Genomic DNA, 60,948 nt, shown 5'->3' with positions numbered 1-60,948 from the left:
ATAATAAATGTAAAAATAAATTTGAATGCAAAATGATTTAAAAGGACATGGATTTTATTAAATAGTACATATATAATATTAGATATATATATATATATAATGTGACTATTTTAAAAGAAGTAAGGAAAATAAAATTATTAAAAGTAAATAAATTTAATTTATTATTAGAAAAAAATTATATATATAATGTGACCATTTTAAAAGAAGTGTTCAAAATAAAATTATTTAAAATAAAAAATTTAATTTATTATTAGATAGAAATTGAAAAATACTAAAATACTTAATTAAATATATTACAACTGCTAATAAAATAAGAACACATAACACTAGAAAAACTCAAAATACTGTAACCTTCCTCCCCATTTCACTGCACCAGTATTTTTCACATTATGAAAAGCAAGATCCATCAACTTCATTCCAAAAACCCATTTGAATCCAAAAGTCAAATTGCAAAAACAGTATACCAAGCATCACTTTTGACAGAAAAAAAGCTTTTACCGATTGAGGTGCACGTTTCGGACCCCAAACATGATCCCAAACAGGTCCTCATTGAATTCTGCAGCGTTGTTCCTCCGCTCGCAGATAATTCAGTCCACGTCTAATCCTCTAAGCACAAAGAAATAAGAACGATGCTTTCAAACCTGTCTGTCTCTTGCAACCTTTTTTTCTTTTTTTGTCAGCTCAGTGAAAGTACATCCATGTCAAGGTCCAAGTGGTAGGGCCGATTTCAAAAGTGAATACTAACGCCTGCATACTGACAGCTTGAAAACAAAACATTCTCTTTGCTCTCCTGGAAACATCAGTTTTTGGTGTGCCACACTCAAATATGACACCAATGATAAAGGGAAAGAAGTACTGAACTCATACAATGTCAGAACAAAAATTCAAGTGGAAGCATCATAATTTCATGAATTCATGCCCCAGAAGGGAATACAATGGAATCTCAGTATACATGACATCAGTAAATATAATTTGTGGTCTTTCACGCCTTTCTGGATCAACTTCTCGACGATCATCTTTAAAACCTCTATATTGGGGTAAAGTGTCAAAGGCATTGCAAGGAAGTTTATGGGAAGAATTACAAAAACGTAGGCAGGCCCAAGTGTAATTTATTTAATTTTCATTGTACATGTTCATTTGAATCATTTCAATCTAATGTGATTATAAATTTTCATTTCTAATATTAACATCCTTCCCTTTTGTAATTACTGGTGTCATATTTTGATTTAGTGCACCAGAATTTGATGTTTCAGAGATAGAGACCCTTTTCTCAGCAGTTGTTCCAAAAACTTCTGATAAATCTGTAGGACGTTGTAAATCAGTTGGATCCAAATCTGACAAAGTCCACTTGGTATTCTCCCATACCAATATTCTTGAATTTGATGTCGAAATACACCTATGTATGTTAGAAGTGATTGTTTGAATAGTTGGAGGATTTATTGTCGCTTTTTGGATGTCATGTTTAATACCCACACTCATCGAATTGCTTGAGTTAATTTTCTCTATGCTACTTCCTCAATATCCGGGCTTTAATTAGTGTTTTTTTTTAATTATAGATTGAACTGAAGAGGGCCAATAATGTTGAAATTATGCTCACAAAGATTAAGATGCCACTTTCTGAAATGATGGTAAGCAGATGCTTCCAAATGTCTTGATTCTTATGAGTAAATTTTATAAGTGATGCTCATGCAATTTGGGTTTGGATTACGCAAGTTAAATGAAATTTATATGAGCGGCAATATTCTATTACAAGAAGCATTATTACGATGGATATAGTCATTTTCAATTAGTATCATGGACGATTCTTGCCGTAATCTTTTTTATCTGTACAAACTCATGCAAATTTCAGAATTCTCGATCCCTAATATTTAATTTAAATATTGTCTAATGTGTCAAAATGTATACTCCCAGGCTGCAATTCTAACTTTGGATGATACAGTATTAGATGTTGATCAGGTTGAAAGTCTTGGTAAGTACTGTCCCACTAAAGAGGAGATGGAACTTTTGAAGGTAAGGCTTAATAAAGCTCCATCTTCTTCTTACGTTTTTCTTTTGCAATTAATTGAGGATTCTCGTTTTTGTAATCCCAATTTGTCCGGGCTTCAATTCTTTAGGGATATACTGGTGACTATGAGAATTTGGGAAGGTGCGAACAGGTCTGTAAGTCAGCTCTATTATTCATAATATAAATGTGATTAAATTTACATATTTTTCCTCTTATTTTTCCTGTTACCCCCACAACCTATTTGGGTTTTAGAGATATATTCTTATTTAGATTTTTTCAGTATTTTTTGGAGCACATGAAAGTTCCACGGGTGGAAGCAAAATTAGGAGTTTTTTCTTTCAAGATTCAGTTTAATCATCAGGTTTGGCTTTATCTGTAATATGCATGTTTTCTTTTTATCCCTCAGGCTGAGATTTATATTCTTTAGTGCGGTGTTATATACTTTCGTCTTTATGCAGATTGTAGAATTTAAGAAAAGTTTAGGCACTGTGAACTCTGCTTGTGAAGAGGTACTTTACTTAAAATGTAACATTGAATTCTGTTTTTTGTGTTCGTTACCTCATCCTTCCTGTTCTTGGTAATAGGTCCGGAACTCTGACAACCTGAAGAATATTATGCAGAAAATTCTTTATTTGGGGAATACTCTGAATCAAGGAACAGCTAGGGGTTGGTGTTTCTCTTGGCATGTAATTTATTTTCCGGGGTCAACAATAAGAATTAAATATTTGTATCAAATGCAGGATCTGCTGTTGGATTCAAGTTGGATAGTCTTTTAAAGCTCACTGAGACTCGTGCTTCTACTGGTAGGATGACACTAATGCATTATCTATGTAAGGTATAAGGAAATGGGTTTTCTCAATTTCTCTCCAAGTTTTGAATTTCAATATGAGGTTGAGACGTTCAAAATCCAGAATTGTAATTTATTTTTTTTTGTATCTGATTTATATGGGCTTCAGGTCTTAGCTGAAAAGTCTCCTGCACTCCTTGATTTTCACTTGGACCTTGTTAGCCTGGAAGTTGCTAGTAAGGTGATGTTCCATCCTTGAATGTGCTTAGCTTTATGCAAAATTTAAAAAGAGATATTTATATATCTATGTATATATATGGTAAATCTTACGGAAGAAAGATTTGTCCATGAATGTGTAGTTCTCTATTTATTCACCATTTTATTGATTTGAAATGGAGCTGGTTGCACACAGATACAATTAAAAGCATTAGCAGAAGAGATGGCGTCAATTAATAAGGGATTACGAAAAGTTAAACAGGAGCTTGCTGCATCTGAAAACGACGGCCCTTCATCGGAAAGTTTCCGCAACGTGTGTTTACCTCCTTACGTTAACTTGTTCATTCATGAACTTATCACCATAAGAATGAACAATATAATGAATGAAGTTCTGTTCCTTTATCCAAAAGGGGGGGGGAACCCTGCTTTCTTTGCTTTATCTCGTTAGTTTTCAGTGCATTCACTGCTCTTTCGTTCTTTATAGACACAGAGAATTTATTGAAGGTGCTGAGTTAGAGGAGGCATCTGTAACAACTCTATATTCTGTGGCGGTAATATTCTTAGCCATCTCTTTGGTATGCAAGTTTCAATATGTATAAGATTATATTATGCTTCTCTTTGTTTTAAAATATTCGGGCTTCATAATATAATACACAGAAACAGAGAAGAAATAAATGATGTATTCGTCTATGTACTTTGTGTCTGGACAGGGCAAAAATGCAGATGATCTTGCAAGATATTTCAATGAGGACCCTGCTCGTTACCCATTTGAACAAGGTGAGCAAATCATACTATGTTTAAATGCATTCATCTTATTACTCTTTCTGGTTTTTCCCTCTCTTTTCCATTTGTATCATTTAAATTTTATCGGATGTACATTTGAATGCATTATTACGTGCATTCCAACACCTTACCATTGAGTTTCCACTGGTTAGTTCATTTGTTTGAGGGAAATTGTTGCTTGATGATTACAGTAACTGCGACGCTATTGAATTTCATGCGGTTGTTTCGGAAAGCACACGAAGAGAACATAAAACAAGCAGAGTTGGAGAAGAAAAGAGCTGAGAAAGAGGCTGAAGAGAAGGCTAAGGCAGATGCTGCTGCTGCTGCATCCAAAGAAGTTTCGTAGCATTGAGCATTTCTCTTATTCATTGTATTGTACAAAGCTCTAACCCATCTTTCTTCGCTAGAAAAACCAATTCTTTTATCTGTATAGCGTAGAAATTAGTTTCTTTTTCTTCCATAGATAGGACACACACACCAACATAAAGATGTTGTATAGGTGACAGACAGAAAGACAGGTCAGCAGGACTTAGAAATTAGGCACTGTAATCTGTATTTAATTTGTAACTGTAATGTAAGTGAAGAGCAGGCTCAATTAGAAATGCCAGTTTCATTTATATTCTCAGCCATATGTGTTAATCAAAGGTGTAATAATCTCTCTTATCTTTATTCTTTAGGGGCAAATTTCCATTATTTTGCCATTTTCTGAACTTGGGAACTTGACTAATTCACGGTTGATATTCTTTTGAGTATAAAATGTTGTCTGAAACAGGAAAATCTGGTTGAGCAGCATTGTACTGAACAACTTTTCCAGCACTTTATAGTGAGCCATTTAATTTTCAGTCTACAGTTAATAACTGTTTTAAATGTATCTTACTCTGGTCCCAATGATTTGGATTATAAATACCACCAATGAAGGGTTCCCTTTACTGGTTTAAGCCTTCTACAGGAAATCTTATGTAATTTTATTAAGATAAATAAATGAAAATACTAAAAAGATAAGCTTATCTATACGACTACATTGTATTTATTGCATCTTCCAAATATGCTTTACAAAAGACTAGATTAACGCCCAAACTAACTGAAGTTTGTGTTATTCACATTGCAGTAATGGATTGCTAATTTACAAAGTAAAGCAAAACTGATGAAACAGATATATAAGAAAGTGACACAAAATGGTGAACTAATCTCTGACCCCTGTTCCCCGGGATTTCTTTCTTTTTCTTTTCATTTTTTTTAATGATTCCCCTATTTTTATGCCCCCGAAGTTGCTTCTTTTCCTTTGAGCAACATGAATAAAACTTCACAAATACTTTGCTATAATTTCTTAAAATAATGCCTACTTCCTTTTACATGAAACTTTGACCGAAGAAAATCTTTGAATAGAACCAACATTTTGCTACCTTACGGTATTTGCTCGAAGTTCTTCTCCTCTCTGTCTTCTCGATCAACGATCCATGACTGTGTCACGCAGCTTTTGTAAAACATGCAGCTAATAATTGTATCAAGAACAATGAAGATGGAATACAAATAAGCAATGAAAATCCCCTCTAAAGCCAGAAAAGGCCCTGCTTTTCCAACATTGTGATAGGCCCTCACAATTCTGAACTGAAACAGAGCTTCAATGGCAGCCAAAGCCACATTCACAGGAAGAGCCAAGAACAGAGCCATTGATGTCCTTCCCCTTATCAAAACACAAGCTTTCAGAATAGTTAAATACCCTCCATGTCCCTCCAAGCCTGACACAGCCAACGCCATATTGCATATCACAAGAGCATTTGCCAGGATCACAGAAAACAGAACCACCCCAGAAGCTGAAAGGAAAAGGAGGAAGCTTGGAGAAGGCGAAAATCCCAGCCCTTCAACAAATCCAAAGGCCAAAAACAGAAGGCAGAAAGCCGAAGCATTTGCTGAGACAATCAAGAATGAATTCAAAACGTAGGTGTTGAGGAGTGCCTTGTAAAGAGATGCTATAGAAGAAAACGAAGGTTCAACCGCAAGCTTATGATGATTCAGAGCTTGAATCACAGAAGCTTTGGCAAAGAGGAAGAAGGTAAGGGTAAAAGGGAGGGTGAAGATGGAGGAAATGATTGTCTGAGAGACCTTAAGGTTGAGAATTGTGAGCAACTGTGAGGAGGATGGAAAGCCTGCAGCTTCAAAGAGAATCCTCAAACGATTATAAATCTGGGGAAGAAGAGATACAGAAGAAGAAGAGATCAAAGCCTGCAAGAGGAGGACTGAAGCAGAGAAAGGGAAGGCAAGAAAAGCCGAGGTTGAAGTGAAGTAATGGTAATTTTGCAGGAAGCCATGAATGGATCTTCTGAGAATCTTGCCTGAAGCTTCCATTGAAGATTGATCTTAATTTTTCCAGGAAGATGAACAGGAGTGGCTTGTTTGTTCTCAGGAATGGTGTACAAGAGAGAACCAAAGGAGGTGATGGAGTTTCCTTTTGTTTACAAGTTCCCTTTAATGGGTTTAGCTTTTTCTGTGCGGAAATGTTAGGTTTGAGTTTTTAAGGGTTTGGTGTTCAGAATGAATGGATTGGCCAGCTACAAGAAACTAACGACCTTCCGAGGTGTATTTGCCTTATTTTTTGTTGGCCATATTATAATAAACCAGACACCATGTGTGGAGGTTATTTTAGTTGAAGTGAGATTTGGAGAGAAAAAATAAGTAAATTATATATGAGATAAAAGATAAGTGAGATTTATCTTTCTAATCTTTTTTACAGTCTTTTTCTGTTACATAAATCGCATAATAAAAGTAAGGTTTACTCATCCCTTACTTGCTTTTCACCCTTGTAATGATAGTAGAAGATGTAATATGTTTACTGTTAGTTTAGTATATATTTCTTTTGTAAACTGAATTTATTAGAACTTCTTTTTTCCCATTTTTTTTCTTACTCGGGATCTTACTTAATACATGAGGATCAGATTAATTTGGTAAGAGAGGGATCTGGTCCTTGGATTGATGATGAAAGGTACAGATTGCTTAAAATGCACATCAGTTGGCAGCTTATAATTACTGATACAGTCCTTTTCCAAGTCCAAGTAATATATTTAAAATCATGCCAAAATGAAAGACTCCAATGTTGGCCCCATTATTATCCTTCAAACCCAAGTGACATTTTTATTATTTTTTTAAAAAAAAATCATAAAAATTTAATAAAGGGAAATTACACCTTGACAATGAAGGAAATTAGGATTTAGTTCAAGGCTTCCATTATATAATAAAGAAGAATTTAAGGAATAATAAGTTGTGATGCATGCTACCTTTAAGGTAGGACCAGGACCCTAGTTTTGGTACTTTTCACATGCGACCTGAATATGTCTTAGCTTGCAAGATATATTTTAATAATAATAATATCAATAAATACTATATGAATATATATATATATAATGGAACGTTACCTTCTAATACCATCAACAATTATTATTAGATTAAAGTGACTCCATCGTATGATTATCACATATTATTAATTATTAATGACGTATTATAAGGTCATGCCACAACATGGGGAGATAGCTCTGCCATCTTGAACCCATAACAAATCAATCCTCTTTTTTTTACCTTCATCTATTTAGAATTTTACCTACTAAACATTTGTGGGCAACATTGATGAAAAATATAGGACATATTTTCATGATGGCTAGCATTGTAGGCTTATGATTTGAGGAATCAGATCAAAAAAGTTATAACAGTTTGCTGCCACGAGTCGCACAGTCCCACGTTTTCTTATAGTTCTCATATAGTCAGTTTAAGGATATTGGCCAAATCTCAATTATTGAATTCAAACACCTCATTAACTAACTCTAAATCCAAATTCAAGATTTTGGGGTGTTATAGTGCTTCTGGTAAAACATCATCTAATTGATGGCTTTGAAACCTTTTAATTATTAAGATTTTTCAATTGGATGAGGCCGTTAATTAGACTTGGATATTATAATACAGGAGGAATTTATGTTTGGTTTCTTAATAAAAAATAAGAATAACATGTAGGGATACTAATTTAGTCCTATTTGCACCCCTTGGTGAGATGTCAACATATGTCTAGTGATATTCTACCTGAAAATTAATTGTAATTAGGTGGCTCAACATATGACTTGGAGATTAGTTTCTTATCCACATAGACATTTAAGTTTGGAACTTCCTAATTTTTAAGCTTGCTTCTCTTATTAAATTAGTCTGAAATAGATTATAGGTTGATCATATACCTAATTATATTTATAGGGCATGCTTATTCTAGAAAAGTAATAATAAACAAGGTATGCAAACAAAAGTTTCTATTTTTATCGTTATTCCACCATTTTTAATCCAACCCCACAATTTTTCCTGCTATATACAAAATTACAAATTATGCCAATCATAAACAAAAAATACGATATTTATGAGAAGTCCTTCTTGTACAAGAAATGGAATGTTTTGCGTTCGGTAGAGAAATGGATACTCCAAGGAGTAACAATATGTCTTTCAAAACTACAACTTCGGCATAGAAGTTTTGGTGTTTGCAGTGTTTTGGCATACAATTATTTTAAGAAAACTGATAACAATTCGCGAATTAAAAATTTTATTATTAAGAAAAACACGATAAATTTATATATATAGAAAGTACTGGTATTTATAAATTTTGCATATACATAAAGCATCAGAACTCTGATTTAGGTTTTGCTATCAATAAAATTTTTGCTTTATGCTATTACTTAGTGTTGTTTGTCTTCCAGGTTATAAAAAAATCGATAAAATTTTTAATTGGGAACTTTTTCCCAATTTTCTTATTTATTTTTTATTTTTATATATTTTTTGTTGCTTTATTTGCTTCATTAATATAAAGAAATGCTAACAAACGCTGCTGGAAATGCACCATCTAAAAATTAACTAGCTGCCTAGGCTTTTGAAAATGTGACGCTGAAGTTTTGCCAAACAAGACAGTAACTTAATTAGTTACTTAGCCTTTTTAAAATGTGATTTTAAAGCTTTGCCAAAGAAGTCAAGTTTTGGTTCAGATCAGATCTCTCAAAGTTGTTTTTGGCCTTTAAATATTCTCCTTAGTATTGTTGCAATTTCTCTTAATTATTGTACAACAAATAAATAAGAAAAAAGGACATGAGGTCCTTTGCAATAAAAGTATGAATGGACTCATTTTTAAAATCATCTTATATTTTTTATTATGCCATATACAGAATTTATTTTTTTAAAAAAATTAAACTATGACAAAATGTTTAAAAGGGGTCAGTAGGTTGAATACTGTTGGCAAAGCTGCTGAAAGTGAATAAATATAAGCCACTGATTCAACTAATACTTATTTAGTTAACCAGAAAGTAGACAAAATTCTCCTCCTCCTTTTTCCTTGGATGACATAACTTCTCTTGAAATTAATTACAGAAATAAATTAGTTAAGTTAGTTGTTTATAAAAATTATATATTAATTATATTAATTTACTTAAAATATCTATTTAATAACTACCATTAAAATTAGCTACATTGATCAACCCCTTTTAATATATACAATTAATTGGTAAGGAATAGTTTTGGGGAATTATAAATTTGAAGGATAAATTGAATTAAGATTTTATATTTATGATCAAAACAAATCTTAATTCATATATGCTCTTAGTCTTTAATGTAAAAACATACTTATCCGATCCTAAATATAAGACCCTTATATATATCTAGGATCAGAGGAGTACTTAATTAATTTGAGTAGATTAAAAAAACTAAATAGATTACTTAATTTTAAGAAAATGTGATATAATCTCTTTGAAATAACATTATATATAATTGTATGAGAGATAAAATTGATTAGTGTCTTGTATATAAAAGCAAAATTAACTATCTAATTAATTCTTACATTTAAGATTGAAGAAATTTTTATTATCAAAGTAAGTATTATATTGATATGCAGCTTGATTTAGACATTACATGATTACTAAATTGAAAAATTTATTAAAAAAAAAAGGAAGGTATCTGAAGACTTTTAAAACGATAAGGAAATGGTATGAGGAGGTGATTAATTTAATTGTCATCATTATATTAGGTGACTAAAATTCGAAGAAATTGGGCAGATCAGCGTCGTGCCAAACAGAAGCCTGACGTTGTTGTCTGCTTTCTTTCCCCACAATGAATGTGGGTGGGGCATGAGCCAATAAGAGTAATTAAACTAATCCTTCTGGGGATTATCGTCATTTCAATTAGTTTACAAGGACGTCCAACTAAATTATTGACTCTTGTTTTCATCTCACTTTTCCCTTCTGCATCATCCAAATGGCCTAATCATGTGCTTCTGACCTTTTCATCCACTTTGGCATTTACTAACAAACACCATAATCATTCACTTATATATATATATATATATATATATATATGAGCTTATTAGAATTTATCTCACAATCTTCCCAATAGATAATAAGTTCTTTGATTTGAAATTATGATATGAACTTATGTTTTTAAATATAAGAGTTGGTTTGAGATTCAAATTGATCCTAAATATAAGATCCCAATTTACTTTATTTTCTATATTTATTCATTTTTTTCCAAATAGTCCCCATAATGATTATATATACTAAATGTTTTTATTCTAATACATATAATTAACAAAAAAACAGTTATTTATTATGAATAATTACTTTAACTATTTTTTTTAATATTTATAAATTAGTTATCTAACTTTTATATTAAAAAAAAACTAGTAGTAAAATTATAATGCTTTTTAATCGTTCACATTATATGCCTTACGTTTGCACTCCCAATATGATCCAAGTTAGTTTTTTTTTTGGGGCCAAAACTAAATTATTTATTTCGTTATTTTAATAAAAACAGATGGTATTTGGCGGTTTCCTCCGTTAAATTCTGAGTTTCTGACAGTGACAGGAGTCAGGATTGCCATTGATGAGGCACAAAGAATGAACATTGAGTCACTTGCAGATGATGAATTTGACTGACATATCAATACAAAATAAATTTATATATAAAAAATAATGTAAAAACTCTATTAATGGCGAATTATTTATGGGTTATTAACAGAGCCGATCATTTGGAATAAGATAAAACTTACATTACTTGTAATAAAAAACAATCATAGATGTATCCAAAAAAAAAACAATGATAGATTGCCACTGCAAGTCTTACTGAATTCTGCAGCGTTGTTCCTCTGCTCGCAGATAATTCAGTCCACGTCTAATCCTCTAAGCACAAAGAAACAAGAACTATGTTTTCAAATTTTACACCCCAATTTATCCCCCAAAAAAAAAAATGAGGTGGATTGAGAAATATTTTCAATTTAATATATTATCTGAGACTGAAAGATGAGTTACTACCTCTCCAGTATTTCTTGAGCCCATAAGATCCAATCTTTCTAAAGGCCTCAGCTTTGACAAGGAAGCAAGCTGCAGAATGAGAGCACACATTAAAAAACTATGGAGTTTCCAAAAATGGCGAACAACATTAATGTAATCTCAGGAAGAATAAGCGCAGACCCAAAAACTGAAGCGCTCTGGATCTCTTAGACTGGGCATCATCAGTTCAACAGACTGGATTCTCTCAAGTCTTCTATGATCTGCTTGAGATTTTCTAGTTATATATTGCAATATTGTGTTTCCGTTGTCGCTAAATTACAGTTCCAACATGTTACCTTGTTTTACTCTTGCTGCTTCTTTGGCTCTTCTTATCCATGATCGAGCTGTTTCAGCTGCATCATACGTCAATTCCTGTAACTGCACCAAAACAGAAACAAAGTCACTAAGATCGAAACCTGTCACAACACTGCATCCTATTCAGCACGCTCTGACTTAACTATAGCATAACTTGACATAAAAGAATTCAATAATTCTAAGTTCTGGGAACTTGGCTTAGTTAAAGCTGAACGAAGGACGCTTGGTAGCATGGGATACCAAGTCATAGAATGAGGTGCTTAATAGAATATTTAAGTGGGTTGGTTCTCCCATCTCATCGTTTAGCTTTTGGGTCCCACCCCACTCAAATACCCATCCTCATCATACATAATATTTTTGTACACTATAAAGATGGGGCATAATTAGCAGTGAACTTACATACTGTCTCTCTCTACTGCCTTCTGGAGGCATGATATCCTGTATCCATTCAACCTCTGCTACACGATACCTGCATAAATCATTTGGAAAGAATAAAGCCATATGCCTTAAGAATAAGCAAGCCAGATCAACAAGAGAATGTGTTAGCAGACATCTGGAGAACACTTACCCATCCTGATTCCGAGATCGGATTATGCGAAATCTCCTGCGACTTTCAATCTGCATGGTTGAAATTTTTTCCACATGGAATTAAATTATAAAAACCTCACATGGAAATTCCTTAGAGGCATCTGAGGTTTCCTAGGATTAATGACACCAAATTAGGAGACCCAAATAATTAAGTCAGTCAGATGAAAACAGAGACGCATATTACTGCCAAACTTCTCCTCAAAATGAATAAAGAGTCAAAGCTAAGTCAACACAAATACATAGAGAAATCACAATTATATATTCACCTCTATATAGAAACGTCCATCCGGAAGTGGTTCACACCTACACAATCAAATCAAAAAATCCTTCATTTGAAACATGTAAACATACACGAGGAGGCACTTTGTGAGAGGGTCTGTATTAAGAATACTTTTCTGTGGAAAAAGATGACTAACACTTACTCTGTGATTTCCACTTCACAAGCATACTCAGCTAAAGAACCTGTTGTAGAATCAATTACAGCCTACATGATTGATAGACAAAGCACACGAAAGGGATTTGGTCAGCCCAATATTCCTTAAGCAGGAAAAGGGAAAGAAAAGGACCAGTAACAATAATCTACCATCCCCATCCTATGATTCCCTTCCATTACTCTTCTGACCTGTTTTTGAAAGAAAGGAATTACTCTGATCAGAAAAATGATGCCAGTTGAAATATTACAGCATAAAGATAACTTGTCAAACACATTATTATTAGTAATTATTTCCCTGAGCATATATGTATATGCCTCATCATCATAGTTATATGTATTGCCTCCTGAATGATATTCATAACACGCCACTACTCATCAGTAGTTGGAAAGTGACCCTACTACATCTCTTAGAGAGGTTGCAATAAGAGAAATAAAAAGGTTGCAATTTTCAGTTATATTGAAACTACGGAATTTTTCACCTTTAGAAACTACTGACCAACTTACCATAAGCCTATATCGAGGTTCAAATATATTGAGTGGGAACTTTTGACACGGCATGACAACATCCATGACAAATAGAGGAATCAAATCCACACCAAAGTTGGTCAAACTGTCATGCTCTTGCTTCCTTTTGGCATATTCTTCGGGAAAGTTCTTTTGTATGATGCTCTTCAATGTCACACTGGAAGAAATCCACAGGAAAATAGCTATTTTTTTTATTTTTTTAAGAGAAAAGAACATTGCATCACTTCCATTAACTGGTCACAGCTAACTCAGAGAGAAGTCAGAGAGGAGTGCTCGTGAGACTGTAACATATGAATACTGCATGATATGCTAGTGTAATCCCTTTTGAGGGCTTAACATAATGGGTTCCAAAATACTTGCAATTCTTCTACAATTTTGAGCCCCAATTTGAGTGCAGAAAAGTCGCTCAAGAAATAAAGCAAATCGTTACAGTCATGCATTTGGCATATACGCCTATAAAAGTACAACACAGTATATTTCAAGGTTTCAATCATTGAACTCAATCCTACTACCAGCTATGACGAATAAAATGTAGACACTAATTCTAAGCCTTCTTGTGGTTCAGTATGTTAAGTTGTGAATGCAAACTGTAAAATCTCATAGAGCAGTAACCACCTGATAGAACACCTTCTAGGACTGATAAAAAGAACTGTCCTGCACAATGGGCATCTGTTGCCTGACAAATAGGACCAGGATCAATAAAGTATAGAATATGTGGGTTCCTAAGGAAAGTAAAATTGCAAGCACTAACCATGATCCATTGACTGAAATAGACATGAGTGGCAAAAAGAATGTCCGCAAGGGGTTGTAACAGGTTCGTATAACAACTTCAGGCAAACAGTGCAATCAAAGTCATCAGTGCGCTCTGGTTGTCCATGACTAGTCATCCCAGGCTGTCCATGTCTATTCATATCCATCAAACTAGAAGATGCTACTTCCAAACTTTTAAGTGAAGATCGCAAGGAGTCGCTGAAATGAAAAATCATTTATAGATGAATTATGAGGCATAGTGCAGTAAAAGACTATTGCAAAAGTCCTACATTCTGCGTCTTCACCAATTTCCAAAAGGGAAATAAGTGACTAGAAACAGTACCTAAATGGATCAACTTGAAGGCCTGAAAGGATAGCATCTCTGGCTTTTTCATATTTCTCTAACTGTCAATATAAAACATGGTCATGTGCAAGTAAAATCAATGTTCACAGTCATGGCAAATAATAGGAAACAGAAGCAAGAGCATAGTCCCCCTATGTCGACATAAAATACAAGAAGTAATACGGCGGCAGAATACTATTACCAAACACATGGTGAAATAATCTTTTAGTACCATAAAAGTTACAATACTACACAAAGAAAGGTCCCAAGACATCTGGCTTAACGCAATCTTCTAAGGTTAAGCAAATTCTGTATAAAGTAACTGTAAAATGCCCCAAAAAATAACAAAATCACCTACTATCTTAATATTATTATTCACTATAATAACCTGCAATGACTGCAGCATTTTCTCCGTTGCCGCCTATTCATATTATTCGTAAATCACCAAAGCAGCATTTGTGTCTAATTCTACAATTCCAATCCATCCAAGAGCAACTTAAATAGCTAAAGACCCTCAGTAGGGTAAATACCACGTCAACTAGAGACACAGTTTACGAAACTGCTTTGCAAAAGCCCATTAGCTTCAAATGGAAAAAGCAAGTAATCACTTGCACATCTGACATACTTCTCAATAGAGAACACATACACAAATAAAATAAAGGTCCCAGGAGTACAATTGACACTAACCATATAGGAAATCTTACCAGAAAAAGCGCATTAGCCTTTAAGAGGTACGATCTTACTGAATTACTTAGAAGGTCCACAAGCTGCTCAGCATCCTTCAAACCAAGCTGAAATTATAATCAAATTTCAATTTATTAAATATCAACTGATTCAGACAGAAGGCGAATTTTTAACCGTGACATGATGATACAGAGAACATACTTCAGCATGTATTGTGGGATCAAGCCCACTCAATGGTTTATATTCTGAAGCTGATGGAGATCTGTCTTTTAAGAATTTGCTAATCCTGGTTAAAATATATTCTGATTGTCATGACATCACCAAAGTTCACAAATTTAAAGCAATACTATTCAGATATACAAGTAAGTTTTAATAAGTAGTTTCAAACAATTATTGTTGAACCATGCTTAACCTAAGATAAGCTGCACATCGGTTGCCAAGGATAACAGGATCTCCAGGTTTGATGCTATTTGCTCTTGAGTAAAAGTTGATTGCCTGTATTATTAATCTCAAATGTCATCACAAGAATGATATGCTATCGTGCATTAAAATATTATCCATAACATTGATTACAGATGCCTAATGTTCCACTAGTAGACTGGTGGAGCATGAGAGCTGCATTCTCTTCCAAGTGTGATAAAGTGAAACATTATGGTAAGAAAGCAAGACAGAAATGCCCAAAAGATAAGACCAGAAAAATGTCACACAATTATAGACCATCACATAATAATTAAATTAATGAAAGTCGATCCCCATATATTGATAGGCGGCATTTGGAACAACCATGCACAATGGAACAAAAGTAACGCTGACAACCTGAAATTAAAATTTTATATCACCTCTTCCAACCGATTCTCCCGAAATGACATGTTTCCATTATGCACAAGTTCAAAGATATGGTGGTATGTGTCCCACGCCAAACCTTCTTGTTCATGTGCCTGCAATCCAAGCAAAATGCAGCCATTACATTAATACGTTAAGCTCTCAATAGAAATGCAGATTTGTTGAGACCATAAATTCAAAAAAAATCCATTTTGAATATTGACGGGGAAGCAGACATACTTGCAGGGTGTTTTGAAAGATAATCAAGATTAAAAATGAACCACTCAAGACTCAATCTTTCCTGAAAGAACAGCTGCACTAAAGCTTATGTAAAATAAAGAAGAATTTCTTTTTTTTGCTTGCTCGGTGAACAGGGAATATTCTCAATTTCTCTATTTTCATAAGGAAAATAAACAGAGACAGAGCAATAAACATTCTTGAGTCAGAAAAACAAGTCACTAAATAAGCATATGCAAATATAGTCTTTTAATTTTGAAGCAGCATGTCTATAGAACTATCAGCCCTTGTGCAGGAAAACAGCTCAGAAATATATGATCATGGTTCTCATCGTCTTTTCTTGTCCTCCGACTTCTCACCAGCGAGAAAGCAGTCGAAGGGAAAAATGAAAGAAAGCCAACAAGAGAAATTGTCTTTTCGTATATTCTTCATAGCAACCAGACGCAGTACACAAAAGAAGGCAATCAAAAGAGACAGAAAGAAACATCTGAGCACAGCCATCAATCATAACTGATACTAGACTTAATGGTATTCAATCGGTAGCTTTGATTTTCCAGTAATCTGAAAAATTCAGCAGCCCAAACAGACATTTGATCAGTTGAAGTACAACTCTTCAAAGGCGAAGAAAAGGGAGAAATCCACATTTTCAAATTCATTTCTTGCAACCATAATTCGCTTCTTCCAGTTACTGCTAAAATATCACAATTCAACACCCCGAGAGCCAAAAAAAAGGCAGCGGATAAGAGAGGATAATATAATTACTACATAATACAACTTAATTCCCAATAGTATGAATGCCCGTCCATTTATTCTGTCAGTTGCATTTTCCGGGCAACCAAACAAGTGAAAAGAAAAGGAACTAACCCAAACGTAGTTGTCGACGTCATCAAGACCGTCCATGGTAAGCACGACTGAAGAAGAAGGAGATTCTCCCGCCATGGAAAGCAGAAAGGAGTAGACTTTATAGTCGATGTTTTTCAGTAGCAAGAATGAGAAATAGAAGCGTTTGGCATAGAGGAGGAAACAGGAGTATCGTGGTCGCTTCTGCGTCCTTCGTTTCATACACGGACTAAATTTATATTACGTATTCCTTCACTCACACTCTCGCTTTCTCTCTCCGCCCAATCACTTTTGACCCTTTTCCTATGATTGATAATTACAGGCCACAAAGGGTTTACCTTAAGAAGCAAACGAATAATATTAATGTCAACTGTCAATGCGCTTTGATATTGTTAATTTATTGACATAAACAAGCATTGCGACCATATTAACAATAAAAATAACCTTGTTACGTATGGATTAAACAAAATGAGTAAAGGTGCTGGTAAAAAAAAAAAAAAAGAGTAAAGGGAAAGAAGTCAAGAAGAAGGGAGAGATATTATACTAAGTTATGGGAAGAAAAAGATGGGGTGATGAGAAAATATTGGAATAGGAAGTGGTTGAGCAGGATCCAGCGAAAAGGAGGTAAATTAAATTAAAATAGTGAAACGCCGTCTTAGATTCTGTTTGACTTTTGAAAGGCAACCGTCGGGCAAGATGATAGTCAGACTCCGACAAACACCATCCGACAAGTTTGCTATATCTCCTGAGTCCACTCAGGGATCGTGGAGGCCTTACGCCTTATGACCGTATTAATTCTTGAGGTCTGATATATATAGAGATACATAGACATATATACAACAAGTACCATGTTGTCTCTACTTTTGGGTAGGAACGCATGGTGTTTATAGATGAAGGACCAGTGCATTAGGGCGGATATATTTTCATAGGTACAAGTGTTGTCGTCCTACCCTCTGGCTCCCTCCCAGTCTGCCACTGGGCAATCCAATGGGGATGAAACTTGATGCTTTCATTGCCAACTTTCAAAAATTGATAAATCCAATTATGAACAAGAGATTATATTGAAGATAAAAAGTAATACAACATATATAAGAAGAAATATTATGCTGGAATCAAATTTTGTTCCTATTGGTTATTATTCTCAATTTCAACAGATTTGAGGATGGAATAAAATTTAAACAATTTAAATTATTAAAAAAACTTAATTCTATTCGACTAGAACACTTCCCAACGATTAGATCAAGAGTCAACGGAAAATAAAAAAATATTATTTATTAATTTATATGATTTATTTCTTATATAAAAATATAATAATGATTCTCTTATAGTTAAAATTGCAACAACAAAAAAAAGTTCCAAAAGGCTCTAATAATAATTTTGGTTGATTTATAGGGACATAGTTATTAAATCCTTGTGTCTCTGTCTGCTTGTAACTATTTGGGTGCTTTGGTTGCTTTGCCAATTTCATACAAATTATTGTACAGTTTTTAAACTCATTTCTCACACCAACAAACCAGACAAGCCAATGCTTTTTGCCATAATTGAATTAAGGGTCCGTTGTAAAATATTTGCTTGTTTTAAATATTAAACGAGGGTATTATTTTCCTTATGCATTTATTCATAGTAAATGTTCAAAGTGTAATAATAACGTATTCTCAACATATTGGCAAGTGGCAAATATGAATTTTATGTGATCTCAGGCCCTAAAAGATCTGATTTGTGTTTACAAGTTAAAAAAGTTGCTAGAAAAATTGAACCAGAGCGACTCAGAATTCACACACACGCAGAGATATATTTTAAAAAAATGACGGAGCATGTCTAACTAGTATTTATAGTTTGATATAGCTTTGAAGTAATTAAGTAAAACCTGTGAATAAATGATGGAGGCTTGACAAGTGAGCAAATGAAAATTATTAATATTAATGTAAAGTGCATCTCTCATGGGAACTAATGAAAGCGAACAAGTGCTCATTATTTAGCGTCGTAGGTGACCCGATTGTGTTGATCGTCTTGTTCCCATTTGGCAGCCGAATTTATGATCCCATTAGTGGCGAAGGAATCTGTCGGACTCGGATTAAGCCGTTTGGATCTCCATTCTTTATCTTATCTGTCGCGTGGAATCAAATCGATTTTCTTTCTTTCTAGCAAAAAGTGTGGTGTGGAATCAAATCTCATCCCTCGATTTTGTGTCCATCTTGTCATAACTCATGTACTCTTTGTATTTTCCAGAGTTTGAACTCGCGACTGGGCGTTCAAGAAATATTTTAAGGAAGGCATTTGGAGTCATTAAGCTACATATTCCTGATCGACTTTATGCACACTTTGATTCCTTCTGATACAAACCACTTTTCTCTCTTAATAACAAGTTGTCCAAATCACAGCAGCACCTACCATGTTTGAATAAAATCATGACTTTAACATGTTTAAGGGTAATTAAAAAAAACAATTGCCTCTCTCAAATAATCCTCTACTCCTAGAAACTTAAATCCCTTGTGCATGTCTTTTCCAGATCGTGCTGGAATTCACTGATTGATTAAGGCCTAGAAGCGCCGCCATGAAATCTTTCTTTTGTTTTCTTGGACTTTGTAGTTTGTACATGCTTATTTTAACCACTAGATTGGCGATTAAATCAGGTAATTCATGAATAGTCAAATTTATCAGAGGTTAGTAATTTTGCGAAGTGATTTGAGAATGCCGAAAGTGATGAATGACATCGATGAAGAATAGGTTGACTACCCTCTAAGATGATCTCCTGTGTGTTTGACAATTTTGCCAACTGTCTAAAACTGAACAAATAATCCACATCAAATCGTCCCTTGATTCGTTTGGGAATCTACGAAGATTCTCTTACCATTTTACACTGCGGGGTCCATTGACCAATGCCAAGCATGGAACACTAATGGTGACGGCCCATTAGTCGCCTGCTTCATGGTCGCATTGAGCCCATTTCTCTTTCTCAAGGCCCCCCCCCATAAAAAAAACGGCAATATAACAGTACCAAGAAAATTTCACCAAAAGATAGAAATAGTATGCTGATTGAAAGGGGTTGGAAAATACAACTCAACAAGAAAATCGAGAAGGAATTAGAAGAGCATACTTCACGGTGAAAGCTTCTTCAACAGTCCCTTAACGCTTCTTGTCACTTTTCAGTAATGAGGCATATATGCAGAAATTCAGAAATGCTTTAGTTTCTTTTCTTGTTGAATAATACGAAAGCTATTCCACATAAGGAAAAAATATGCAGACTCCGAAATCCATGGAATTCCTTATCATGTAAAGAACCAAGCTACCCAGTACCATATTGCTGTAATTGTCACAAATCATAATAGCATGCTTTTAAACAAGACTCCGGTGCAATTAATAGATGTTGCTGCGCATATAAGGATTGACTTAAATGACAAGGTCGAGTTGTGTTGACTGAAAGCTTTCCAAGTGGATTCTCATCTGTAAAATATAGTTGATAATCATCCATCAATAGCAATATGCTTTACTTTAATCCTTAAAGGCTTAAAGCAACCTGTGTGTCTCTTGCAACCTTTTTTTTTTTTTTGGTCAGCCCAGTGAAAGTACATCCCTGTCAAGGTCCAAGTGGTAGGGCCGACTTCAAAAGTGAATACTAACGCCTGCATACTGACAGCTTGAAAACAAAAACATTCTCTTTGCTCTCTTGGAAACATCAGTTTTTGGTGTGCCACACTCAAATATGACACCAATGATAAAGGGAAAGCAGTACTGAACTCATACAATGTCAGAACAAAAATTCAAGCGGAAGCATCATAATTTCATGAATTCATGCCCCAGAAGGGAATACAATGGAATCTCAGTATACATGATATCAGTAAATATAATTTGCTTACTGATTAATCACTCAGACATGGCAGGAATGAATTCTATCCTGGCCTTTCTCAAAGAAGCAAGACAATAACACAAATAAACTTACATGTGAACTTTCACCAAATCACTTCAAATTATTGCCTATAATATCCCCTTGAACGTGTCTTCCTTCCCTCTAGCTTCTGGATTCACTAACTTGAGAATGTCTTCGTATATCAAACTGGTCCACAAACTCCAAAGGAGTAGCTGTTTCATTTCTGACTCTCTTGATTTTAGGACTCAATAGACCACGATGCCTAAATCCATAGAGCCTAAGCACCTGGTTATCTGCAAAATTGAAAGCTCTCTCCATGCTACTGAGGCACCTCTCAACTGGATAATCTCCATAGCTTCCACAAGGCTTGCAACCCACAAAATGTGTCACAAACGGCCACCTCTCATCACCTAAACCTGGGTGATACTTCTCAACCATCTCTTCATATCGATCGACCAAACCAGCCCAGTAACCGTGCAAATAGTAAGAATTCTCGAGAAACACCTTATCCATCCATTGATCCTTCTTTGAAAGCAACAAATATATCAAGGCTGATTGATCATCTGCCTCAAATGCAGGTCTTCCCTTTAGATTTGCAGTCAATATTTTCCCTGCCTCTTCACGAATGGGACCCTTCGGACCCATGGGGGCCCAATCATCAAGCAAATCCAAAGACCACTGGCAATTACGAAACAGAAAGCTACCTGTATTCACAGCAATCCAAGACTTTTGCTCGAATAACAGATCAGGGTAACCATGAAGAACCAAGTTATACTTGTCATACTTGGACAATGGAAGCTCAAAAACCATATCGGTAAAGAAAGCATCGCTATCCATCCACCAAATCCACTCCACCTCCGGATGCGACAACATCAACCGCCGTATCATAGGCAATTTTGCCCAATACCCAGCAAGTTCCTTATCCAAATGAGCCATATTATACACGATTTCAATCCCGTGTAATCTACAGTAGTCAATCTTGTTCTTTATCGACTTCAATAAATAATGATCCCCAATCGGGTTATCACAAGGCTTTGGTGGCGAACCAGATAGGAGTAGGATTCGAGCTTTACCTTTGATATAATTAGGGTACTCGGGGTTCTGATCCAACCAAGCCTTCCGCTCCTTGTCCCAATTCGATATCTTCGGCCCAAGAGTGAATGTGATATTGGGATTCAGCTCGGTCTCGGCAGGTTCGTCCGGATCAGAGGGATCACTGTCGGATCTGATCTCAGCGAGGATCCGATTGGTCTCCTCGATGAGATTCTGGTTAACAGCATCTGCGTCCGAGCCACCAAAATTAATCCCAACGGTGCCGCGAAGGACCAGGATGGTAATGAAGCCACACATGATGGTGATCTTGATGTTGTTAAAGGTCTTGTGGATCTGCCGGCCACGCGGTAAGCCGGAAAGCCCACGGCCTCTTCCATTAGGGACGGTGGAAGTGGGCAATCCACCTCCACTGCCCCTCTTCTGCGCCGATGGATTCTCGTGCCCCATCTCTCTCTCACGCACACACAATTCCCCTGTGTGAGCGTTAACTAACAAGAACTGTCAAACAAGGCAAATATACAACTCGCAGCAGCCAAAAGCAACCTTCGCCTCAAATTTCAAGAATTATGTGAAGGGGCAGCAACAAAATGTATAATTTTTCGGGAACGAATTAGAAATGTCCTCTGTGAATATAATCTTTGGGAAGGTCAGATTAAGGTGAGGAAAGAAAATGAAGAGGAGGGAATCCTGGAAGAAGAAGAGGGAGGCAGTGACTTTGATAACGGAGGGAGAAGGAGAAGCAGATGCAGGGAGGGAGGGTTTAGAGTGTCGGGAAGCGAAGGGTCGAGGAAGATGAGATCGACATGTGTCTGCCGCCGACTGCAACAGTGTTTTGAGGATTTAGAATTATTCATTTGTCCGATCTTTCATGATGTCACGTCCGGGGCCTCCGATCTGAATCTGATCACCCTCATTTGTGTTCTTCTGCCATTCCGCTTCAATCTTGCAGATTTTAAAATACGAAGTATTTAATTAATTTAGATATATTAAAAATTAATTAATTAATTATAATAAATATAATATGACCTCCTTAAAATTATATAAATAAATTGGATAAATTAGTTTTAAAAAAATAGATATGAGAAATAAAATGCTTTTGAGTTTTATATTTAGAATTAAATATAACCTCATAATTTTAACTAGCTTCTGTATTAACAATTTAATATATGGGAAAGTGTAGCGTGCAAAGAAAATCAAGAAAATTTAACAAAAATTTAACATGAATACACACATTAGTAATTAGTTGTCTTGTCGGTATGAACATTTTCAATTAAAACACGACAAGCGTATCCTAATGTTAAAATATACTACAGACCTTTTATACTAATGTAATGTCAATGATATAACAACTTGAAATATAAGTCAATCTTCTTGGTTTAAGAAGAGACAGGAAAATCAATTAGTATTTTGGTAGGTACGACTTTAATTAAAGTTAGACATGTAAGAATGAGTTTTTTTTTTTTAATTGCTGGGCTTAATCCAAAAAAATGATCCATCGTTTTGAAGAGTTAATATAAAATAAGTAAAATAGAATGATAAGCAAATGTATGAGTTGAAACAACTGGGAACAAAAGGTTAAAGGTGGGGACAGCTAAAGAAGAGGTTGATTGTGAAGTATATAGAATATTAGTGTGAAGTTAATGGACAGCTTGCAGTGAGCGATCTGCTAAACTGTCGGGCACTTCGCTGATTGCGCTGCAACTACCATACACGTTGGGCTTCGTCTTCAAGTTTCCCACTTGACCTGTTAAACGCGTTCCTCCTTCCTTCTGTTCCTTGTCCTCTCCCATTGTCTGTGATCTTTTTTGAGGTATCCAGTTAATACAAACATAAAATGATATAACAAAATTTAGGTCAAGTCTATTAAACTATCCCCTCAATTTTTGGTTGAAAAAAATAAGATAAAACATATGGGCGTGGCAGGATTTAATTGGAATGATCGACGTGATAATTTTAGTTACTTTTGTCTCAACAATATTACCTCTAGATTTGATTTTGATTGTTGGAAGAAGTAATAAATTGTGATGTTAATACGTTATAAATATTATTAGGGTTAAAATATATCTAGTATCTTAAAATATTCTGTGGTGCATTTGGCACTCTGAATTATTTTTTTTAGCACCCCGGAATATTTTGTGTTGCATTCAACATTTTAAAATTTTTTTTAAGTATGTCTAATACTATAAAATATTTTTTTGTGCATAACAACCAAGGCAGAGAAATATTTTAGAATGTAGAATGCATCTGAAAAATATTTTAAAATGGTGAATACGTTGAAAAAATATTTCAAAATATTAGATACCTTATTACTCCCTCCGTTCCTTATTATAAGAGACATTTGATGCTTATAGCATGTTCCTATATATAAGAGACACTTACAAGTTGTCTCTACTTTTTTGTGTTGATTTACTATTTTACCCATATTTATTATCTCCAACTCACACTCTCTCTCCCTCCAACTTCTCTTTCTTTTAATAATTTAATTGTTCTCTCTCATGCTCTCTCTCCTTATTAATGAGGGCGTTTTTGGAAAAAAATTATACTTTTTACACATTAATTGTTTTTAACTAATTTTAACTGTTTTTTTGATCAACGTACTTCGGTTATTTGTCTCTTATAATAAGGAACGGAGGGAGTATTATTATTATACGGGACGTACGCATGTGACGTACACGTGGTGTGCCGCTTGTTTAAGGATCAAGATTGAAGAATGAGGCAGTCATAAAGAGAGAGGCCAGGCGACTATTATTGAGGTGGGCCCACTTCATCAAAACCCAACTAATGCCTCTACTAGGCCCATTATGGGATGGAATCTGATGAGAATTAGCATCCATCTATTATTAAAAAAAAAATCCATCTGCCTTGCACGTGCCTCTTCATAAGCAGCAAGCCCCTCTATAACCGCCAATAACCACCATCTCTTCACAATAATTGTGGGTTGGCCCAATGCTCCAACCAGGAGTGCCGTTCCTCAGTGATCGATTACCACGATGAAACGGAGGACATGATTGCTTCTTTAATAAATATGTATTGTCTCAGATTAAAATTATGCAGTATTATTGTTCAAGTGGCTCTTTATAAATGCATAAATAATATCTAATTATAATATTCATGCATAATATATTTTTTTGACCCAATTCATGCATAATATATTTAAAACATTGGACTTATAAAATTTATTAAAAAAAACTAAAATATACATTTAGTTCTCTAATTTTATAGAGAGTTTTAATTTGATCCTTTAGCTTTAAAAAATATACTTTTTAGTCTTTTAACCCTAAAATTATCAATAAAAAATGATGACATTAAATATTAAATGTTGATAAAATATTATCAAATATTAACATATTAAGCTTAATTTTTAAAACAGCAATAATTGTTACAAAAAAAAAGCATCATTTAAGCCCAATGCTTTTAGGATTAAAAAACTAAATGTATACTTTTTAGAGTTAAGTGATCAGGTTGAAACCTTACACAAAATTAAAGGACTAAATGTATACTTTAGTCAAAAATAAAAACATCTTTTCCATAACTAGTCCACTTATGTCTCACAATACTCAACCTTAGGATATTAGATACCACCCATATGCTTAATATAATTAACTAGTTAATTAATTTAAATTATCTTGGGATTAAAAAATTATTTCAATTAACTTTAGGTTTTTAATATGCCCTGAATAAATAAGTATTTATTTTTTAAAATATTCTTTTAATCAAGTGTATTAGCTATAATACAAGGACTATTTAGAAAAATAAATAAATATAGAAGACAAAATGGATTGAGATTTTATATTTAAACTAACTTGAAAGTCATGTTATTGGAGGTAGTATCAGATAAGTATTTTGAAAAAACGAGAATAACACACACTTTATAAATAATATATATATATATATATTATATATCGATTATTGATAATTGAGGGCAACGGCATAAACGTCCTACCAGAAAATGGCGGGGTGGCGTGCATGGGTAAATTATGGCAAAGTCGGGTGTACCCAATCCCAACCTCCTCCTCATTTTTTATTACATCCGTTGCATTTTGGACCAGAGATCGGTCGGCTTCCCCTCCTCCTCTCCAATCAGTCTCCGGCCACTCCTCATCCGCATTAAACTTCTTCAATTCCAATTCTCCGATCAACATCCGGTACATTCTTTTACCTCTCTATCGCGTGAATAACTCCATATGCTTATCCATGAATATTACAAAGAATTTGTTATCATAAATAGTACTCAATATTTTCTTAGATTCATTTCACATCTGAAAAGGCTTAGGCTTAGGCTTAGGCTTAACAGTTGTACATACGGTTTCCTATCAGTCTTTCTTTTACTTCTGTTAAGATGAGCCTCCGAAGTAATTGGGATTGTTCCAATTTGATTGTTTAGTATAGGCGATTGAGAAATAACGAACGATGAGTCAGGTATTCGAAGGGTACGAGCGTCAATACTGTGAACTATCGGCTAATCTTTCCCGGAAATGCACGGCAGCGTCTGCCCTTAATGGAGGTAGTTAGATGGTTTATATACAGTCTGCCTCTCATTCTTTGTTTATTTGGAATGTGTGGTTCTTCTGTTTTGAACTTTGTTGACTTTAATTGTTTGACGTGGATTTTACAATTGAGAAACGATGAGCAAAAAGAATGAAACGGTGCTAATCGTCAGATTCAATGCAAGGTTGGCCGAATGGTTATATATTACCACCGAACACTCTGCTAGAGAAAGTGAGAGAGCATTACATTTTCAGGAAGAGTTGTATTTTCTTGTGGAAAAAGTAATTCCCTTTCTAGGGTCGTTTTAGGAAAGGAAATAGCATTAGAAATCAATTATTCGATATTCCCTTCTAATGACTTGCCACTTTGTGCAGCAGAGCAGAAGAAGCAGAAACTTTCTGACATCAAAGATGAACTTGATGAAGCTGACACATTGGTATATAGGACTTCTTCTTCTGCCTCTAGTTTTATTATTTGACTGCATTTTAATCCCTGTTTGAATATCTTCAGATTCGGAAAATGGACCTTGAGGCCAGGAGCTTACAGCCAAATATAAAGGCAACCCTTCTTGCCAAGTTAAGGGAATATAAAACTGATCTGAACACTTTGAAAAATGAAGTTAAGAGAATCTCATCGACTAATACCAACCTTGCGGCACGAGATGAGTTGCTGGAGTCAGGAGATGCTGATGCATTAATGGTATCTTTTTTCTCCATTGCCTCAATAATATAAGGTGCAGTTGCCATTCTGTTTTAACTGTGAGCCTAGATTAATATGGTATGTAAGAAGGTAGATGTTTCGGAAATCTGAAACTAGAATTAGCTGATCATTTTTATTGCTGCAAGTGCCCATTTGCAGTAAAAAAATGAATTGTCTACAGGCCAAGATAGGCCAGTGTATGGACCTCGTAGCCAGTAATGCGAGGTACTTACTCGATACATTCAAAAACAGTCAAATAAGAGGAAGTCGGGGAATTTAATGCTTTAATAGGTATTTTCTATTTGAACTTTGGGCGAATAGATGGAGGGAATATTTTAGTTCATGTGTCAATGCATTATGCATCCTTATGGACCACTTTGGGATGATATAGGTATCAAATGATCAAAAAGGAAGACTGTTGATGTCAACTGAGAGGTTAAACCAGTCCGCTGACAGAATAAAAGCCAGTAGAAAAACAATGCTGGAGACCGAGGAGCTTGGAGTCTCTATCCTCCAAGACCTGCATCAACAACGCCAATCCCTACTCCATGCCCATCAAACGGTGAGTCTGACCAATGAGTTTTTCACCCTGTAATCTATTAGTTTTCTCATACAATGATTTGGTATTGATGGTAAGGAATCCCACCCAACTGGAATATCCGGAGTATATTGGCGATTTCATTAGGTTGTCCATGATAGATTTCTTCTTTTTTCTTTTCCTTTTTTTTTTTTTTTTAATCTCTGCAGCTCCATGGGGTGGATGATAACATCAGCAAAAGCAAGAAGATTTTGTCATCAATGTCAAAAAGAATGAGCAGGAATAAATGGATTGTTGGCTCCTTTATCATAGCTGTGGTCCTAGCAATTCTATTGATCTTATATTTTAAGCTGACTCGCTAGCCTGCTCTCCTTGTTTTCCGGCAACACTACGCGTCACACTTAGTCATCTCTCATCTCAGTCTCCTGCGTTTCGGAAATACTACCTTAAGTTCGTCGTTGGCAATAGCTGTCTTTTATTTTCCTTCTATAACGTGTACCAATTTTCAAGCTATGAAATAATTCTCGTGTCCAGTTTCTTCGCTCACTTTTTGCCCCAGATTTCTATAATTTTTGTCGTTAAAAATAACAAAGGAATCATCAGAACTTTGGGTTTGATAATATAACCTTTAAGCATAAACTGACAAGTTTATCCATCATTACTCGACAGTCTGTATGGCGGCAGATATTGAGGATCAAGTTTATATATCTATATATCTATATCTATATTAGCTAGCGAACTTTATATATATTCTTTATAAATCAAGAACAATATGGCTGATCTGAAAATTCAAACAAAACATAAGTTCACATTCTTTTATAGTACTAATTCTAATATGAAAAGCCAATTGATTAATTTGAATAGATTAAGAAAATTAGTTAAATTAGTTATTTGTAATAAATAAGTATTGACTTCCCTATCATATCCTTTTTAATCATATGTATTGACTAAAATTATTATTTGATGGAACTTTTGACATGTACAACTACTACAAAGATTACCCTGAAAAATAAATAAATAAATATGAAAGACAAAATAGATTGAGGCTTTATATTTAGAACTACATTAAATGTCAAACTAGTTTTTTTATTAAGGATCGGAGATAATACAATTTTATGATTCATTTCCCTAGCAATAGAATTCAACTCAGGGAATGAATGTTCTCCGCATTATATCATTTGAAGTATAATCTGCAACAATAATACATTATCCATGGAAAAAAAAAATTACACAAAGGAATAAGATGCATGGAATTTTTTTCCTCCCTCTTTCAAGTTTCAATCGGCATATTTTCTCCCATTTCCCTCTAAATCTACATATTACACTAATTAAATACGGAACTAAATCCTTGAAATGTTCATAATTGATCCTTTGCAATACGTAAAACCTCAGTAAATCCACTCAATTTTGTATTCCACGATCTCAAAGTTATTATAGTTTCATGTGAAAAAAATAAATCCAAGAAGCAGTGATTGCGTATATTCTCTATCATCCAGGATTTATTTATGAAGTAAATCCTTACACCTTTCAGGATATTTCACGCCAATGGTAAAATTAGTTAAAATAACTAGTAAACATAAAGATACAACTTCCAAGCTAAGTAAACAACGAAATCCTGATCTTCGACTTTTCCCTAAAATCTATAGCAATGAGTCCACTCAGCAGACACTGAACCCTGAGTTCCATCTTTCGAAGTTTACCTGGCAAGGAGACATGGATGGGAAAGACTTCGGACAACTGTCCCCCCCCCCCCCCCCCTCCTGACGGTAAATTCTTGGGCAACAAAACTAATTTCTCCGAAAATTCTTTATGTATTATACATTTCTCCATAAACATAAGTAAGCACAAGCTGCATCTAACAGTTTCAATTAAACACAAATATGATATTTTCAACCATATTCCGCACAACGAAGAGCACAAGTAGGATGCCTTTTGGGTCAGTACCAGGCAAGAATTTGTCTAGGCTCCAAATAAAGAGGGCGCAGATTGGATTAGCGTCATTGACACAGATGCCCATGCTCAGCATGCTGAGGCAAGTCTTCTTCAAGCACGGAAAAAAGGCAGGTCCTTCACTGACTCTACGTTGGATTTCAAATATTATGTCCTCCTGCAAAGCAGAACATGGATATTCTTAAGCATCCTCAGGAGAGGAATCTGGCGCTGCATGATCCTCTTCATCTTCATCATCATCCTCATCGTAGTCGGTGGAAACAGGTTGGCCATTAAGATCTACATTTACGCCATTCAACTTTCTAACAAATTGTCCTCTTACCCGTGGCCGTCGTTCAGCAAGTCGTTTCCTATTGACGTATCTGATTTTCTTATCAAAGCAGCGCTCTTTCCTTTTCTGCCTAAACTTCATCAATGCCGCTTCTCTTCTATCAACTTTACTTATTTTGACTTCAGATGAGCTCGGACTACCAAATGATGGCCATGAATGAACAGAAGACATCTGTCCAGGCGGTAAGCATATACCCATTGGGTAATATGGGAAGGATGTCATGCCCGTTGTATGAGGAGGGCATTGTGAAAGATGATTGTATTGTGGAATGACAGCTGTACCAGCATGGGCTTGCAGGTCCTGGAGATTCTTCTGGTACAATTGTGCTGAAGATGGCATCATAATGGGATTAACAACCCCTGAAATATAATATGGATAATGATGTTGGCCAGGCATGCCGGATACTTCAAGTTCAGAATTATGAGTTCCATTTCTTGGATGGATCATACCCTGAGTCAAAGCTTCTTCCATGAAGTGTTTTTGCTGCGAAGTCTCCATTGATGCAGGAGGAGTAGAAGACCTTTCAATGGAGAAAGAATCTGGGATGCTATTACTGCTGGGCAAGTCATCCTGTGAATGGCTTTCACATGTCTCTCCATTTTCATGTATTTGAAGATCATTAGCCCCTTGTTGAGTGCATGCTTGATGTGTATCTTCCATCCTCAAATGTGTAGCAGCCCCACGATCGACATAGACTGGTGGGGAGTTGCTCTTCATTGCGGCTGCTTTAACGTAAGTGAAGAAGGCTGATGACTCCCCAATCTTAAGTTCACTCTTCTTGGGACCAGCCGAAAAATGTCCTACAAAAATATGGCAAAATCAGCAAGAAAAAAAATACAAATAAAGAGGGGTACTCATATCAGTATTCATTCGAACAAAACACCTTACTTTCACAACCAGGAAAAAAAAAAAAAAGAATAAAAGAGACTTTGAAGCTTAGGAAAGCGGAGCTCTTGTATTTAGAACAATTTTGTAAGTTAATATGAGTGATTATGTCCCCATGGTGAGAAAACCCATAATTATTTTGGCAAAATTTTAACGAAGACTACACACACCAGTTCGGCGATCACTAATCCCAGGAACTTCAGGGCGATATTTTGATGCTCGAGCATTTGGAGGCTCCTCAACAACTAAAGCAGCAGAGGCAACAGCAACAGTCGACTGAAAAGGGAAATCAAATAAGTTAATTATCATATAACATGCCATTATCACGTTCTGGTTTCTGATTCGTACAGCAGTGATTTGTCACTTTACAAACACCATTGAGTTGATACCTAAAATAATGGTAGCTTAGACGTAAAAGTATTACTTGGTAGCGTCCAAATGAATAATAAGTTACTTCTGACATGGTAAAGGATTTGCTTCGAAAATGAGCTACAGGTTATTAGCAATTGCTTAACATATTACTGAACTTTCACCTTTTAGGGTTCATAATGCAATCTCCATTGGCTAGAATGTCCTTTACAAACATGAGTATTATTTTATCTGGGGGATCTAATTATTAAATTGATTATTGCCATTGACAAAATCAGTAACTTCTCATGGTTTATATTTTTTTCTAAAGAATTCTTGCAAGAGAGATATTAAGGTGGAAGATCTCTCTTTGTCCAAAAAGGAGGGAAAACGGTAGAAGATCCCTTACTTTGGGCTAAATCGTCAGCTTTGCATGCGGAAGAAAACATGGAAACCAGTCAGCCTCAAAGTTTCTGTCATGAAGAGTATAACAACGTGCAAAGTAACCAAAGTACATAGAAAAGAAAGATTTGATTTCTTCATATGATCAATTCAATTTCAAAGTAACCAAGGGGCACGATCTCATTGATTCATGATGCACGTTATCTTACCACTTAGTTTCATTCTTCTTTTTCAGTTATAAAGGAGGCATAGGCCTTGGAAATAGGGAATGGGGAAGGGGACCACAAGTAAGAATCAAAAGGCTGAAGTCCGCACAGACTACTACGTAAGTTTTTCTGTAACAATCACCTCATGTTCCTGTTGGATAGGCATTCCAGTCTCAGGATTAGTGCTCCTTTTGGACTTGTCATCTGTATCATCTGAGAACAAGGTGGTGCTGTTTGTATTAGCGTCACTAGGATCTGATACAACCAGGTCGAAGTCATAGCTCAAGATGTTCTTCTCTACAAGTCCAAGCTGTCAGCATAGATTTAAAAACACATTTCAGTCTCGATTTTAGAAAATCTAGGCTGCATTGAGAAATACAGAGAAAAGCTTGTATGTAAAAGGAGAAACGCACATGCAAATTCAAACAGCAGAATCACGCTAGAGTAAGAGAGGAGAGGCCACCCTAACATTCTATACTCCAAGAATAGTCGTGTATGGATATCAAGTCTCCTGTTAAAGCAAGGTAAAATATTCTGATATGCCAACATTATTTAGAACTGATCTTTGCTCAAGGGCAATAGGCATAAGGTTCAAAGTTTCATGCACAAATTAAACCTTTCCTTTCCTTTTCCCCCCTCCTTTTTTCTTCTCCCTTTTAACTTGCGTAAAGTTGTAGTGAATTCAAGTGTGAAAATGCCAAGTCCAACATCACTAGTACTTGTCGACATATACTTTTCTAACACTTTACTTCCAGCAAAAACTCTGTTTGTAAACAGGACTTGTAAGCTGGTAATTAGCTTTCTTTTTTTCTTTTTTTAATACAAATTAGCATTTGACTTTAAGTGACTGGCAAAATCTTGAGCACCACCTACAGCCCCACACAAAATATGCCATATAGCTTGAGCTACCAAAACAAAATTGGTTCTATTAACCAACAGAGCCAACCAAAAACTTGCCAAAATACCAGTAAATCACTAAATACATGTTGTATTCACTTGAATAACGTTAAATCGTCTTACATTCTCAACTATATATGAAACAGTATACACTTAAAACACAGGCTCTGATTCAAGAGAGGTTTCAATCTTGGGCTTTCTAGGTTTAATTTTAATATTGTGGTGACTTTCATGGCACTGGAAAGTATGAAATTTAAGTATAACATGCTAGAAGTCAAGGGGAAAAAAAAAAGGTCGGTCTTGAGCAGCCATTTCATAGTTTCCAACAGTTGATTAATTATGGAGAGGAAAACAAAAACATTAGGATGCGAAAAAAATTAAACAGGGTACATCCATAGATATGGAGCTGTGCAATACAAACCATGCGCCTCCTTCTCCACATGTGTGTCCACAAATTTAATAGTTCATTAGTCCGTAAAGGCTTTACTAGATAGTCAGCTGCTCCGAGTTTTAAGCACTTAACAACAATGGATACCTCGTCTTGTGCCGACATCACTTATCAAAACAAAAGAAATTCAGAAATATTAATAAGGAACAAAATAAATTCTTCCTTTAATACAGTCTTACTGGTATTTTTAACAATCAAACTTACTTATAACAGGGATTCGGCGCAGCTCATTGTCTCGTGCGATGTACTTCAACAACTTCAAACCCTTCTTCATGGGGAGGTCAACTTCAGCAAGTATGATATCAATATCTTGCCCTTCTGCGTTCAATGCATCAATTACCTGTCTTGCTGACCTCACTGAAGTAACTGTAAATCATAAAAAGTTACAGTTCACAGATAATTCAAGAACAAGTCATGAATTGCGTAACCTTTAAATCAGAGAATCCAAACTATAACTCGCTGCGGTGTTCAGAATGCATTCTATTATAAGATGGCCACACTTGAAGGCATTTTGACAGATAAAAGTTTAAAGAGAGGCAGAAGTGAGGGAACACTCAAGGGCCCCTTCAGATGTTATGTATACACTTAGACTCTGATTTCAAGGAAATTGTGAGGAAAATTTCCACTATTCATGTTTTAAAAAGTTGCCACAGCAACTGCCCTTGTACCTGAATTTAGTCTTTTTGGCCAAGACAAAGAGCCAATCAACACTTCACCCGATTCGCAGAGTTTTAAGCGGATTTATCTCTTCAGATTTGTTGGGAGTTTCTTAAATGCCACAACTATATCAAATAATTCATAACATGATAAAAACTTTTTCAAACAAATCGACCCTTCAAAACTACCAGTTCAAATCATGTATTAGGTCATCTCCACAAAAATTCAACATAAACCCCAAAAAGGAAAAATTGAAAACCACACATATATATAGAAAATATCATCTTACCCTGATAAGAGCACTTCAAGAGAAGCGTAAACACCTCTTCCGAACTCTTGGCATCGTTGTCACATAACAAAATCCTGACTTTGCTTCTATCGATGAATCCATCGCCACACTTACTATTACTTCCAGCAACAACAACAGATTCTTTGTTCAAATTAAGTTCCTCAGTCTCCATAACACAAACTACAAGGAATCACCGAAATATCTCAAAGCAAGCCTCTAAATCCATCAACCAGGAAAATTCAAAGAACAAAAGCCCCCCGTGAAACGGAGCCTCCTGAACACCAAACGCAGTCACACGTGAATTTCATCATCGTCAAGCCTACAACCTTGATAAGCCAATACTAGAAAATATTATTCCCCCAGCCCCAATCAGGACTAGCACAAAAAATTGAATGAGCTCTGTTCAGCAAAATCATCGAATCAAAACTCATCCGCGGAAAGCTCCCCTATTCGCAAATATACCTAGCCTCAGCTATTATGTTCAACCGTTACCCATTAATGTTCGGGCACGAGCTGTAGAAATTCACTATATGACACCGAAGTACGAATGGGCAAGATCAAAACAGAGACTGGTCCCAGATGAATCAACCATCTGGATTTGGATAACAAGGAAGAGCGCGAGTCAGCAGACCCCAAAAAATCCGATCTTTTTCCACCCCACCGGTCGGCGACAAATGCAGAACTGGGAATGAGTGAAACTATGAAAGAGAACCAATTCAAGCTTTGAGCTTTTGGTCTTTGGATTGTAAAAAAAAAAAAAAAGTGCAATTAACAAAGACCAAGTGGGATGCTGGTGAAGACTAATGTGCGCCGGTGAAAGAGGAAGGGGCAAAGCAGCGGATGGGACATAGGCGGGGGAGGCGCAATGAACGCGGGGCGTAGGATAGCCAAAAAGATGACGTGGAAAGGCCAGAGGAGAGAGAAAAAAGTGCAATTGAAAAAGGGTGAGAGAGTGGGTGTGGGTGAGTGTGTGGATAGTTGGGTAGAGATAGAGAAGAGGCCACGTCGCTCCGAGATCTTCCTTTTTCAAGCTTCCTTAATTTCTATGACCAAAATATCCTCTTCACAGCAATTTCCACGATATTTTTCTGTGTATCCAATCATCTTTATTATAAATTTACGTGTAAAATATAACAACCATGATTATCAAATTATTTGATTCCAAAATATCTTTCTCACCCAGGTCCAAAATAGAAAATATCTTTCTCACCATTCCGTCCACGCGGGGTAAGGTACGATATAGGACCGACCGCCTAATTCATTTCATTAATCTTTTTCTTTTGTGTTTCATCTGATGAACTAATTAAAATTGTCTCAAAATCTCAAGACTAATGGAATCTAATCTAAGGATTCGCAGGGGAGAACGTGGGAGAAAAAATTGCTTAAAAAAGAATTAGTGGTATTCATCCTTAAGAAAGATTGTTTTATATTTCATAGACATGTCTGTCTTTGCCTTCTTGTTGCTTTTTGGCCTGAAGTGTCTTTCTCTTTCAAACATTCTTTTAGGAGCAGTGCTATATGCTGTATCGTGGATATATGTTGGAAGAGGCTTTTAATTATTTGTTTAAACGAGGGCGGTTTGGTCAGAAAAAGGAAAACGACGGTGAAGGATGCCAGACTTGTCTTGTTGATTAGTGAAACTTCCGAGTTATCCAAACATAGAATAAAATGGAGAAAAAGGACACAGCATCCATGAAGAATGGTTGGCTCACAAGCAAAACAATAGGAAAGGTATGGCCAACCAAGTTGTTAGGTTTATATTTCCGACAAAGGTTTCAGAACCCTCCAACTCTATCCCATGATTCTTTTTTCCTCTTTTTAAGATTCCAATAATACGTGACACGGATTCACAAAGCTCAAATCAAGGTTACAATGATATAGTGTATCAATACTAGTTAAGTCTAACTTATGCAATCGTATATTAAGCTTTCCGTACTTTGGTTTTATTTGGAAATTTAGTGTAAGGCATACAAGTATATTATCAAATTCGCATAGTACTAGTACAGAATTCCTTAAAAGGGGAAAAAACAAACAGAAGCAGCACATGTGGCCTGTGAGAGTAAATGTTATTATGACTAGAAGCTTGAACTTGTGAGAGAAGCAAATCTTCGTGTTAACAATTTCGATTCAAGAAGGCCCGTATCTGAGTCAGCAGTAACGGAAACTAAAAAAACAGCGGCAGAGGTCTTGAACATGCATTGAATTCCCATCTGACGTCTTTTTTTAATTTCTTATTCCCAGGGTCTCATATGTAATTCACAAATAGCGCCTCCCCACAAGAGAGAGCCCGTGTTAGCAGAATACTTGAAAATTTTCAAATAAATTGAAGCTCACAATGGAATCAACTTTACAACTTAACCAATATTCATTCTATCAATCCTAACTATATGAATTTGATAATAATTTATTATTTGTCTGCTAATTTGACATGTGTCACCTAGTCACCACTTATTCCTTCAACTTGCAATTAATGACCAATTTTTTAGCAATCAATCTAATCCCTGCGTTCTGATAATAGTCATATGTTTCTAAGGAGAAGACCGCATCAACAAATGCCCCAGCTTTGAACAAGGAGCCGAGCTCCTCCGCATCCAACTTACTGAAGAGCAGCCTTTGAACAGTGCCTGATGATTCTTTCTGGTATATTTCAGCTGCATATATGGCAACGTTCCCATATACAGCTGTAGGTATCCTATAATGTCAATATTTACAAAAATCAGTTTAATTCTCAGGAAGGGAAATTTCCAAAGGCTCAATATCTCGTAATACTACAATGTAATGTCAATCACGTGGAAGACTGAAAACCCAGCCCAAGACTAGTTGCTTGTTACCCATTATATTTGTTGAAGTGAAGACGTAATCTCTATTGATCAGAAAGAACAGATTTGTGTGTGTGTGTGATGCACGCATTTTATATGGGTAGGATATGAACTTACTGCAATCGCATAGTGGGATAATTGAAGAAGCCATCTTTTCTTGCAACAACTGGTCTCCAGTCAGAACTGCTACCGGATTCCAAAGATGACTTGTGTACAATACCGTCACAAGCTTCAAGAACCTCACATAGACGTTGTGATGGAGCAAGATCAACCACAAAACTCAACTTTGGTCGGCCTGCATGATCCTGAAACTTGCCGTTTACTCCAAACCGTATTTTTAGATCAGTACAGCAAAGCTGAAAGGGGGAACCTTTGTGCAATAGTTGTATCCTTTGACTGCCACGATAAAATGGAACAGGAGATGCTGTGAGACAAGAGATGGATATTTCATCAGGATTCAAAGCAGCAACAGCGCTGCTACATGCCTCAGACATCTGGGATGTCTCTGGAATGGGCTTTTCATCCACCATGACAGATGGTTGAATCGATTCCCTGTTTAATTCATCACGAAGCTGACTCAAGTCAAATCGACGCTCTTGAACTATTAGCATCTCCTGTATTTGATTCAGAGCTTTCTGAGCTGCTGGTTGCAATAGGAGAAGATGGATCATTTCCCTCTTTGCATTGATTCTCGACAGGTGATAATAACATGGATTTCACTTTCATATCTGATAAGGCCCTATCTGGTAAAGATTTTCCATTGCTACGACTTCTTGTAGTAGCATTTGGAGAAACCCACCTATCCACTGGGAAAATGTCTGGACGAACTGATTCCTGCATGGTTGGAGGAATTATGAAATAGAATCAGGACTCAACATTTGACGAGTCAAATTTCAATTCACAACTCCACGAATTGTACAAGAAAAGAATCATCACATTTAACTAGTCCAATTGACTCAATACAAGCCAATTATTATTAGTATCTAGCACTGGCTGCAAAATAAAACAATATGCTCCTGAAGAGTTTACCAAGAACAGATAGATCACAATGAAATTCTCCAAAGTAAAATTTTACCAAGAACCTAACAGCTGCACAGTGTTTGAGAACTTCCAGATTCATGCGAACATCATCTAAGCTCCTGAAGATTTGTAGCAGAAAAAGTAAGCAAAATGAAATTATGATAGCCGGCTTACAAGAAAGCGCTACATATAATTCCATTGATTGGTTTAGTTACCTATGGTTCTGTCGTCCAAGCCCAAAATACGTTGCAAGACTTGCCATCTGCAGTGAACATATGAATGCGTATAAACTTGAAGAATTAGGAAAAGCCAAAGAGATAATATCTGACAGAAGTTTATTCTTTGTATGGAAGTTATTAGAGAGCACATTTTAAAAAAAAAGAAAGATAATTCTGAAAAATAAAAAATCAGATAGATGATAGGCATGTCTAGAAAATCAGATGCATCCTCTAAGTGTGTTATGATGAACTTTTCCGAAGTGGAGTTTTTATTAGTCGTAGACATTCGTTCAGCAGAGGTAAACATAGCGTGCCATAAAATAAAGGAGCAGTACCTTCATGTCACCAGCTCTTCTTCCAAACTGGTGAGTCAACAAAACCAACGAATCAATGGTACCCTTCGGTTCCGGTGGTGGCCGATTAATCTCAGTAAATGCATCTCTGACGCGAACACAGTCAAATCTTAAGATGTTATGGCCGGCCCAAATCCGTTCTACACAAAATTCAGAGAAAACAAAAAAAGAAAGAAAAAATTAAGAATTATAACCGCAATTTGCCGCCTAATCTATAGTTTTTTTTTTTTCCATTTTTCTCAATCACAAAGCAAAAGAAACAAACAGAAGGGACAAACCATGAAGAAGCTCGTAAACATCATTGGCGATGTCAGCGAAAGTAGGCGCTGAGGCAACAGCATCACGAGTAATGCCGTTGCAGCGTTCGGACAAGGGGGAGATAAGTGAAGGGTCGGCGGGTCGGACCAAGGTGGAGTAAGAGCTGAGCTCTGTTAACTTCTTGGGGCAAACCAAGATGGCGCCAAACTCCAGAATGGTAAAACCCTGCCCAGATCGGGTTGGGACGGTGGTTTCGACGTCGAAGAAGACAATTTCGGACCGATCTTCAGCAGGACCCATCAAGGTCGACGAGAATTTCAAGCTCCAAGCTTGAAGGATGAAATGGAAAGAAGGGAAGCAGAGGAATAGCGGGAATCTTTTCGTTATGAAAGATGTACTTGCTGATTTGATGTCCGCGTGAAATTAAAACACGGCGGGCATGGCCGGATTTAAAACAAGACGGCTCTGCTTTCGAAATTGAGATTGCTTCTTCGGTCGGCTTTCTTTTTGGGCTCACAGGCTCGATTTGGATTTGGACCATGACCGAAGACACCTCTGTCTTTTTCTTTTGGGAGAAAAAAAAAAAAAGGAAGTGATTAAATGAATATTTTTTTAATTGTCTTTTAAAAGTAAATAAAAAATACTAAACCGCTTGAAATGTCTGAGGAAGAAGGACAGGGATGAAGTCCTTTGATTTTTTTTTTAACCAGAAGGATGAAGTGTTTTGATAATTTTGATAGCAAAATTAAATAAGTATTTTTATATATATTTAAAATCAACATGGTGTTTACATAATTTTTTTCATTTTATTTATGTTGATTCCCTTTTTCTTTTAAGAATATCCCAATTGAAAGGGTATTAATTTAGTTGTTATACAACAACTTAGTGCCGTGGATTATATTAATTTGACTTTATATCAAAAGTGCTCCGAAAATATGCGAATAATAATATTGTCCCTTACGTGCCCCTGGGAAATTAAGAAATAACGTGACCTGAAGGGAACAATAAGAAGATGCCTCGTTTAAAATATAAGGTGACCTATACGTATTTACAATTACATTTAGACTCCAACCTAAATAATACTCTTCTGGTCCTTAATATAAGACCCATTTAACTAATTTGATTAGATTAAGGAAGTTAGGTAAGTTAGTTAATTATAAGAAAAGTGACACATTTTTCCTAAAACACCATGATCATCTTTCTTAATACCCCATCTCCCTCTTCTATTTGATTATAGTTGAGGGAGTATCTATAGGGGTAATTTAGAGAAAATTGATAAATATGATAAATGGGTTTTACATTTAGGACCAAAACCAACTCAAGAATTGGGTCCTATATTAAGGATCGGAGGAGTAATAAGAATAATAACAACACCCCGACGCAACATGGGTTTAATTGTAATACACTAATACTATAATATTATTCATTGATAAAAATGTAAGCTATTAAATTTATTATGTGCCTTGCTTAAATTAATTAAACCCACCAAAGAGGTAGAATATTGGGGGAGGAATCAAGGTATATCTGCAATGAAGGGATGAATTTGCCTTGGAGAGAAAGGAAAAGGAAAGGAATCAAGGAAGGAAGGAAAAGAATTTTTGGAATCCAAAGGGCATTTTCGTTGGGTTCATTGAATGGATGTTCATCCTTGAATCATCCAAGCTGTGGTCATAATTCACGCACGAAATTATTCAGCATGAAATGTGTGCTATATATGCATACTTATATTTAGAAGTTATTGTATCAATAAAGCAAACTATTTCTTTACATGCACTCACCACATATAATATGACTAAACATATAGTAAAAAAAATATTTTATACCTCGAAAGGACTAAAAACTTAATTTAAATAATATAGCACTTCTGGCTTAAGGATTTAATTTAATCCTAGGTACAAGATATCAACCTATTTTCTCTTTTAAATTTATAATTTTTTTCATAGTATCCCTATTAATTATATATAATTAGGGATTTTTATATGTCAAGAAGCTGTTATAGTGCACATGCTTAGAAAATATATTATAGAAGAACTAAAGCAATTTATTACAAATAACTAATTTAACTAATTTTTTAGTATTTATAAATTAATTATTTAATTAGTTTTTATATTAGAGATTGGAGAGGGTATATATATGCACATGGATTGATTTCTTAATAATGTTATTTATATTCAACAAAAAGAGATCCTCATTTAGTGCTCATCGTGTGCTCATCTCTGTAATGTAATATGAACCCTTCAAAATCTAATATGAATTGTTCAGATTTAAAATTTTTAAGATATCGTTCTTTCAATGACGAATTTATTTTTTAAAGTGTTAGTTATAAGATTATTTTTATTTTGATATCTATTAAAATAAAAAATTAAATTCAATGTGGACCATCTAAAATTATCTTAGATGATCCAATGATGAGCATGTGCTCCCACTCTCTTAATATATTAGTCATTGGAGCCATCTTAATATATAATCTCCTTATAGCCTAAAATAATGTAGCAATGTGATAATCGAACAGATTGCGTGGATGAGATGAAGATTTGATAATCAAATGAACGACTAAGATTACTCGAATGATTCAATAGTTTGCCTGTCTACTGATTTGGCTTGCATCAAAGTAGAGAAAATTAAAAATGCTTATTAGTGTTTCTAGTTGGAATGAATGGTCAAGGCTTTGGCAATCAATCTAATCCCTGCAGTCTGTTGAAAGTCATAAGAATCGAAGGAGAAGACAGCATCAACAAACGTGCCAGGCTCGAAAAACGAAGCCAGCTCCCCAACATCGAACTTCTCGAAAACCACCCTCTTCTTACTGCCTGATCTCTCTCTCTGATATATTTCAGTTGCATATATGGCTGCATTATCCCCGCTTTCTGCTGCAGGTATCCTGTAATAATGTCAACATATATTTGAAGTGAATGGATGCGTATAATAATCTTTGTTGATTACAAGCAATAGATTTATGTTGATGAGCACCTGAATGAGACGGACAATCATACCCTAAAAGCTAGTTGTTGAGGTGAAAGAACCAATACTAAACTTAATATCCCATGCAACCACTTCATCGATTTATAAACGTGTGCATGTATTTTTCAATGTGTAGTATATGATGAACTTACTGCAAGCGCGCGGTGGGATAATTAGAGAAGCCATCTTTTCTAGCAACAACTGGTCTCCAATCTGTGCTACCACCAGATTCCAAACATAACTTCTGTGCCTTACCATCACAAGCTTCAAGAACCTTACATAAGGTTTGTGATGGATCAAGATCAACCACAAAACTCAACTTCGGCCGACCCGCGTAGTCCTGAAACCTGCCATTTATTCCAAATCGTATCTTAAGATTAGAACAACAAAGCTGAAAGAGGACACCTTTGTGCAATAGTTGTATCCTTTGACTGCCTCGATATAATGGAGCAAGAGATGCTGTGAGACGAGAGATAAATATTTCATCAGGTTCTAAAACAACAGCTGAAGAAGAAGACTTCTGGGGTGTCTCTGGAATGGGCTTTTCATCCACCATGGCAGCTACTTGATTCGACACTGTGTCTAATTCATCACGAAGGCTACGTAAGTCGAAGTGACGATGTTGAACTGTTTTTGATTTAGATCCTTCTGATGAGCTGCCCATTGCAATAGGAGCAGTTGAAACATTGCGTTGATTCTCCACAGGTGATAATAAGCGCCTACCTGGTAAAGATTTTTCAGCACTGCGAGTTTTTGGAGTAGCATTTGGAGAGACCCAGCTATTCGCTGTGAATATGTCTGGAAGACTTGATTCCTATACATGGATGAAGGGATTAAGAAGTAGAATCAAAATTCTATTTGACGAGTCACATTTCGACTCCAAACTGATCCGGTTGAATCAATACTAGCCAATTATTGTTAATTACTCCCTTCAATTATTAACACAATAGCTTAGTAACTAATTAATTTGTTTGTGGGTATTAAAAAATTAATTAATTTAGTTATTTATAACAAATGTATCCCATTAGTTTTTCTAAAATATTATTTTTTTTAATCATATGCATTGTAACTACTCTTAATGAAAACCTTCTTCCTATATGTAATTAATAGATATATTTTTTTAAAAAAAAGTTATAAATAAGAGAGACAAAATAAATTAAATTTTTATATTTAAAATAAAAGTAAACTTTTTGTCAACCCTTGTATTTAACACCAGAGGTAGTAGCATCTAGCATCAGCTGCAGAAACATATGATAATATGCTGCTAAAGGTTTTAATTAGCAAGAACAGAAAATAATGAAGAAATTCTTCAAAGTAAAACTTTACCAAGAAGAGAACTGTAGCACAGTGTTTAATGACTTCCAGATTCATGCGAACATAGTCTAAGATCCTGAACATTTGTTGCAGAAAAAGGAAGCAAAAATAAAATTATTATAGCCGGCTTATTACAAGAAATTAAAGCATTATATCGATTAGAGCAGTAGGTTACCTTTGTGGTTGTTGACCAAGCCCAAAATATGCTGCAAGACTGGCCCTCTACAATGAACATATGAAAACTTGAACATATGAAAACTTGAAGCTCACATAAAATCGCCTTGAAATTAGACAAAGCCAAACTATGGGATATATATAAATATATATATATGATATCAGATAATTAGTAAAAGATGAGTTATAAATATTTTTATTCAGGAATTTTTAAATATGAGAGTTTTAACTTTTAATTGCAAATAATTATTAAGAACAACCCATGAGATTTAAATATCTAATTTACAATTAACACTCTCTTAATTGTAACTATCTAAATCTAAATCTAAATTTTCAATTCAATTTTAGCAAACTCTTGAGATTTAACAGACGGGAAGTCGAACTTTAATTTTGGAAAACTTGAATATCATTTAATTTCCCATTGTTTTTGTTTATATAATGGATGTTAATATTAGAGGGCACTTTCAATTTAAAACAGATTAGTTGTTTTTTTTCCCCTTAAAAAAAATCACATTGTCCACACATGACAAAATATAGGCAAAACAAACTTTTCGAAAATATATGCTCCATAAAATATAGACACAGGAATGATGCCTTCATGTCACCAGCTCTCCTTCCAAACGTTTCAGTCAACAAAGGCACCAAGTCAATGACGGCTTTAGGCTCCGGCGGTGAACGATTCAACTCACTAAATGCCTTTTTGATGTCAACACATTCGAAGCTTAAGATATTATGACCCGCCCAAATCCTTTCTACACACAAAAACAAGCAAATTAAAGAAGAATCATAATTTGCAATTTCGCACACCATGTTTGGTTTTTCTCTCCATTTTGGCCATGACAAGGCGGAGAAAGGAACGCAGAGAAGGGACGAACCATGAAGAAACTCATAAACCTCATCGGCGACGTCGGCGAAAGTAGGAGCATCGGCAAGAGCATCGCGATCAATTCTGGTGCTACTTTTTAAAGCAGTGGAGATGAGGAAAGGGTTGGCGGGTCGGACCAGGGTGGAGTAGGGTTGTTGGAGCTCCGTTAGTGTCTTCGGGCAAACCAAGATGGCTCCTAACTCCAAAATGACAGAAGTGGAGTGGATGGTTTCAACCTCCCAAAATACAATTTCGGGCGGCGCATCTTCAGAGTGATCCATTCAAAAGCTCAGAAAGGTTAATGAAGGAAGTGGGACAGAAGAAACTAAACAGAAATGTGTGAATGAAGATGTAAGTGATTATATTCAACTTATGGAAAGGGTGAAGATTTATATAGTGGTTTGTAAGGTTGATTTTCTTTGTGGTCCCAAGCAATATCGGTGCTTCGGTTGAAAAATTGTTCATTTCAATGACCGAAGCCGGAATCAAAGGCCATTTTCTTGGGTTATTCGGTGAATATATATATACATAGACGTTCCTGAAAAAGGTGTTTGAATGGAATCAATTAATTATTTTAAAAGTAATTTTATGTTATACGGAGTAAACATGTGAGAGAAGCTTTATCTTAATTTGTACAAAAAGTAATTTTTAAAAGTATTTTTCCTGTCAATCAAACACCCTATGAATTTGATAAGGGACTTTTTTTAGTGAGACATATTGTGAAATTCTTAAAAAAAGAATATTTTACCTACCAAAATTTTCAATGACAATTGGTGTCATCAACATGCTATTATTTTTTGTACTGAAATTTGTTATTGCATGCTGATTAATTTTGTAGGGTTTTAAGAAATTGCATTCTATATTTTTAAGACCTTATAGTAATTTTCTTTCAAATTTTTATGCATATGTCATATCCACACCTTTTTGACTGAGCTTATATCAATCAAAATTCTGATTTAGTTTTTTAGCCTCACGCGGTGTAATAAAAAATATATTTTTACTCGTACTCTCGACCAAAATTAACATGTTGTATGTTTGGATGGATTTCTTAGTAGTACTATTTTTTTTTATTTTTCAACAACTAATAACTTCTTTGGATTTTAATTATTATTCGACTTATCTGTGATTTATGATTAGGATATGTGATTTTTATTAAAACGAATTAGCTTATATATCAGTCTTTGGGGTCGCTTTGGACCCTACATGTATCCCAACATATGAATAATCCACTCGATATCATCCTCATTAATGTCTTATGTAAATCTATTCAAAACCATGACTTACAAAACATTAATTAATTAGTAAGACTGTAATCCCGCCTCATCAACCTTTTTACCCCTTCAATTCCTTGAAGGGTAGGGGATTTATTGATTTAGAGTTAAAATAAAAATATTGTCCTTAAATATATATATATATTTATATATATAATAGTTAACAAGCACTAGCTACTGCACTATTAACTTTTGCCTTAGCCTTTGTGTATATGAACGCGTATGTGTTTTATGTAAATTACTTTCTACTACCCCTCGATTCCTTGAGGGGTTAGTGTGCTCATTCGTCTAAAATAAAAACAAACTATATTAACGACATATACCCTCCACATTTAGCGAAGGGGGAATCAAAATTAAAATATCGCACGATTAATCTGGTTGCTTTGAAGGACGATAAAAGCATCATGGTGAAAAGAGAAGAATAAAAAGAAAACGAGAAGAACTTGTTTAATTTTTATTTTATATATATATATAAAATATATGTGCTGCCTATTGTCCTCAATACAAGAACTTGTTTAATTTTTATTTTAGTTATAAATATAAGGCTCCAATTCACATTGTTTCTTATATTCATTCATTTTTTTCAAGATAATCCTTGTAATAATAGTAGTTCTAACCAATATATTTAATTAGTAAGAATACTTTAGAAAAGACAATACTTATTTATTATAAATAACTACCTTAACTAATTTTCTTAATTTACTCATATTAGTCTGTTAACTCTTATATTAAGGACCGGAGATAGTATAATGCATGGTCCTGTTGTTTTTGTTGCATTAGTTCTTCGATTACATATATTTTACGCATGTATTGGTGTAGTCAAACATTTGCAATCAATGTGTTGGGATTTGTTGTCGCGTATAAGTTGAAAGAGAATGAAATTTGAAACTGAACGGCTTAGTTCATACATTAAACCACCAAAAAAAAAAAAAGGTACACACTCCTTCCAATCTTAAAGCGCAAAAGCAATTTTTTTTTTTTTAAAAGTGTTCATCCCAAGATTATTTCACTGATACAATACTTTATAATTATCTACTCATCATCTGGCATGAATATATCAAGCGGTGATAACATATTATTGTTTTCTAATTGGAATGAACGGTCAAGGCTTTGGCTATCAATCTAATCCCTGCATTCTCCTGGAACTCATAAAAATCGAAGGAGACGACTGCATCAACAAACGAACCATGCCTGAGCAAGGAACCCAGCTCTGCAACATCAAACTTATCGAAGAACATCCTCTTCTTAGTGCCGGATGATGAATCTCTCTGGTACATTTCAGCTGCATATATGGCTACATTCCCGCATTTTGCCGTAGGTATCCTATAATGTCAACATATATCTGAAGTAATTGAAGGCATTTAGATTTATAAATGTGTATCATATATAAACTAACTTACCGCAATCGCACAGTGGGATAATCGTAGAAGCCATCGCTTTTGGCGACGAGTGGCCTCCAATAATCAGGGTTCCCACCATGCCCAGGATCTAAATATGAGCTCTTTGCAATACTGTCACAAGCTTCAAGAACCTCGCATAGGGTTTTTGATGGATGAAGATCAACCACAATACTCAATTTTGGTAGGCCCGCACGATCAAAATACTTGTCGTTTATTCCAAATAGTATTTTAAGATGATCACAACAAAGTTGAAACGGGACGCCTTCGTGCCGTAGTTGTATCTTTAGATCACCATGATCTGATCGAACAGAAGATGCAGTGAGGCGGGGGACAGCTATTTGATGGAGCTTTAAAACAGCAAAAATGGTGGTGCAAGCCTCAGACACGGCGGCTGAAGAAAACATCTGTGCCTGAATTGTTTCTTGGTTTGTTTCATCACGAAGAGGACCGAAGGTGAAAAAATGCTTCTGAGGTATAGTGTGTGATGAGCCTTCATGTGGTAAAAGTATTTCATTGCTATGACTTGCAGCAGCTTCTGCAGAACTCCTGCTATTCACTGTGGATGCATCTACAAGACTCGATTCCTGCATGGATGCATGCAGGTGATTATAAAATTATAAAGTCAGAATCCAGAGTTTGAAGAGCCAGCTTTCATTTTAGTGCTCAGAAGATTGAACTAATAAGGAAAATAGTAATGATCACATTTAAACTAGTGAAACCAGTTCCAGTGCTTACCATAGCGAGGAGCACCATAATGCTCATCAAATCCTAGTCATTTAAATTTAATATAGATAGCCAAGATTTAATATTTAATATTTTTGTTTTTCAAAAAAAATGTTTTCTTTTTAATAGGTATATAATAGATGTAATCCCTTTATTGTAAGTCTTTTAAAAAATAATTTTTTAATTTAAAAATCAGTAGTTAAAAAATTTAAATCTAGGCCATTAAAACTGATTTAGAATTGTTTAGATTTTATCAGAGTCATAAACATCATGATCACTGAAAATGGTTCACCATGCACTGATTTGTGCAAATGAAACGGAAGGAGTTAAGATATTTCTCTCAAGAGTGATGAGTGATGACTGCTCAAAACTCATCACGATTTGCGCTATCACTTTGATAAACATTCAAAATAGGTTATGAAAGTGAATCATTGCTTGCCAATTATTATATTGATGGTACATAAATGCTTGCAAGTAAAATTTTACCAGGAACATAGCCGTTGCGCAGCATTTAATTACTTCAATATTGGTCCGAACATCATCTAAGCTCCTGAAGATATGTCGCAGAATTATCAAGTAAGAAGAAATTATGTGAAAGCATATATGGCATAAAACCTCATCGACAAGCACAATTACCTGTGTGTCTGTTTTTCAAGCCCAAAATACTCTGCAAGGGTGGCCAACTGCAGTGAACAGATGATGAATGCGTCAAAACTCGAAGGTGACATAAAATCACCTTCTAATCAAACTACGGGATAGTGTATATGACAAAGGTTTATTCTTTATACGAATGTTAAAAACATGCAGTGCGCCTTTGTCTTCCAAAAAAAAAGGAAAACGGGATATCTCATACAACAGAGGAAACGAAATATAGGAAGCGTACCGTCATGTTCCCAGCTCTCCTCCCAAACGTTTCAGTCAACGAAACTAACGAGTCAATAAAACCTTTGGGTTCCGGAGGGGGCCGGTTAATCTGAGTAAATGCCTCTCTGATGCAGCCACTGTCAAATTTTAACATATTATGCCCCGCCCAAATCCGATCTACACAAAACCCCGGGGGATTAGAATTAGAATTATATATTATAATTATAATTATTGCAATAATTTGGCACATCATGTTTCGTTTTTCTCCATTTTGGCCATGACGAGAAGGCAAAGAAACAGAGAAGGGACAAACCATGAAGAAGCTTATAAACATCGTCGGCGATTTCGGCAAAAGTAGGAGCCCGGGCAATAGAATCGCTAGTGATTCCGTTGCTACGCTGGAAGCCGGCGGGGATGAGGGAAGGGTCGGCGGGTCGGACCAAGGTGGAGCAGGGTTCTTGGAGCTCTTTTAGCGTCTTGGGGCAAATCAAGATGGCTCCGAACTCCACGATGACTCGAGTTGGGTGGATGGTTTCAAGGTCGAAGAATACAATTTCGGGTCGGTCGTCGTCGGCGTGATCCATCCCAAGTGAAGGATGATAAATTCAAGCTCCGAGCATAAGGAGCGATGAAGAGCAAGCAGAATTAATGGCGGAGGCTTTAATAAAGGTAGGGGTGCTCAAGGAACTTGCTTAAGAAGCTAAAGCTTCTGTAGAACACGTACGTCGGAGCTTGCTTAGTCATGAAGGCTCCGCAACTTGCTTTGGACATTGGTCGGCGTCTTCAACTTTTTCTGGTCGACTTTTTTAAAGGCCCCATTTTAGTTGATTCGTTTTCCAGGTTTTGTGGCCGAATCACGAATAAAGGCTAGCTCTCCGGAGGATTGCCCATTACGCCATAAATCAAGGGGGTGTGTGTGGGGCCAAATAATGGCAATTTGAGATTTATGGCTTTCAAGATTTATAGAAGTACTCGGTTCTACTGCAAGCTGGACTCCAAGGATTTCCCGTTTAAGGTATCAGTGGAATTTACAATAACTCAAATCATTTTACACATCCTTGTAAATATATGAACTGATTATAATTTATGTTAACATGCACGCATTTCCTTCTACTTATGAAAGATCAATTTTTTTGCAACCAATCTAACCCCCACACCCTGTTGAAACTCATATTGATCTAAGCAGAAAACTGCGTCCACAAGATTCCCGGGCATCAACAACGAACTGAGCTCCTTGGTATCAACCTCATTGAAACGTAACCTTTCAATAATGCCTGATGATGATTCTTTCTTGTACACTTCAGCTGCAAATATGGTAGCGTCCCCACATTCTGATATGGGAATTCTGGAATGCCAATATTTACACAAAGTAGTTAAATTCTCAAGCAGCCAAATTTTGAAAGGCTTGCATGCAATTATTTTTATAATCTGCTGCGTAAGATATGATATAGAACTTACCGTAACCTCACGGTAGGATAACTGAAGGAGCCCTCTTTTCTGGTAACAATTACTGGCTTCCAATTATGAGAGCTACGTCCAGAGTCCAAAAGTGAACTCAGAGCAATGGCATCACAGACTTCAAGAACCTCACATAAGCTTTCTGATGGATCGACCACAAAACTCAACTTTGGCTGGCCTGCATTATTATGAAACCTGCCGCTTTTTCCGAACCGTATTTTGAGATCATCACAGGAAAGCTGAGAAGGGAAACCATTGTGCAATAGTTGTATCCTTTGACTGCCATAACATAATGGAACAAGAGATCCAGTGAGGCTAGAGATGAAAACTTCATAGGGCTTCAAAACAGTAAAATTGCTGCTGCAACTAGCCTCGGATAAAGCAGCTGGACAAGTCTCTTGTGGTTGAGGATATTGAACTGGATTAGCTAATTTATTGCCTTCTGAGCTGCACGTTGCAATATGAGAAGATGTTGTTGGACGTTTTTCTTCGTTACATTGAGTTGCAATAGGTGATAGTAACACGGATTCTGTTTTCATGTCTGATAGGCCCTTGTCTTGTAAAGATTTTCCCACACGGCAACTTCTTGCAGCAACTTTTGGAGAAGCCAAACTATCCACTATGAATACGTCTGGAAGACATGATTCCTGTACGATGATTAAAAAAATGCAATCCATTACTCATCAGTGAATTGAACCAATAAAGAGAAGGGAATTTTCGTAAAATAATGTTCCTGTTTGAAAAAAATTTTTACTAAAAGGGCCTGAATTTGAGAGGGGTACAATTTTTTTTTTAGCTATGTGCAATGTATTTTCAATTATGTGCAGAAGTCATCAAAATGGAAAATATGTTGCATACAACTAAAGAAAAGTTGTACGTAATGGAGATAGTTACATCTGCTCAAATTTAAATCTTTAGTCAATAATTTTCAAATATGTATTTTTTTACTAATTTTTTAAAAAAAGAGTAGGCACATTTAACCAATCAAAGTTAAACAAAATAAACTAAATTGTTATTAGCAACTAGCGTTATTTGCTAAATGATGTTATATTAGCAATTACCAAATAACCTGAATGAGAAAAGGTAACGCAGCCACGTTCAATATATATAATAGCTTATTGTCCAAGTTACGGAGACCAATAAAATTAGTAATTGTATCGAAATATTCTTTTCTTCTTTCCAAAATCTAGCCCTAATTTAATGTTTTATTATGGTACAGTTGTATTTATTATTAGAAATTGGAGAAACCATTAAATAGGGGTAAATATGAAAATATTTTATAAACAATGTTATAATATAATTTTGAACAAAATATTATAAAAGGACACAAGCATTTGAAAATTGAGTACCATATTCCAAGACAAAATGGAGCATCAATTTTTTAGCCAATAAATTACATTCTTGTACGCTGATATAAATCTGACATATGACGGTTCTAAAATACCCTCGCTGTTTCTATTTATATATATATATATATATATATATATAATTAAAACAAATAGTTGAAAGCATTTATCATTCCTAATAAATATGTTACAAATGGTAGTTCTGTTTCCAAAAAGCCTCAATTAAATTTAAACTTGTACCAAATAATTAGTGACACCCCCATAAAGTCAATTTACTTTTAATGATCGAATAGTTTGAGGGAAACTTTTATCTAATGAAAGTTAATCTCTTTTATTATTTAAGACCAAGAGAATATTCCCTAAATTTTCTCATATATAAAGCATCAGAGGGAGCATTATATATACATATATATGTGTGTGTGTGGAAAATGCTTCAAATGGAAGAGATTGTACCAAGAACATAACAGTTGCACAGTCTTTGATCACTTCGAGATTCATTCGAACATCATCTAAGCTCCTGAAGATCGAATTAATGCAGAAAATAATGAGCAAAAAGAAATTACTATAGCTGGCTTACAAGAAAACATCACATAAAATTCCATCGTTTATCACAGTTAATCAGTTACCTGTGTTTCTGTTGACCAAGACCAAAATATGCTGCAAGACTGGCCATCTACAATAATTAACATGTATAGGAAAACTTGAAGCTTACTAATCAGACAAAGCCAAACTATGGGATAGTATACATTTTTCTTTTTTTAATCTAGTTTGGTGGAAAAAAGGTAGAGGAAGGCTTAGAAGAACATTCAATAAGGTCATTAAACAGGACCTCCTGGTCAATAACATACCTAAAAACTTGGTTGTTGATAGGACACATTAACGTCATCGTTATGTAATTCATATAGCTAACCCCGTCTAATAGGACAAGGCTTATTGTTATTGTTGTTAGTTTGATGAAAAAGAAGATATAATAACAAAAAAACTTGGCTGATATAAAAGTTTAACGAGAGGGAGTATTACATCATTTAAAAAAATGAGTTATAAATACTTGATTCAGACAATTTTAAATGTGAGAATCTTAGTTGTAAATTATTGAGAGCAACTGATAGTGCGATTATATATTATTTAAAACATATTCCTCTTTGGAAAAAAAACAGGCAAAACTTTTCCAAAATGTATTCTCTATAAAATATATATACACATAGGAAGGATGCCCTCATGTCACCAGCTCTCCTTCCAAATGTTTCAGTCAACAAAGGCAGAGAGTCAATGATAGCTCTCGGCTCCGGCGGTGGCCGATTCATCTCAGTAAATGCCTTTCTGATGTGAACACAGTCGAATCTTAAGATGTTATGACCCGCCCAAATCCTTTCTGCAACAAAAACAAAAATTAAAGAAGAGTTGTAATTGCAATTTGCCGCATCATGCCTTTTTTTTTCCCTCCGTTCTGGCCACGAAAAGGCAGAGAAACGCAGAGAAGGGCAAACCATGAAGAAGCTCGTAAACCGTATCGGCGATGTCGGCGAAAGTAGGAGCAACGGCAAGAGCATCGCGATTAATTCCGTTGCTACGCTGGAAGACTGGGGGGATGAGGGAGGGGTCGGCCGGTCGGACCAAGGTGGAGTAGGGTTGTCGGAGCTCCTTAAGTGTCTTGGGGCAAACCAAGATGGCTCCGAACTCCACGATGACAGAAGTGGAGTAGATGGTTTCAACGTCGAAAAATACAATTGGGGGTGGATCTTCAGCGTGATCCATCGACGATGATGAATGCAAGCTCGGAAATTGTGGAGGGAAGGGCAGAATTAATGGTGGAGGCTTTGATAAATTCAAGGAACTTGCTTAATTATGAAGATAAAGCTTCTGTAGAACACGTGGGAGCAGCTTGCTTGGTCACGAAGGATCTACAACTTGTTTTGGACGCAGTGATCGCTGATGATGTAAAAAAAGTTCGACCAATACTACTCATTTTGTATTACAAAGGACTCTTCCAATTCTAAATATAAGATTCTTATGTACACTATAAAAAGGATTTTATATTTAAAATCAGAGGAGAAAGTCTTATATTTAGAGTAAAATGAGTAATATTTCACAAAAAGTTTAAAAGCAAAAAAATCGAAGAGAGAGTCTCACAACAAGCCGAGGAGAAAATAGAAAAGATGAAAAGAAACACACCGGTCTGCTTTGAACAGCTCGTGAGTAAAGGTCAGAATGACAATAATCCTTAACGTGGTTCCTCTACTTCTTAGAGATTATTGTTGGCCATTAAATCTTCCCTTCCTCTTTTATTTGTTTCTTTCTTTTGTTCGGTGGGGAGTTTGTCTCCTTTGATACAGTATATAATTACTCCTCCGGTCCTTATTATAAGACCTCATTTGACTTTTTATTTGGTTCTAATTATAAGACTACAATCAATTTTGTCTCTTATATTTATGTATTTTTTTTCAAGATAATCCTTCTAATAATGATAGTTTTAGTATACTTAATTAGCAAGGATATTTTAGGAATGACAACACTTATTTATTATAAATAACCAACTTAACCTACTTCCTTAATCTCCTCAAATAAGTCAATTGGGTCTTATAATTAGGACCGGAGAAGTAATATGATTGACTCACTGATAATATAACAACCTACCTATTATATATCTATTACGCGTATAAAAGTAGAGTTTGACTTGGAGAGATTCTTGGACTCCATTAAGATTATCTTTGTGATTAATTACATTGATTTACTATGCAAGCGCCAACTATTTGAGATTTTTCTCTCAAAATTTATCATTGAAATATTCCGTCTTAGTTACATGCATTCAAGCTCCAAGGATTAATTAGACATTCAAGTTAATCATCAGTGGAATTAATTTTACAATAACTCAGTCATTTTATACATGCTAATTATATGATTTGATAATAATTTTAATTATTTTGGCATTCATGTGTCACCTAGCCAAATTAAAAACACGTTCGGTACGTTCCTTCTACACGTGAAAGATCAACTTTTTAGCAACCAATCTAATCCCTGCACTCTGCTGATACTCATACTGATCTAAGCAGAAGATTGCGTCCACAAGGTTCCCAGGCATCAACAACGAACGGAGCTCCCTAATATCAACCTCATTGAAGCGCAAGCTCTGAACAGTGCCCGACGATGATTCTTTCTTGTATACTTCAGCTGCAAGTATGGCAGTGTTCCCAATACATTGTGATTGATAAACGAAGCCCAGCGATTGAGAGAACAAAAACTCTTGTTTTATTCCATCTCAGAAAACAAGAATGATCAATCCGATACATTTACAAGGCTCTCGGCTAATATATAAACCTACCTAACTATTACAACGCTATGGGCTTTGAGAGAAAGCCCAAGTCAGCCCAAGTCCAATAACTTAACTAACTCTAATAATTCTAACACTCCCCCTCAAGTTTGGAACTGTAAATATTTATAGTTCCCAACTTGCTCAACATTTTCCGTTGACTATCGTATCCAACTGCCTTAGTTAGTATATCAGCCTCCTGATTGCTGCTTTTCACATGAATTAGACTAATCAATCCATTCTGCAATTTCTCCCGTACAAAATGGCAATCTATCTCAATGTGCTTAGTCCTCTCATGAAATACTGGATTTGATGCTATGTGTATTGCTGCTTTGCTGTCACAAAACACTCTTACTGGCTGAGGATGACAAACTCTTAAATCTTCAAGCAATCCTTTAACCCAGACTATCTCTGACACTGCAGCTCCAAGAGCTCTATACTCTGCCTCTGCTGAGGATCGTGACACCGTAGACTGCTTCTTAGTCTTCCAAGTGATCAAAGAATCTCCCATTTTTAGCAAGTATCCTGTCACAGACCTTCGTGTGGTTGCACATGCTCCCCAATCAGAATCACAAAAACAGCTAATCTTCAAGTCTTCATTGGAGCTGAGGAGGATACCCAATCCAGGATTCTGTTTCAGGTATCTTACTACCCCCAACGCTGCTCCCATATGCATCTTAGTTGGAGTCTGCATAAATTGGCTGAGGACCTGCACAGAGAAACTGATGTCAGGCCGTGTTATTGTCAGGTATATTAATCTACCTATAAGTCTTCTATAACGTTCAGGATCCCTTAGCAAATCCTTCTCAGCATCCTTTCCTTCTTCAAAGGCTCGCAGCTTCAAATTCTGCCCCATTGGTACTGACAGTGGCCTACATCCACTTAGTCCTGCATCAGAAATCAAATCCAGCACATACTTTCTTTGAGACAAAATAATTCCCTTTTGGGACCTAGCTATCTCTATCCCTAAAAAATACTTAATTTCCCCTAGATCCTTGATCTTGAATTGCCTATGCAGATAATCTTTCACTTCCCTTATTCTGTCCTCAGAATTACCAGTGATAAGAAGATCATCAACATAAACTAGAACCAAAACAAACTCTGTTTCAAATCTTTTAATGAACAAAGAATAGTCATGTTTACTTTGAACAAATCCTCCTAATTTTAAAGCAGTAGTCAATTTAAAATTCCATTGCCTTGAGGCCTGTTTAAGCCCATACAAAGATTTTTTTTAATTTGCAAACCATGTTCTCCCCCTTACATTCAAAACCTTGCGGAATGGACATGTAAACTTCCTCATCTAAATCTCCCTGCAAGAATGCATTATGAACATCCATCTGAAACAAACTCCAATTGTTTACAGCAGCTAATTTAAGCACAATTCTCACAGTTATCATTTTTACTACAGGAGAGAAAGTTTCATGATAGTCAATTCCCTCTCTTTGATTATATCCCTTAGCCACAAGTCTTGCCTTATATTTGTCTATACTACCATCAGCTTTATATTTAATTTTATATACCCATTTACATCCAATTGGTTTCTTTCCTTTGGGAAGAGGCATTATATCCCAGGTTTTATTATATTCTAAAGCATTCATCTCATCTTTCATAGCTTTAACCCATTTGTCATTCCTAACAGCATCATCATAAGTAGTCGGTTCAGTGTTAGTATCAATGGCACATAAAAAATAAAGATGAGAAGCAGAAACATGTTTATAAGACATATAATTCTCAATAGGATACCTACATTTCACAGCAGAATCATTCTGTGCAGTAGCATTAGACAACAACATATTACAAACATAATCTTTGGCCCAAATAGGTGGCCTCCTGTCTCTAACAGTCCTACGTTGATTCTGCTCAACCACATCATTGTTAATAACATCACCTTCAAAAAAATTAGGGTCGACAGACTGTTCAGGAGTAGAAATAGGATTTCGAACCACTTGTTCCTCATTTAGTTCCGGCTCAAACAAAAAATTATTAGACAAACGTGTCTTCCCTCCCCCTGATTCAGTGCCTATAGCATCTTCAAAGGGAAATTTATCCTCTATGAACTTAACATGTCTGCTTGTAAATAGTCTTTTATTAAAGATGTCCAGTAATATAAAACCTTTTTGATTATTTGGGTAACCAAGGAAGACACAAGGCACAGACCGAGGCTTGAACTTATCTGTGATTTTTAAATCAGTGGCATAAGCTAAACATCCAAAGGTTCTAATATTGTGGTAGTCTGGAAGCTTGTGATATACTATCTCATAAGGGGTTTTATAGCACAATATTTTGGAAGGAATTCTATTGACCAGGTAAGTGGCCATTTTTACACATTCCCCCCAATATTTAATAGGCATACTGGATTGTATCATCAAGCTCCTAGCTATTTGCATCAGTGTTCTATGTTTTCGTTCAACTATACCATTCTGTTCTGGGGTATAGGCACAAGATTTTTCATGAATAATTCCCTTATTCTTAAGAAAATTTTGTAGATCATGATGCAAGAATTCTAAACCATTATCAGTACGGATTCGTTTAACATGGGTAGAAAATTGATTTGAGATATATGCCAGAAACTCCTGAATATGTAACACAGCTTCAGACTTATATCTCATCAAAAAAATCCAGGTACTTCTGGAAAAATCATCAACAATGGTCAAAAAATATTGATGTCCACTATATGTTGGGGTTCGATAAGGTCCCCATATATCTAAGTGAAGTAATTCAAAGCAAGCAAGAGTCTTGATACAGCTAGAAGAGAAAGGCAATTTCGTTTGTTTAGACTGTATGCAAACTTCACAGATTTTATTGCTATTGATATGTTTATTAGAAACAATGCTCAAATGCCTCAAAACAGATACAGGGGCATGACCAAGTCTTTTGTGTAACAGGGAAATATCAACACTTTTAGAATTCTTTCCTACAGCATCAACAAAACTAACATATTCTTGGTTTGTTGTCTGTAAAATGTAAAGTCCATCTACCAATCTACCAGTCGCCCTCAATTTGCCAACCTGAAGGCCCTGCATGATACAAATATCAGGAAAGAAAGCTACAACACAATTATGTTCCCTTGTAAGTCTAGAGACAGAAATCAGGTTGAATTTCAATCTTGAGGCATACAGAACATTAGTCAGTTTAATCCCATTTGTAAATTTCACCGATCCCACATGAGTTATAGAGACTCTATCACCATCTGGCAATTTAATCGTTTTAATGAATCCAGTGTATATATCATAGCTATCTAATAAAGAAAGATCACTGACTAAGTGGGTGGTAGCACCTGAATCTACAACCCAATTTGTGTGTGGATGTGTATATAGAGAGGGATTAGTCGAACCTGTACCGGTAAGGGCGTGCACAGTCTCTTCTGCATCCTTCTTTAGAAGCTCGAGGAGTTTTTCATACTGCTCTTTAGTGAATGAAGGGGTCACAGTGCTCGCCAACCCTGATTCGAACTCAGATGATGAACTTGTTGGCTTCGTAACTCCTTCCTGATAATTTCCTTTTACTTTCGGTCCCTTAAAATCTGGAGGGTACCCAATTAATTGAAAACAATTCTCTCTTGTATGGCCCTTCTTATGGCAATGGCCACACTCCGGAGGAGGTCCTCTTCCCCTCCCCCTTCCTCTGCCTCTTCCCCTAGCCGCCATAGCGATTCCCTCAACTGGGAAATTCCTTGACAATTGAGCAATGCTCCTTTGCGCTTCATCTTCAGCAACCATGGCGAATGCTTGATTCACTGTAGGAAGGGGACTCATCAAGAGGATCTGACTTCTTGCTCCACCGTAGGATTCATTAAGACCCATAAGAAATTGGAGCAATTTCTGTTGATTATTGATATCGGTTTGTTTCCTCGAAGCTCCACATTTGCAGCACGCACAAGACGGCGCCGCCATCAACGCCGACTGCTCCTCCCACAATTCCTTTAATTTGGAATAGTAGGCAGAAACCGACATACCTCCTTGTTGCAGGGAATTAATTTCTCGGTAGATAGAAAAGATTCTTGATCCAGTGACCTTATCATACCTTTCCTTAAGATCGGTCCAAACGAGATGAGCGTTCTGATAAAAGACGACTCCGTTGGCCAGCTCCTTGGAGATTGAATTCAAGATCCAGGAGAGTACTACAGCGTTACATCTTTCCCACTGGTCTTGAAGCGCCGGATCTTGCGACTCTTTGAGGCACGTTCCATCTATAAACCCCAATTTCTGCTTGCCTCTAAGTGCAATCTGCATCGCCCGGCTCCAAACATTATAGTTGTCGCTCCCAACAAGAATCTGAGGAATAATAGCCGCACCCTGCGTATCTGACGGATGAAGATACAACGGGTGAGTGAAGCAAAGATTAGCGGCCAGCGATTCACTCTCTCTCCTCTCCGTCATGGCTTCGACACTGGTTGCGCAGATACTGCTGTTCGACACTATCAAGATGGCCGAATCATTCACACGCCCTGAACCCTGAACTTCATTCCTTCTCGCGGGCTAACATTCTTGGATTGGATTAACCGTGGCTCTAGATACCATGATAAACGAAGCCCAGCGATTGAGAGAACAAAAACTCTTGTTTTATTCCATCTCAGAAAACAAGAATGATCAATCCGATACATTTACAAGGCTCTCGGCTAATATATAAACCTACCTAACTATTACAACGCTATGGGCTTTGAGAGAAAGCCCAAGTCAGCCCAAGTCCAATAACTTAACTAACTCTAATAATTCTAACAGTGATATAGGAATCCTGTAATTAAGCCGATATTTACTAACATTAGTAATATTCCCAAGCTGGGAGATTTCCACAGGCTTCATTACTTTCTTCCTTATGCTTCACCTGTTTCTCAATGCACAGAAGGCAAAAAAGCGATCACGAGCAATTCTTTAGATAGATTAGTTATTCCTTATCCATTATTGTTCTTGTTGAAATGAAGGCATGCATGCGTGAGATCAGTATTAATAATGAAAAAGATATATATATATATATATATATATGTATATTTTAGGTGTAGGATATAGAACTTACTGTAACCTCACAGTAGGATAATTGAAGGAGCCCTCTTTTCTGGTAATCAATACTGGCTTCCACTCAGGGCTACGTCCTGAGTCCAAAAATGAACATAGAGAGATGGCATCACAAGCTTCAAGAACCTCACATAAGCTTTGTGATGCGTCAATCACAATATTCAACTTTGGTTGGCCTGCTTTATCACAAAACCTACCGTTTATTCCAAACCGTATTCTGAGATCAGCACAAGAAAGCTGAAAAGGGAAACCATTGTGCAACAGTTGTATTCTGTTACTGCCATGATATGATGTAACAAGAGATGCGGTGAGGCTAGAGATGAAAACTTCATGGGGCTTCAAAACAGCAAAATCACTGCTGCTGCTGCAACTAGCCTCAGATAAAGCAGCTGGACAAATCGTTTGTGGTTGAGGATATTGAACTGGATTAGCTAATTTAGAGCTTTCTGCAATAGGAGAACATGTTATTGGACGTTTTTCTTCGTTACATTGAGTTGCAATAGGTGATACTAGCAATATGGATTCTGTTTCCATATCTGATAAGCCCTTGTCTTGTAAAGATTTTCCCACACGGCCACTTCTTGCAGAAACTTTTGGAGAAACCCGGCTTTTGAGTACATCTGGAAGACATGATTCCTGTATATATGGATGGTACCCAAAAAAAAGGGCAATCCATTACTCAGTGAATTGAACTAGGCACATTTAACCAATCAAAGTGAAACAAAATCAGCCAAATTGTTATTAGCAGCAACTAGCATTATTAGTTGCAAAATGATGTTATATTGGCAATTGCCAAATAACCTGAATGAGCAAAAGTAACGCACCCATGGCATAATATAACTTGGCACGCATCACGTCAAAATGAGATGTTGATATATATATATATATATATATATATTTATATGCAGAGAATACTATACCGCATTTGATTTATAGGCTTTTGAGCTGCACATTTGAATAGGAGATGTAGATGTTGGACGTTTTCCCTTCTCACATAATTGATTTGCAATGGGCGATGTGGGTTTCTTTTTCATATCTGACCAACCTCTATCCGGCAATGATTTTTCAACGCTGCGATGTCTTTTAGCGCTGTTTGGAGAAACACAATTATTCACCGTGAAATCATCTGAAAAACTTGATTCCTATATGGATGGGGAGGGATTATAACATAGAGTCAGTTGAATTATGCATGATTTGACGAGTAAATTTTCAAAAATAAATAAAAACAAATAATTATCATATTTAACTAATTAAAAGGAAACAATACTAGCTAGCCAATTACTATTTCATCTGGCTCCAGCTAGGTAGCTACAAAATGATGTTATATTACCAATTACCAAATAACCCAAATGAGAAAAACACAATCTCATAACTGGGCGCATTATATGTCAGGACACTTTCTAAAACGTTATCATGTTTTTAGGCAATTATTAAAAGTGAAAACAGTCATAAACCCATAGGATAGAAACGGGCTAAGCGGCCTATGGCTCATTGTCGTGGAACAAGTATAACGTTAAATAATGAGATTCTTTGAAGTAAAATTTTACCAAGAAGAGAACAGTAGCACAATGCTTGATAACTTCCAGATTCATACGAACATCATCTAAGCTCCTGAAGATTATTTTGTTGCAGAATAACAGTCAAACAAAAAGATAAACTATTAATTATAGCCGTCTTATTAGGAAGTATATGACATAAAAAATTACTAAAAATTCTGTCCATCAGCAAAGTTACCTATGCGTCTGCTGCCCAAGCCCAAAATACGTTGCAAGAGTAGCCATCTGCAGTGAAGACACACACACACACACACACATGAATGCAACATAAAATTGCATTGTAATATATATATATATGAATGCACCATAAA

General features: G+C 35.7%; 9 protein-coding genes, 1 long non-coding RNA gene and 1 pseudogene across 17 annotated transcripts; 2 read left to right on the top strand and 9 right to left on the bottom strand.

The window, feature by feature from the left end:
- The first annotated feature begins 952 nt into the window (after nt 1-952).
- LOC114713224 (putative formin-like protein 15b) lies at nt 953-4,149 on the top strand. Its single transcript, XM_028897819.1, has 14 exons — nt 953-1,104; nt 1,231-1,351; nt 1,557-1,628; nt 1,912-2,010; nt 2,115-2,156; nt 2,286-2,366; nt 2,464-2,514; nt 2,590-2,671; nt 2,746-2,840; nt 2,962-3,033; nt 3,205-3,323; nt 3,493-3,559; nt 3,719-3,785; nt 3,983-4,149. The coding sequence occupies exons 1-14, from the start codon at nt 953-955 to the stop codon at nt 4,135-4,137; spliced, it is 1,275 nt and encodes a 424-aa protein (XP_028753652.1). The 3' UTR covers nt 4,138-4,149.
- Nucleotides 4,149-6,263, bottom strand: LOC114713253 (uncharacterized). Its single transcript, XM_028897864.1, has 2 exons — nt 5,195-6,263; nt 4,149-4,216 (listed from the first exon to the last, which is right to left on the bottom strand). Exon 1 carries the CDS (start codon nt 6,135-6,137, stop codon nt 5,196-5,198), a length of 942 nt encoding a protein of 313 aa, XP_028753697.1. The 5' UTR covers nt 6,138-6,263; the 3' UTR covers nt 4,149-4,216; nt 5,195.
- A 4,557-nt stretch (nt 6,264-10,820) lies between these two features.
- Nucleotides 10,821-16,851, bottom strand: LOC114713251 (LON peptidase N-terminal domain and RING finger protein 1). 2 transcript variants are annotated; one of them, XM_028897861.1, is made up of 18 exons: nt 16,684-16,851; nt 15,600-15,698; nt 15,173-15,255; nt 14,962-15,046; nt 14,781-14,867; nt 14,077-14,138; nt 13,735-13,952; nt 13,599-13,659; nt 12,963-13,140; nt 12,609-12,647; nt 12,448-12,509; nt 12,292-12,328; nt 12,006-12,055; nt 11,837-11,906; nt 11,419-11,500; nt 11,264-11,343; nt 11,105-11,173; nt 10,821-10,972 (listed from the first exon to the last, which is right to left on the bottom strand). In XM_028897861.1, exons 1-18 carry the CDS (start codon nt 16,756-16,758, stop codon nt 10,913-10,915), a joined length of 1,497 nt encoding a protein of 498 aa, XP_028753694.1. In that variant the 5' UTR covers nt 16,759-16,851; the 3' UTR covers nt 10,821-10,912. The 2 variants fall into 2 exon arrangements, with proteins under 2 accessions (XP_028753694.1, XP_028753695.1); XM_028897862.1 differs by having other exon boundaries at nt 14,962-15,062; nt 16,684-16,827.
- A 3,559-nt stretch (nt 16,852-20,410) lies between these two features.
- On the bottom strand, nt 20,411-22,472 carry LOC114713252 (probable xyloglucan 6-xylosyltransferase 5). Its single transcript, XM_028897863.1, has one exon. The coding sequence runs from the start codon at nt 22,025-22,027 to the stop codon at nt 20,669-20,671; it is 1,359 nt and encodes a 452-aa protein (XP_028753696.1). The 5' UTR covers nt 22,028-22,472; the 3' UTR covers nt 20,411-20,668.
- Nucleotides 22,473-25,607: 3,135 nt separating this feature from the next.
- LOC114713246 (vesicle transport v-SNARE 13-like) lies at nt 25,608-27,851 on the top strand. 6 transcript variants are annotated; one of them, XM_028897847.1, is made up of 6 exons: nt 25,608-25,725; nt 25,970-26,084; nt 26,443-26,504; nt 26,579-26,767; nt 27,159-27,329; nt 27,515-27,851. In XM_028897847.1, exons 2-6 carry the CDS (start codon nt 25,991-25,993, stop codon nt 27,665-27,667), a joined length of 669 nt encoding a protein of 222 aa, XP_028753680.1. In that variant the 5' UTR covers nt 25,608-25,725; nt 25,970-25,990; the 3' UTR covers nt 27,668-27,851. The 6 variants fall into 6 exon arrangements, with proteins under 6 accessions (XP_028753680.1, XP_028753679.1, XP_028753681.1 ...); XM_028897846.1 differs by having other exon boundaries at nt 25,965-26,084; XM_028897848.1 differs by having other exon boundaries at nt 25,609-25,725; nt 25,965-26,084; nt 26,446-26,504.
- A 1,000-nt stretch (nt 27,852-28,851) lies between these two features.
- On the bottom strand, nt 28,852-34,434 carry LOC114713198 (two-component response regulator-like APRR1). Of its 2 annotated transcripts, XM_028897784.1 has the most exons (7): nt 33,719-34,434; nt 32,977-33,138; nt 32,746-32,879; nt 31,570-31,737; nt 30,642-30,747; nt 30,036-30,386; nt 28,852-29,945 (listed from the first exon to the last, which is right to left on the bottom strand). In XM_028897784.1, the coding sequence occupies exons 1-7, from the start codon at nt 33,888-33,890 to the stop codon at nt 29,437-29,439; spliced, it is 1,602 nt and encodes a 533-aa protein (XP_028753617.1). In that variant the 5' UTR covers nt 33,891-34,434; the 3' UTR covers nt 28,852-29,436. The 2 variants fall into 2 exon arrangements, with proteins under 2 accessions (XP_028753617.1, XP_028753616.1); XM_028897783.1 differs by having other exon boundaries at nt 28,852-30,386.
- A 1,536-nt stretch (nt 34,435-35,970) lies between these two features.
- LOC114713200 (protein NEN1-like) lies at nt 35,971-38,766 on the bottom strand (annotated as a pseudogene).
- A 2,716-nt stretch (nt 38,767-41,482) lies between these two features.
- On the bottom strand, nt 41,483-43,981 carry LOC114713223 (protein NEN3-like). Its single transcript, XM_028897818.1, has 5 exons — nt 43,711-43,981; nt 43,430-43,587; nt 42,837-42,883; nt 42,674-42,737; nt 41,483-42,161 (listed from the first exon to the last, which is right to left on the bottom strand). Exons 1-5 carry the CDS (start codon nt 43,979-43,981, stop codon nt 41,496-41,498), a joined length of 1,206 nt encoding a protein of 401 aa, XP_028753651.1. The 3' UTR covers nt 41,483-41,495.
- Nucleotides 43,982-45,915: 1,934 nt separating this feature from the next.
- On the bottom strand, nt 45,916-48,887 carry LOC114713199 (protein NEN1). Its single transcript, XM_028897785.1, has 6 exons — nt 48,272-48,887; nt 47,978-48,135; nt 47,731-47,777; nt 47,581-47,644; nt 46,372-46,955; nt 45,916-46,294 (listed from the first exon to the last, which is right to left on the bottom strand). The coding sequence occupies exons 1-6, from the start codon at nt 48,540-48,542 to the stop codon at nt 46,057-46,059; spliced, it is 1,362 nt and encodes a 453-aa protein (XP_028753618.1). The 5' UTR covers nt 48,543-48,887; the 3' UTR covers nt 45,916-46,056.
- Nucleotides 48,888-49,982: 1,095 nt separating this feature from the next.
- On the bottom strand, nt 49,983-51,626 carry LOC114713202 (uncharacterized). Its single transcript, XR_003737313.1, has 3 exons — nt 51,389-51,626; nt 51,216-51,279; nt 49,983-50,063 (listed from the first exon to the last, which is right to left on the bottom strand). It is a non-coding gene; the product is annotated as an uncharacterized LOC114713202 (long non-coding RNA).
- A 33-nt stretch (nt 51,627-51,659) lies between these two features.
- On the bottom strand, nt 51,660-52,574 carry LOC114713222 (protein NEN1-like). The gene is made up of 3 exons (XM_028897817.1): nt 52,250-52,574; nt 51,962-52,134; nt 51,660-51,677 (listed from the first exon to the last, which is right to left on the bottom strand). The coding sequence occupies exons 1-3, from the start codon at nt 52,515-52,517 to the stop codon at nt 51,660-51,662; spliced, it is 459 nt and encodes a 152-aa protein (XP_028753650.1). The 5' UTR covers nt 52,518-52,574.
- Between the last annotated feature and the right edge of the window lie 8,374 nt (nt 52,575-60,948).

This window comes from Neltuma alba, unplaced genomic scaffold (genome assembly GCF_004799145.2).
Source record: "Neltuma alba isolate B1F8T4 unplaced genomic scaffold, ASM479914v2 tig00011420_pilon, whole genome shotgun sequence".
Classification (NCBI taxonomy): domain Eukaryota; kingdom Viridiplantae; phylum Streptophyta; class Magnoliopsida; order Fabales; family Fabaceae; genus Neltuma; species Neltuma alba.
Note: the sequence above shows the minus strand (reverse complement) of the source record. Positions and strands in the feature narration are given on the sequence as shown.

What these genes read in the sequence shown, in the direction of transcription:
- LOC114713246 (XM_028897847.1), top strand. Translation starts at nt 25,991, where the DNA reads ATGAGTCAGGTATTCGAAGGGTACGAGCGTCAATACTGTGAACTATCG. An exon ending in TTGATGAAGCTGACACATTG is followed by an intron (nt 26,505 to 26,578) that starts GTATATAGGACT and finishes GAATATCTTCAG; the next exon opens with ATTCGGAAAATGGACCTTGA. An exon ending in TACTCCATGCCCATCAAACG is followed by an intron (nt 27,330 to 27,514) that starts GTGAGTCTGACC and finishes TAATCTCTGCAG; the next exon opens with CTCCATGGGGTGGATGATAA.
- LOC114713253 (XM_028897864.1), bottom strand. Translation starts at nt 6,137, where the DNA reads ATGGAAGCTTCAGGCAAGATTCTCAGAAGATCCATTCATGGCTTCCTG.
- LOC114713222 (XM_028897817.1), bottom strand. Translation starts at nt 52,517, where the DNA reads ATGGATCACGCTGAAGATCCACCCCCAATTGTATTTTTCGACGTTGAA. An exon ending in GGTTTACGAGCTTCTTCATG is followed by an intron (nt 52,135 to 52,249) that starts GTTTGCCCTTCT and finishes TTTTTGTTGCAG; the next exon opens with AAAGGATTTGGGCGGGTCAT.
- LOC114713252 (XM_028897863.1), bottom strand. Translation starts at nt 22,027, where the DNA reads ATGGGGCACGAGAATCCATCGGCGCAGAAGAGGGGCAGTGGAGGTGGA.
- LOC114713223 (XM_028897818.1), bottom strand. Translation starts at nt 43,981, where the DNA reads ATGGATCACTCTGAAGATGCGCCGCCCGAAATTGTATTTTGGGAGGTT. An exon ending in GGTTTATGAGTTTCTTCATG is followed by an intron (nt 43,588 to 43,710) that starts GTTCGTCCCTTC and finishes TTTTGTGTGTAG; the next exon opens with AAAGGATTTGGGCGGGTCAT. An exon ending in CTTGGTCAACAACCACAAAG is followed by an intron (nt 42,738 to 42,836) that starts GTAACCTACTGC and finishes ACAAATGTTCAG; the next exon opens with GATCTTAGACTATGTTCGCA.
- LOC114713199 (XM_028897785.1), bottom strand. Translation starts at nt 48,542, where the DNA reads ATGGATCACGCCGACGACGACCGACCCGAAATTGTATTCTTCGACCTT. An exon ending in CTTGAAAAACAGACACACAG is followed by an intron (nt 47,645 to 47,730) that starts GTAATTGTGCTT and finishes ACATATCTTCAG; the next exon opens with GAGCTTAGATGATGTTCGGA. An exon ending in TATCCCACTGTGCGATTGCG is followed by an intron (nt 46,295 to 46,371) that starts GTAAGTTAGTTT and finishes TTGACATTATAG; the next exon opens with GATACCTACGGCAAAATGCG.
- LOC114713198 (XM_028897783.1), bottom strand. Translation starts at nt 33,890, where the DNA reads ATGGAGACTGAGGAACTTAATTTGAACAAAGAATCTGTTGTTGTTGCT. An exon ending in TGTGGAGAAGGAGGCGCATG is followed by an intron (nt 31,738 to 32,745) that starts GTTTGTATTGCA and finishes CTATGCTGACAG; the next exon opens with CTTGGACTTGTAGAGAAGAA. An exon ending in GATTAGTGATCGCCGAACTG is followed by an intron (nt 30,387 to 30,641) that starts GTGTGTGTAGTC and finishes ATATTTTTGTAG; the next exon opens with GACATTTTTCGGCTGGTCCC.
- LOC114713224 (XM_028897819.1), top strand. Translation starts at nt 953, where the DNA reads ATGACATCAGTAAATATAATTTGTGGTCTTTCACGCCTTTCTGGATCA. An exon ending in AAACGTAGGCAGGCCCAAGT is followed by an intron (nt 1,105 to 1,230) that starts GTAATTTATTTA and finishes ATTTTGATTTAG; the next exon opens with TGCACCAGAATTTGATGTTT. An exon ending in GCCTGGAAGTTGCTAGTAAG is followed by an intron (nt 3,034 to 3,204) that starts GTGATGTTCCAT and finishes GGTTGCACACAG; the next exon opens with ATACAATTAAAAGCATTAGC.
- LOC114713251 (XM_028897861.1), bottom strand. Translation starts at nt 16,758, where the DNA reads ATGGCGGGAGAATCTCCTTCTTCTTCAGTCGTGCTTACCATGGACGGT. An exon ending in TGTGAAGTGGAAATCACAGA is followed by an intron (nt 12,329 to 12,447) that starts GTAAGTGTTAGT and finishes TTGATTGTGTAG; the next exon opens with GTGTGAACCACTTCCGGATG. An exon ending in ATGGACGTTTCTATATAGAG is followed by an intron (nt 12,056 to 12,291) that starts GTGAATATATAA and finishes TCAACCATGCAG; the next exon opens with ATTGAAAGTCGCAGGAGATT.